At 42.9% G+C, this 71,206-nt stretch overlaps 4 protein-coding genes across 13 annotated transcripts in view; all 4 read right to left on the reverse strand.

Moving 5' to 3' along the window:
• pla1a (phospholipase A1 member A) overlaps positions 1 to 14,725 on the reverse strand; it is a 15,602-nt gene extending 877 nt beyond the window's left edge. The window contains exons 1-11 of one of the 3 annotated variants that reach the window (XM_061226797.1): positions 14,224 to 14,725; positions 12,127 to 12,331; positions 10,197 to 10,374; positions 9,623 to 9,731; positions 8,233 to 8,334; positions 6,059 to 6,151; positions 5,261 to 5,428; positions 3,973 to 4,062; positions 2,297 to 2,405; positions 1,013 to 1,168; positions 1 to 666 (exon numbers count right to left, since the gene is read on the reverse strand). The exon at positions 1 to 666 is cut by the window's left edge and continues 877 nt beyond it. In XM_061226797.1, the coding sequence (XP_061082781.1) occupies positions 576 to 666; positions 1,013 to 1,168; positions 2,297 to 2,405; positions 3,973 to 4,062; positions 5,261 to 5,428; positions 6,059 to 6,151; positions 8,233 to 8,334; positions 9,623 to 9,731; positions 10,197 to 10,374; positions 12,127 to 12,331; positions 14,224 to 14,299 (1,377 nt within the window). In that variant the 5' untranslated portion in view covers positions 14,300 to 14,725 and the 3' untranslated portion in view covers positions 1 to 575. Of the gene's footprint in view, positions 667 to 1,012; positions 1,169 to 2,296; positions 2,406 to 3,972; positions 4,063 to 5,260; positions 5,447 to 6,058; positions 6,152 to 8,232; positions 8,335 to 9,622; positions 9,732 to 10,196; positions 10,375 to 10,579; positions 10,716 to 12,126; positions 12,332 to 14,223 lie in introns of those variants that run through there. The other 2 variants (XM_061226796.1, XM_061226798.1) reach the window with 2 other exon arrangements.
• Positions 14,726 to 16,206: 1,481 nt separating this feature from the next.
• Positions 16,207 to 19,231, reverse strand: hsd3b1 (hydroxy-delta-5-steroid dehydrogenase, 3 beta- and steroid delta-isomerase 1). Of its 5 annotated transcripts, none has more exons than XM_061225701.1 (4): positions 19,074 to 19,231; positions 18,627 to 18,827; positions 18,038 to 18,202; positions 16,207 to 17,087 (listed from the first exon to the last, which is right to left on the reverse strand). In XM_061225701.1, the coding sequence occupies exons 2-4, from the start codon at positions 18,778 to 18,780 to the stop codon at positions 16,279 to 16,281; spliced, it is 1,128 nt and encodes a 375-aa protein (XP_061081685.1). In that variant the 5' UTR covers positions 18,781 to 18,827; positions 19,074 to 19,231; the 3' UTR covers positions 16,207 to 16,278. The 5 variants fall into 5 exon arrangements, with proteins under 5 accessions (XP_061081685.1, XP_061081686.1, XP_061081688.1 ...); XM_061225702.1 differs by having other exon boundaries at positions 18,627 to 18,824; positions 19,074 to 19,228; XM_061225704.1 differs by having other exon boundaries at positions 19,098 to 19,215.
• Positions 19,232 to 20,595: 1,364 nt separating this feature from the next.
• si:rp71-68n21.9 (kelch-like protein 9) lies at positions 20,596 to 32,256 on the reverse strand. 2 transcript variants are annotated; one of them, XM_061225700.1, is made up of 8 exons: positions 32,152 to 32,256; positions 31,628 to 31,680; positions 31,016 to 31,229; positions 30,424 to 30,556; positions 28,882 to 29,078; positions 27,536 to 28,337; positions 26,047 to 26,160; positions 20,596 to 22,895 (listed from the first exon to the last, which is right to left on the reverse strand). In XM_061225700.1, exons 2-8 carry the CDS (start codon positions 31,630 to 31,632, stop codon positions 22,402 to 22,404), a joined length of 1,959 nt encoding a protein of 652 aa, XP_061081684.1. In that variant the 5' UTR covers positions 31,633 to 31,680; positions 32,152 to 32,256; the 3' UTR covers positions 20,596 to 22,401. The 2 variants fall into 2 exon arrangements, with proteins under 2 accessions (XP_061081684.1, XP_061081683.1); XM_061225699.1 differs by having other exon boundaries at positions 32,047 to 32,220.
• Positions 32,257 to 33,289: 1,033 nt separating this feature from the next.
• hao2 (hydroxyacid oxidase 2 (long chain)) lies at positions 33,290 to 43,107 on the reverse strand. 3 transcript variants are annotated; one of them, XM_061225708.1, is made up of 9 exons: positions 42,972 to 43,107; positions 41,279 to 41,449; positions 40,636 to 40,787; positions 38,275 to 38,564; positions 37,448 to 37,666; positions 36,747 to 36,905; positions 36,011 to 36,080; positions 34,671 to 34,751; positions 33,290 to 33,534 (listed from the first exon to the last, which is right to left on the reverse strand). In XM_061225708.1, exons 2-8 carry the CDS (start codon positions 41,425 to 41,427, stop codon positions 34,696 to 34,698), a joined length of 1,095 nt encoding a protein of 364 aa, XP_061081692.1. In that variant the 5' UTR covers positions 41,428 to 41,449; positions 42,972 to 43,107; the 3' UTR covers positions 33,290 to 33,534; positions 34,671 to 34,695. The 3 variants fall into 3 exon arrangements, with proteins under 3 accessions (XP_061081692.1, XP_061081693.1, XP_061081691.1); XM_061225709.1 differs by having other exon boundaries at positions 33,290 to 34,751; positions 41,297 to 41,449; XM_061225707.1 differs by having other exon boundaries at positions 33,290 to 34,751.
• Positions 43,108 to 71,206: the final 28,099 nt, after the last annotated feature.

A 71,206-nucleotide genomic window follows, 5' to 3' on the forward strand; every position in this document is an offset into this window, starting at 1 on the left:
TTATTTTGTAGAACAATATCTTGGCTTTTGTAATCTGCATGTCTTTTTGGCAATTTCTGAGTAAAAATATAGTTTTTTAGCTTTTAAATGCAAGATGCATTGTTTGGATGTTAGTCTGTCACAAACAACCACATCAGCTGCGTTTGGTTTCAGGGTCTGCATGTCTTAATGTCAAGAGTTAATGTTTAGAGTAAAAATCTAGTTTAAAAAGTTATAGTCCTGGAGTTTTTTTGCCCAGTGCCAGTAGTCTCCCAGCCTCACGTAGATCTCAAGACAAACCTTTCTCAAATTTTTCTCAAAAAACTGGTTTGGTGGCACACAAAATGAAACAATTCCCCCTTCTTTTTCCATTAGTTTCTAAAACTCAAAATACCTTTTGTGTCAATACGGCTGATCTTGATAGAGCAGGTCACATATGATACATGCAAGGGCTGGTATGCATGGCTGCAGATTTCGGTTATGCCTGTACAGTTATGTATGAATGATCTATGGTGTGGTGTGGGTAGATACATGCGCATTGTGGATATATGTATGTGACCATTTCCTCCAAGTGCTGTCATGGAAACAAGTGGCTCTCAGAAGGCCCCACACACCTGCACAAAGTCATGGGACCACAGAGAACTCCTGTGCAGCTGGAAATTCACCAAACACAGCGGTTCTTTCTGACTGCAGGAGACAAACGACAACAACAGCATTCACTCAAACAGTAACTGCATTCACAGTTTATGCACTCTGGTTCATATACGCAGGCCTGCGAAACACTGCACATGTTCATGCAGAGACACAGAGGGAAACACTGTACGTACACAAGTTGTATGGCCACTGTGTGTGGTGTGTGCCTGTTTGAACAAACGTTCTTTTGTTGGTAGGCAGAGGATAAACAGCACAGTGTTTAAACCCCTTGTAGGCCTGTCTGTGTGCATGTGTGCCTGTGAGTGAGACAGGAAGAGATGGAGAGAGATAGAGACAGAAAGAGAGAGAGAGTAAGAGGGAGTGAGAGAGAGAGACTTACCTGGTGATGGGGAACTCCGAGACGCAGATAGACTGAATGTTGACGTCTCCCGGTCTGTAGAAGAAGGAGCCAGTGCCCTTCAGTAGGATGGAATCTATCTTACACAGAGGCACTGGGGCTGACATCACTCTGCTGTATTTGCTCTCTTTGGTTTTCCTGAAACAGATACAGATAAAGCTCAACTGAACAGGTACACAAATCTCTCTCTCCGTCTCATTACTTCAATGCAAATACGGTGTTTTAGTTTGGCAAGACTACTCTACGGTGTTTTAGTTTGGCAAGACTATACTTGCATTGCTAAAGCATACACTGGAATAACAAACGGATAACTGATAGCAAATTAAATTGACATACATCATAAACATACAAAAGAATTCTACATCTTTAAGATGACACATAAAATTGGCAAAATTTTTCGCCGTGTATAATCAATCAATCAATTTTTAATTGTATAGCGCTGTTAACAAAGAGCCTTTGTCACAAAGCAACTTTACAGAGAAACCGGTTCCCAAGAGTATGCCGAGGGCAACAGTGGCAAGGAAAAGCAGCAGAACCAGACTTAGTAGGGGAACCCATCTGCCGCTGCTTGACACCGGTTTGTTGAAAAAATGGTTTTAAAAACAGATTAATAAAAGTACATTAATGTCCAATTAAAAAGTCGAAGCAGAGATGAAGTAGAGAGATGGCAGGAACACCAATAGGTGGCACTGTTAGGCAAGGGGACAGGTTAGTGCTCCAGCTAATATCCCTCATCAGCATGTTAGAATTGATAGAGTTCTCTGTCCTTAAAGATTCACTGTGGGCTCATTCCAATTGCTTATTTTTCTCCACTTTCCTTGCTCCTTGAAATCGATCAAGGTCCACCATCTTTAAGGACATTCCAACCATTAAATATTCCCTCTAGAAGCTAGAAGTAGAAGTTATGAACTCCCAGTCTTTCCTTTGAGCAAGAAAACATCAGCGCGTCCTTTGCGGAAGTATTTTTTCGGAAAGCCCAACGTATAAATGAACGTATAAATGATCAACCTGTGGATCCACCTTTCCCCATCGGCCACATCCGTAACCGACGTGGCTTCAAACTGAAGTTTGAAGGAGCAAGGACATTCCATTCGCCTGACTCACGTTTTTCTCAAATTCTCTGTTTTTACTTATTTTTCTTTCATCTTTTCCTCACCTCTCTCAATGGGTGGAGCTAGAGGTAGGGAAAGGAGAAAAGAAAGAAAAGTAGGAAGAGGAGAAAAATATTGGATTGGAATGAGCCCCGGGATTGGTTGGTGTACCCACAGCCACAGCTTCTGCTGGCTGTCTGGATGTCCCATGCTCCTCAGGGTGATCTCCACCCCAGTGTTCCTCGCCATGGAGGAAACTGTCAGCTCCAACAGGAAGTGATGCGCTGGGGAAGAGGGAGGGGGGCGGAGACGACATCCAGGATTATTTTATTTAATTCTGAAATTTCACTTCAAATTGGAATTGATAATCAGTTTATGACCTTTATTGTGTTTCAGTTCTGAATGATGAATATATAATACTCCCCAGTCATTACTATATGATGACTATAAACTGAACCTTCAACAGCATTTAAAGCCTTTCAGTTCCGAGTGCGCCATATGGCACTCAAGTGTAACTACCGTAAAATCCCAAGTTTACAATCTATACCTTTTCAACCAATCAAAATGACTGCTATACTATTGTTTTTGAGCCCCTATTAAAACCCTACTCCTTTTCGTAATTTTCTTAACCAGCCAAGAGCCCTGATGAATTGGATGGAGTCATTTCATATTGGGCTTGGGACTGAGAGGGTTATAGTGAAATCAAGTAATTTGGGACACTTTTTGGAAGAATTACCAGGAGACCACCAAAAAGGTGGTTACTCACTCCAATGAAGTTATCATGGATCTCTGCAATATTGCTGCTTCAGAAATTACGTTGTAAAGTATACTTGTTTCGAAACTACTGACCTTCAAATGCACCAAGGCCCCTTCTCTCACACTGATGGCATGTTCAGGTAAAATGGGACAGCTTGTAAGTTAAATTGGGACATTCATTTTCAATTAAAAATATTTTTTTTTTTCATCATAATCTGTTTTTGGTTTAACCCCTTATTATGCAAAAGTGAAATTCGTTGTATTTGCAGTCACAATATTTCAGTATTTCTCCACTAGGTGGCGACTTGAGCCAATTTGCATAGCAATGCTTCATAGCATTAAACTTTGACTAATTATTGCACATATTTATACATTGATGATTACCTTTGTATTAAAACATGAAGTAATTTATCTGAAGTAATTTATGTAGTAATTGTAAGGATTTAGATGTGTTTTATTGTTTTCCCGTCATGCATGTGAAATGTCACTTCCTGTCAAGTGTTTGGGGGTGTAATATCCTCTCTTAAGTTACCAAGAACTGCAACCTGTAATATCTTTATACTCGCAAGCAACCGCAAGCTGTACAATCCTCTCTTAGTCCACAAGCAGGCAAAAGTGGTATGTTATATGTTTTCCGTTTGTTTATTATTTTATGAGCGTCTAAAGTTGTCATTGTGTTTATTCATTTATCTTGACTGTTTGTTATATGTTTATTTATCTAGTTCTACGGTGTTTCTGTGTTTGGCGCAATAAAACATCAGTGATTAAGAACCTGGGCTTTGGAGTGTGACTAAGGGCGGCATAGTAGAACTGTCACAGTGCTCACCGAGTGATTGGCCTGACCTGACATCCTTCAACGTTTTGCCACACACTTTCTGGCTACCACAGACCAATCAAAACAATTGCTTTATGTCAAGTAGTGTTGTAGCAACAATTATAAGACGTTTTCAGTGATTGGCTGATAATATTTAAGCTTATATGTCCCAATTTACCTGACGTCACCTTAGATAAAGTGCATCTGTATGGCTATAGTGAGATAAATGAATGGTGTGAGGGACCCAGCCTGAGGGGGTCGGGGTCCCCTGCAGCACACACCACAGTAGGGGGCCGAGGAGCTGGTCTGGAGGAAAAGCTTCACTTCGTGGGGCAAGGGAGAGACTGTGATCCCACTGTTCTCCAAAAGCCCTGAAACATGCACATGTTCACCCACACAGGCACACACACGCAGGCACACACACGCACACGCACATGCACACGTACACGCACATACACACGCACAAGCACACGCGTGCATTAGAATATAGAATATACTATGTGAATGAATATAAAGAATATAGTATGTCAATGCACAGGAACAATTCATGGATGTGTGTGTGTGTACGTGAGTGTATGTGCATGTGTGTGTTCGTGTGTGTACATGAGTGTATGTGCATGTGTGTGTTCATGTGTATGTGTGTACGTGAGTACATGTGCATGTATGTGTGCATGCGTGTGTGTGTGTGTGTGTGTGTGTGTGTGCGTGTACGTGAGTGCATGTGCGCGTGTGTGTGTGTGCGTGTGTGTGTGTGTGTGTGTATGTGCGCGTGTGTGTGTGTGCGTGTGTGTGTGTGTTTGTGCGATAAGAAACAGAGCTGTGGTTCTGTGGTTGTCTGTTATCTGTGAGTATACGGCATTATTTAAGTTTTTAAGGAGGACACAGACTAAAAGCAGCTATCAGTTACCTCTCCTATCTCGCTGTCTGCTTCAGAACCTGCACTGCAACTGTGCCACCCTGACAGCAGTCTACAGTCTCAGTCTGAGCGATAAGCAGTCAACAGCTAGCTGTAGGAGACCTACACCATACTGTGCCAGTCAGACTCACTCCAGTTTTAATTCATACTATTACTATGTTCTAAACGCGATTATGACCTTTATAGCCACACTTTCTTATACATTGTGTAAAGAAAATGTGAAGAAAATACATTTAAAAAAAATAGTGTAGCCTTATAAGACAGCAGCTGTAAGTAAATACTGAATACTACATAGTACATGCTATTAATGTAGTCCATGCAGTACCTGTTTGACTCTTATGTACTCTGTTAGTATGCAACAGAACAGAACACTGAACATTGTACTGTGTAGTATTCACTATTTACTTACAGCTGCTGCCTTTTCAGGCTACATTTGAAACAAAATGTTTGCTATTATATGTTTTTCTTTACATATTTTTACACAAGGTATTAGAAAGTATAGCTATAAAAGTTATATTTAACTGTTATATACTCTGGCATTTTACTGTGCATGTACTTCAACTGCTGTCGCTAAATAATGATGAATAATGAACTAATAAATTCTACGACAGGACACAGACTAATAAACAGGTTAATTGAAAGAGAGATGAAACCTATTTGCGGACAGGTGCCCTTGAAGGTTCTTTCGCAGTCCGTGCATTCTCCTGCGAGGAAGCGCTCGTAACTCGGACACGGGAAGCCAATCAGAGGACACGAGCTGTTCAGCGAACTGATGTAGACGTGTACTGCCCTCATGTGGTCGCAGATGACATAACCGTACACTGGAAAATAGAGAAGAACTGACAACAAAGGCAACTCTCAGGTAGTTAGCAGCTAGCAAGGCGTCACACTATCAAAATCGTGTCTATAATAATTATGATAGATAAGATGCACTTTATTGAACCCTGCTGGGGGTAGGTTGTCCTTCTCCATTTAACCCATCCTAGTTACTTAGGAGCAGTGGGCAGCCACCATGCAGCAACCAGGGACCAACTCCAATTTGGGGGTCAATGGCTTGGTCAAGGGTAGCGGTCCTCACTCCTGGTCCTGGAAAGCTTCAGGGTGTGCTGGCTTTTGTTATTACTCTGCACTTAATTGATTGATTAAAGCAGTTAATTGCACAATTAACACTCCTCGCCTGGTTTCTTGGGTCTGAATTGGTTGCTGACATTGAGGCAAAAAACAAAAACCAGCACACCCTGCAGTTCTCCAGGACCAGGAGTGAGGACTGGTCGAGGGCAATGGCAGGAATATACGCAACCGTGCCACCCCTGTTTTAGTTGTTATAACTACACCTTTATTTGAGTAATAAACATGAAAAGGGCTATGGTGCCACACTTTGTGAGAAATAATACAATGTTTGAAGAATTAATCAAATGCCCTGTATACAATGATATGTATCGCTTACTTACTAGATGCAAACCTGGAGCGTTTACAACCAGTCTGGTCCATCCCACCGTTGAGAAAGAAATCAACATGTCCCACAGGAATGGAGATCCCAAAATCTGCAAAGTCGCCTCATTCGTCAGATTTTTCTGTCAGGGAAATGATCTGCTCTGATAAAACATGGCTGGTACAGAAAGTGGCACAGCCATGCATCGCTGCCCAGTCTGAACTCACTGGCCCTGTCTGCATCAACTTACATGGGTTATTCAATTCCAGCCTGGCTGTGTTTTTTTAACGCAATTTAGCACCAATTCATGAATGTGACAGTCTGTAACATCTCTTTTACTAACCAGAGGGTTATCCCGGAATCCGGGGAGATTAAATGTTTTAAACATCACAAGAGGAGCTTACTATCAGATGCATACCTGGGGCCTCATTTATAAACGTTGCGTAGGCACAAAAGAATGCGTACGCCACTTTCTAAGCAAACTTTGCCATTTATAAAAAACGAACTTGACGGGAAAATGTGCGGTTCTCCACGGAAACTCTGACCCATGCGTACGCACATTAACTGGAGAAATGAGAAACTGTGCCTTTAATGCTCGTGACGTAAGACCAGGAAACGGGAAGTGAAACAGGATGTAAAAAGGTATAAAGATTTGCCGGGAGTTGTGGCTGGGTATGGCTGCTGTAAGGACGTGCGTCGTCCCTGATATACTTATTAAAGTGTTGTATTGTTGAATCTCGCTATACGGGTTCTCTCCCTTCCTAAGTGCAACACAACATTTGGCGACGAGAGAAGTCGAAAATGATATACCACAGATACCACTGTGTAAAATAAATCGAAATTGATTGTTGTTGTTTGTACTCTTAAAGGGTTCTGATTTTCTGCATGTTTACACTAGGACTCGGAACTATACTGTCCTCTCAGGTCCTCTTTGCACTTGTTCTTGTGTTTAATTTGCACTTTGTTGTACGTCGCTCTGGATAAGAGCGTCTGCTAAATGCCATGCAATGTAATGTAATGTAATGAAATATTACCTCTCACGTATCATATACGAAGAGTTAATTTGCAAAAACGGATAAAAGCCTCTCTTACAACGACTAAACAAACAGCTCTTTGATTGATGCTCCCTGGAGTGCCCAAAAAATATGATTTAGGATGATGAATATAAACGGAGATTTTCTTGTAAAATAATCCCTCAAATATGTAGACGAATTGTTAAACAATACTTCATGTTATTAAATGTATACTCATAAATAATATGGTGAACAGTCGGACAAATTGCGCTGCACTGATGCCGTTTACAATGCGTCAGTCGGGCAGATACGAGCATAGTTTCATATATTGTTATCATATTCATATATTATGTTTTATAATGTGTTTATTGTTATTAATTTTTGTTCGTTTTATCTCTTAATTTTGTAACTGTGTTTTCAATGGTGCTAGACAAATAACGTGTATTATTATTATTATTATTATTATTATTATTATTATTATTATTATTATTATTATCATCGTCATCATCACATTCGTTGTGCAGAACTGTTCGTCATTTACAATCAATCAGGATAATTCCCACACCTGTAGCTTTTCACAGGCAATCAAATGGCTGAAATCCCTTTTCTTGGCCTTGTTTTCAGCGTTAGCCATTGTCGTCTTCGTGAAATGCATATTCATTAAGGGTGTTTCACTGCCTATTTATAGGCAACTGTGGGCGGGACATGAAGCTGGCAAAGTTGCGCCACACTTAGAGTTGATTGTGATTTATAAAGGAAAACTGGCGTGGGACGTGTGTATGCACTGTTTTATAAATCAGAATATTTTTTTGCGTACGCACGTCCAACCTTTTGACGTGAATCGTAAGCACAGTTTTATAAATGAGGCCCCTGGCCTTTAGGCAAGATGAGGGTGGCATATCTGAAGGAGGATTACCAACATAGATGTATAAGTGCCCAGAGTAAAACCCGGAACAGCTGGTTTTACATCAGTCCATGTTCCAGTTTTGTCTGGGTTCTTTGTTTTACTCTGTGTATTTATCTAGCTAACTCTGTAATCCTGCTTTGTGATATACCCTCTAGGCCGACTGAAAATGGCAATATCATGTAAATGAATGATAACAAATTAAAGGTAAAATGGCATTAACACAAACTGTAGGATCCTGGCCCGGAGGACAGTAGTGTGCAGATCATATCTCACAGTCAGAGTCGGTGTGGATGGCCTCTACGAAGAGAGCATCAGTGGGATCGAGCCGGTCGAATATATCAGCTCCTTTAAACATGGGTCCTGCTGGGTCCAGCCCTGTGGAGAGAGATGGAGACTCTGAATGATCAAGCCACTGTCAACAACAGTTAACAACACTACAGTAACCCAGCCCCAACCCTAACCCATTTATGTAAACAAAAATAGTATTTCTATATTTTCTACACCAGGGCTACCTAACCCTGTTCCTGAAAATCTACCATCCTGTAGGTTTTAATTTCAAACCTAATTTTGCACACATGATTCTACTACTTAACTGTACAACGAGATCTCTAGCTGTTGTATGAGGTCGGGTTGGAGTGAATACCTATAGGATGGTAGATGTCCAGGTAGTTCAGGGCAGCCCTGCTCTACAAATTATTGTTTTGAGTAAAAGTGGCAATGTCTGTGCTATCAATGTCACACTCAGTTCCTTGTATTTGTTCAGAATCTTCATCCAAAATACCCAGAATGCCTGAAATACCTAAAAGTTATAAAAGCTGTCCTTCAGCGTCTTGTCTGTGAGGTTGAAATGTCCAGTCAGTCTAGGAGAATTGGTTGTGTAATGGTTTTTCAGTGTGTCGGGGTGAGAGGACAAGATGTTGTGTAAGAGGCTGGGAACTATTAAACAGAGGGAGAGAACGTCACTGCTCCAGGGGAGAGGTCAGTTTAGAGCTTTTCACCTTCCCAGAATCCTAGGGAACTGATGAGCATGCTGATCATGTGATCACAGCAAGCCAATCGCAACGAGTGTAATCAACAGGTAGCTGTGTCCTTATTTTAGCAGCTGTTCAGTTATTTGTATAGGCCTAGCTGAATTCAAGTTAAAGATGGCTCTGTGTTTGTGTATCGCGTGGACTATGGGTTGGGGGTGGCGCCTGTGTCCCTCTGTGTGTGACACTGTGTGCCGCTGTCAAAGAGCCCTTGTTGATTTCAACTGAAAGCATCATTCATAAGAACTCGCAGGGAGTGATGTGAAAAATGTTATTTGTGCCAACCGCCTCACCACTGGAGTACCCTTGTTTTACAGACAAACAGAGATAATCATGCCCGTGTGACCTATGGCGCCTGTCCTTATTCTGCTTGTTGCCTACACAGGACTGAAGAATGTATACTCTTCACATTCTTTGACCTATCTGTATACTCTATAAATACCAAAGACTTTCATCTCATCTCATCTCATCTCATCTCATCTCATCTCATCTCATCGAAGACTATCCCAAAGAGCTTTAACTGAGGTATTAAACTAGCAGGTAGAAAGTCCACATGAAGAGATATGCAGCGTGCAGTTCAGAGGGGCAGGGGGATGCATCTTTAATGCATAAACATACTGTATACCTGGACACACCTGTAATTCTTCCCAACTTTCCTTCAAACAAAGTTCCCACGAAACCTGACACATGGGCTCCAAGGCTTATCCCGATGAAATGAAAGGACTCCAAACTGCTGCCGTGACTCTAGGAAAGAGGCATTATCAATTGTACACAGTGTTTATAATGGCTGTATTATTAGCAAATGTACTGGCTTATACATTACCAGTATATAGTACATACCTACGTACCATACATGCACAATATTAATGCAGGCAGTATATAGACTGCCTGAATGTGCCCTACATGCAACATACATTTTAATACCCATTTTGCTTAAAAAAATTCAAGATATGAAAAAGGTATGTTTTCAAAATTATATACTAAATAAAATAACCATCTACTGCATTATTCCGTAGCGCTTAATCATGCTGCCAAAATTTAGACATACAGTCTCATTGTATTTGGCACCAAATGTTAGAAAACCCTGATGGTATTCTGCACGACCACTCAGCTTCAAGAATTTAAGCAAATAACCACGAACAAGTAAACATTTGAAGATGTGAATGTCCTTTATGCAGTTTGCTCATTGGCGACAGACAGGAAACTTACAACAAGTTTGTTGATGAGGATGGAGATTTGCAAGGCCACCTCTTTGTAGCTCTGCACCACCGAGTTGTAGGCGAAGGAGGCTGTGTAAACCCAGTCCACAACTAGCACGTTGACATCGGCCGCCTGGAGCAGACCCTCTGCCAAAACTTTCACCCAGGGGGGCTTACTGCCCGTAGCCCTGAAGGGAGAGACACACTCAACTCAGCCTTGGGAGGCGACTGAAGCCTGCAGATCCGGCCTTATCGGCTTTATGCAGTATCGGGAGATAGTGCCCTGAAATGGCCTAGTTTGGCCATACAGGGCGTGATAACTTGACTGTTCATTTGCTCATGCTTGGGACCTCAGCCTCATCTCTTTAAAAAAGTCTCTCAATGGTTCAGTACCTGGGGCAGATCAGCAAGAAAGTCATCAATTTTCTGATGCTGGCTAGTAGCTCCTTTTCCTATTTTGGGATTTGTTCTTTGATTTAAATTCTTTGCAGCAGAGCATACTTCCACTGGATTGATTTGAAGGTGATTTGATTCACCTGCAGCTCAGGGTGTGGGAACAGGCTTTTAATTGGTAACTGAGAGCAGCCTGTTGCATTCCCCTCTTGGCCAATCAAGGTGTGACAACGCCAAAACAGATACAGAAACAGAAACCAGAAACCAGAAACGCTGATCCTTTAGGGCAGGGATGTCAAACTCCAGTCCTGGAGGGCCGCAGTGGTTTCCTTTCAATCAGAGAACAAGGTGTGTGGACTCTTTAGCCAATGAAAGACTTGAAATGTATCTCTCATGCTGAAACACACCAAAAACCACCAGACACTGCGACCCTCCATGATTGGAGTTTGACACCCCTGCTTTTGCGGTCAAATTTTAGGCTATTTTCCTAGTTTGGCTGCTTTTTCCAGTACCTTCTTTTACACCACTTGTGCTAATATTAAAGCATTCTCTCAATTTTGTCATCTTTTGCTGAAGTACAGTAAGGCAATCATGAAACTGAGCATGATAGATCAAGCCCAGTTCAAAGCATTTTGAATAGCTAGTCAAAATCACAGTTTTTGTCCACAAATGAAAAACACATTATTGGTTTGAGCCTTGAGGACCTATCTTTGCAAAACCTCTTGGCAAGCCCTAATGATGGCCTTGCCCTGCAGGTTTTAGTTGTTTTGTTTGAGTTAATTTAAGTCCTTCCTGCTTTACTGTATTTTATCTGTTTGGGAACTGGTTCTCAGGGTTCTTCCTGACCAGCAGAAGTTGGCAATCCCTTCCGCCGCAATATGGCGCAAGTGCATTGTATTTACACCTGTGTTATCACTGTCATTTCCCCTGTATTTGCCTGTATGGCTCCACTTACCTTTGCTCAACCTGCAACGTCCCAAGTGATTTTACCTGCATGCTTACTAACCTGTGTGATGGAACCCCAGTGCCCTCTGTACTCCCATGGCAGTATGTAATATGACCTCACTTTCACCAGTGCTCACCTTGGCCATACAGGATATGACCTCACTTACACCTGTACTCACCTTGGCCATACAGGATATGACCTCACTTACACCTGTACTCACCTTGGCCATACAGGATATGACCTCACTTACACCTGTACTCACCTTGGCCATACAGGATATGACCTCACTTACACCTGTACTCACCTTGACCATACAGGATATGACTTCACTTCATGGAAACAGATTATTTTCAAATAAGATCTCAACCACATTTTTAAGGTGGTTTGAAGTGCACAACAAATAATATTTTGAGAGACACGTGTCTCAGTCTGACCGTTTTGGCAGCTCAAATTGGCTTTCAAACCTCCCTTAAGCCACTCAACATGATGTACAACGAGTGTGTACAAATACAACGAGTATGTACAAATACAAAGAGTGTGTACAAATACAACAAGTGTGTACAATGGTGGTGTGGGAAATGCCGCAGCAGCTTGCGGTCACCTGTATCCGTGGATGATGACCTTGGTGGGGAGAGAGGAGTTGAAGTGGGTGGGCTGCAGGGGGTCAGAGAGGGACTCATTGGTGAAGACGGAGGCGCAGTCCACGTTTCGGCGCGTGAGGAGGAGGTACTGCACCTGCAGCCGGATGCCCTGCCAGTACTCCCCCCAGGAGGTGGTGTTGAAGTCTGCACAGTCAGTGCCATTGCCTGTTAGGGAGAAAGTCAGGTCAAGTCTATTTTATTTGTACAGCGCTTTCAACAGAAAACTGTCACAATGACAGTGAACTCAGTAACGGAAGGGCTGAAGAGCCACAGTTGTTCTAAAGAAGGCTTGGTTTGGCCAAAATGTCAACTATGGATTAGCTTTTATTTTGGATGCATTACAGCAAGTGTGTGAGTGTCACACAAAAAAACAAAAAAAAAAACTCCTGCCATGTCCCATTAGCTGCAATACAGGCCTGGCAGAGCATCACCAGAGAAGACACCCAGCAACTGGTGATGACTACTTCCATTTACATATCATTGGTGTGTCCCAAACATTATGATGCCCTAAAATGGGTGGGACTATGAATAAACACTGCAGTAATTTCTACATAGTGAAACCAGAGACAAATAAATAAGTGATGGGTCTTTGTCCCAAACATTATGGAGGTCACTGAATAGTGCTCACAGTAAATTTAGAAACTCCTAAGCATTCTTAACCTCAGGTCCCATAGGCTACTCTGTCATTACGCCCCTTCAGTATAATAGTTTCCTTATACCCTCACCGAGCACTTTATTCAAAACATTTTTACTTTATTACACCTACTTATTCATGTGATTATCTAATCAGCCAATGCAATGCATCCAATCATGTAGATACAGGAGCTTCAGTTAATGTTCACATCAACCATCAGAAACTGCTGATTTCCTGGGATTTTCATGCACACTAAGTCTCTAGAGTTTGCAAAGAATGCAAACTCTCTCTCTCTCTCTCTCTCTCTCTCTCTCTCTCTCTCTCTCTCTCTCTCTCTCCTCTCTCTCTCTCTCTCTCTCTCTCTCTCTCTCTCTCTCTCTCTCTCTCTCTCTCTCTCTCTCTCTCTCTCTCTCTCTCTCTCTCTCTCTCTCTCACACACCCACACACTCACAGAGCTCAGTTTTAAAAGTAAAAAGCTTGTGCTGTTTACTGTTTTGCATTTTTCATTTTCACTGTTTCACATTCATGTAATTAAACTACTATACATCAGCTGTGAATACACATTCAGGGAGCTCGGCCTTGCATAACATTTCATTCATACTTCTCTATAGCTGCCCATATTGTTGTGGCCTGCAGGCGAACATCGTGTCATTGCAAACATTCAGCCGTGCTGTGTAAATCAACATGAATGTTTGCACTGTGTTAACCTCTTCAATGTATTTTTTTCTGGGAACTCATTGTTACATTTTCTAAAAACCTTTTGCAATAAATTAGGGATTGTATCACGGTTTACAAAGCACAGTCCTATACACTTTAATTATAAGTAAACTTTCTTTAAAAAATAATTGTCCCTGAATTGTCTCGAAATAACATCAGTTATGATACATTTTTTGTGTAATTTTGTACTGCTGGCTGGAATAAAAAATAGCTACATGTTATGTCAACTATGTATGAACTGTAACTGAAATAAATCTCGTTTAGTCTTCAGAAAGCTTCATTTTCTCACTGGAACACGGATGCACTGATCAGCGGACACTGCTGTCCCTGTGGGCCTGGGAACTGCTCCAGTACACAACTGCATTGTTATGTTATAGCATTGACACTGCTGTGCTGACAAAAGCTGACAAGAGATTAAAAGCAAGGATCTCTTTGAAATGTAAATGAATGAATTAAGCTTGGTCAATTAAAAATACCATCTACTGTATATTGTTTTCCCACAAATAAACAGGATATTTATCTCGTTGTAGAAACTACTCAGTGGTAATGCAAATTATATAATTAACTTGAAAAGATAACATACTGTATGAATGTCATCTCATTCACCTTTTCCCAGATCACATTTAATTACACCCCACAGATGAGTATACACTATACACTTCGGGTTGGTTATACCCCTTATACATTACAATGCAATTAACTTTACCTGCTGGATCGTTTGATGATGAAACAGAGACCATCAGAATGGCAGCATAAAAGAAGACAGTCAGTACGTAGGCCATGCTTTGTCAGGAGATTATCCACAGAAACTCCCGGTGTGTCTTCTCTTGAGTGTAAATGACTGCGGATTGACAGGTGTGAGGAAACTCGGAATGTATGTTTTCCTGAGGTCTGTCCCCTCCATACAGAATGTATCCGAAACTTCAGCTCCCAGCGTTTCTCAAGCGGGGAAATCCACTTAGTGAATTAGGTGCCCCGAGCAGAAAGGGCAAGCTTGGCAGGGAAAACCGTTACGACATCTGATGGCGATTAAATCTCGGAAAGGTCCCCCCCTCCTTCCTTTTGGCGCCACTGAGATGTTTCTCTAGTTAACACTGTTTGTCAGCCTATCACACAGGAGCCATTGGTAAAGTCTACTCCATTCCTAAAGTCTGAGGCATGGAAGTACATCAAGCTGTGGATCTCAGAGCAAAGACACTAACAGAACAGCCGCCTCACTCACTGAATGGTCGGGTTGTTTGTGTGCTGGACTCTGGCCTTTGAAACCCCCCCTACTGCCACCCCCACCCCTCCCTCACCCCCCTCTGATTGATATGCATGGGTACACTGGGCTCTCCCATTCTATACCAAAGTCTATACCGCATAATTAGACAGTCCTTTAGTCAGCCTAGTGCTGCATTTTTGTGCATAGGACCCTGAGACACAGACATTGCATTCACATCCATCAACTCAGACAGGTGCCCAGCTGAAAAATAGACAGAGTAAAGAGGAATGGTTTTAAGATCTAAGTAAAGAGTCGCACACCACCAAGAGCCACAAACCCTATTCACTTCCACTCATTGCACAGGCTCATATCCCAAATGTCCTGGGAATTAGCTAAATTCCACAGACATTAGGAAGCTTTTTTTTCCACACACTCTTGCCAGGTCATGTAGTGGAGGCATTGTTAGGCTGAATGGCCTGTTCTCATCATTTTGCTTGCTTAATGTTGATCAACCCATGTTGATGTGTGATCTGGTCCTGAACTGGATGGTGTCGGAAGACATGGGAGCCAAGTCCAGTACCGTTAACCCCCTGAAGTGTCTCACCATTTAGTGGGCTAATCTACAATCTAGCCCCTAATCTCGTCAAATATACTTCTTTGATCTGATCTGTCATATCCTCTCCCCTCTCCCTTAATCCAATTCCCCACACCTTGTTTCTCCCCCCACCAGATCTAATCACCCCCTACCAACCTTGTCTGATGTGTTTTCAGTCATGGCAATGGCCATTTGGTCCATTGTTTCCATCGAGAGACAAGGTGTGAGTGTTGACATTTCCATTCATTTGTACTTGGGGAACAGACCCACTAGTTCTACTATATTAAACATCCTATTAGAAACAAAGCCATATTTTTTCTTAAACTCGAAATCGTACAGAAGGAATAAAGTGTGCTGTTATTAAAATTGAAAGGCATTGAGCCCAACCACTTGGACGTTCTCTCAAAGGAAATAAACTATGATCGCAATGCACATTACATACTGGGGTCTACCACCTTTTTTCATTAATCGCTAATAGTAACACAGTAATATTTTAGGCTCTTTAACATTGGTTGTCAGGTCTCAGGTGCACTGAATGCAGCTTCAAATAATGTTAACAAATTGGGTTACAGTGACAAGTTCTCACAGGCATCATCGGTGTTGGCAGCACCTGAACACCCCTCCCATATTAAAACGGTCCTATTCCTGAATATCTGGAAGTTGACATTGGCTTTGTGCAGTTGGCTGTCTTTGCTGTTGGCAGTGTGAAAAATCAGGCACATTGTGGTGAACTTTTACTGAATGTATCATGTATCTGAAGAATCTAGTGTCAGAATATGCAGGAAGAGGCTGTTCTGGGACTGTTGAGGGTGGCAGAATTTCACAGCACTGCTGATAAACACAGAAGTGGATTGAGGAAGTGGATCTTTCAAGTCTAAAAATACACACACTCAAGAATGATTATATGTTTATTATGCAATGGTAATTTCCCGAAATATTTTTAATAGCGGGATCAGGAGGAGTCAGTGAGTCTTGAGTCGGTCTCTCTCCCGAGGCAGGACGGAGGCCAGCCAATCCGAGGTGCGTTTGCGCGCCTCCTCCCAGCTATACCGCGGGGTGTAGCCGATGTCTCTCTGGGCCTTTCGGTAGGAGAACGTGAAGGCCGTGTTGACCATCACCAGGAGCTGGCGGTTCAGGGGCGGGCTGTACCGCATGAAGGGGCGGAGCAGCCACTGGAGCATCTCCATGACGAAGGCGAGGAAGACGAGGAGAGGGTAGGGCATCATGAACTTCTCCTGGATGCCGAAGCAGAGTGGCGACATCACCGCGTGGTTGAAGTCAGAGTAGCTGGCGGGCGGCGTGTCGTCTGAGACGAAGTAGAAGTTCCCGCCCACCACGGCCCTCCTCTCCGCATCCTTCAGCGCCCTGGCGGCGCGCACATGGGCGAAGGCCACGTTCCCGACGTACACGGGGTTGACCCGGGCGTCCGGGTGCGACGTGCGCAGCAGAACGTCGCCGTTGCGTATGCCGTTGCCCATGTGGAAGAGGAGGAAGCGGCAGCCCTCGCCGTAGATGTACATGGGCCTCAGGGCGCAGGTGGCCAGCCGGCCCCCGTTCCGCAGGCTCTCCCCGTGGGCTTGGAGGCTCAGTTGCTCGCCCTCCTGCTTGGTCCGGCTGTAGGGGAACTTCAGGCAGGGCGTGTAGGGCGTGTCCTCATCGCCGTCGACCACAGGGTCCCCCCGGGGGTTGGGGCCCGCCACCTCTATGCTGCTGGTGTACACGAACGATGGGACGCTCTCCTGGATGCAGGCTTCCAGCAGGAGTTGGGTCCCTGCAGAAGAGAAGATATGTTATTTAACCCCCGTGGGGTAATTGGTCCTCTGCATTTGACCCATCCTACTTACGAGCAGTAAGTCACAGTGCAGCGCCCACGGAGCAATGTGGGGTTTAAGGCCTTGGCCAAGGGCCCAACAGCTGCGGATCTTATCGTGGATACACCAGGGTTTGAACCACCAACCTTCTGGGTTGGACACAGGTCTATACTTTCCCAGTTACTTGCTAAAATGGCCAATTGATATGTTCCTGTCATTTGCTGTGCTCAAGGAAGTGCGAGGCCTATGCAGTCAGTGCTGATTTTTGCAGGATAACACATCCGGGTACAGTAATAGGAAACCCCCACAACTCCCAGCACCTGCTTGGCAAACTGCAACCTATGTTGTTAAGGTGCATGACTGGGACCCGCAAGGTCAGCGGTTCAATCCCCGGTGTAGCCACACTAAGATCCGCACAGCCCTTGAGCAAGGCCCTTAACCCTGCATTGCTCAAGGGGAGGATTGTCTCCTGATTAGTCTAATCAACTGTACATCGCTCTGCCATTAATGTAATGCGGGGCCAACAGTTCAAGAATTTAAATATCAGAGATACAGAGAAAACCTGATGATAAACTTTCCTCTTACAATTGCTTCAGTTCAGTCAGACAACTCATGATGAATTAAGCAATATTTACTGAGGTTTAATTTAAATGCAATTCTCAAGTTGTCTGGCCAAACTAGGTCCGTAGGTTTCACATTGGTATGTCTAGTAGGAATGGTACCATGTAAAAATGCAAAGGTTCTGCAAGTTGATCTGAATAAGAGGGTCAGTAATGTAATAAACTATTCATAGACAAGCCATTCTTGTGTACCCTACAGATGTCCATCAACTACATCAGTGAAAATGAATAAAGCATTGATATTGGTTTTAATCTCAGAGAAAATGCTCATGATCAGGTGGTCTCCTCACCCTTCACGTTAACCCCGTGGAGTTCGCTGTAGTCCACGGCTCCGACGATATCAATGAGAGAGGCGGTGTGGATCACCACAGATACTCCTTGACAAGCTCTCCTCAACAGCTCAGCATCTCGAATGTCCCCCTCCAGCATGCTCACTTTGGTCCGGCTTGCGGATGCTGCCAGCCGTACAATAAATCAATGAACAATGCAATAGTTGTGATGTGATTTTGCAAGGAGAACATTTTAGAAAAATGAAGAAAAAAAAAAGGGAAGGAGAAAACCCCACTTAATTGCAATATTAATAATCAGCATGTGAATTTTAAGCAAACATCATTGAACATGTGCTGAAAATATTGCTAAATGGTAAGCGAGCTGTTTAAAAGAAAATGTAAAATCTAAAAACAAAACATTTACATCATTCAATCCCAAAAGCCCCATTTAAAACACACACACACACTTTTACACAACCGCAACTGCATCACTAAGTATATTCATAGATACACCAGTCACCAATTACATTTTTATCAGCTTGGTGCAATTCAGTTCAAGCGTGAGAAGTTCTCTGGACACGATAATGAGAGGAAAAATAAGTATTTTCACCTTGGAGGGACTGGATGAGCTCTGGCCGGGAATTCTTGTCGAACAGTCGGATCTCCGCGATCCCCTGCTCCTCCTCCAAGAGCAGCTGGCAGATTCTCTGTCCCAGGAAGCCGCAGGCTCCCGTAACGAGGTACACATCGCTGGCTTTAGACATGGCCGACTCGCACCCTTGGCAGGTCACGGTGCCACAGTCCAGGTCTACTGAAAGAAGGCAGGCAGCTGCACGGCTTTATATACCAATGGCGGCACTATCATTAGGCCCACTTCGCTCATATGCCCGCCCAGTTTCTGTAGATTTTATCTTTGCTGAAAAAAAGAAAATATAATGTAGTGAGGCGCGTAGTTCCGATGGACGGGAGACTTTAGCTGTTAACTTCACTTCTATAAATGAAATCAGCGTGGCGTCAGAACAGCAAAGAACTTCACTACCAACATACAATAGCCTACCTCAACGATAGTAACTTAAATCACCATAAACAAGTCACGTAGTTAGAACAAGGCGTCTTTAACAAACACAGTCGTCTACGATATGATAGTCCTTTCAGCATACTTCCAGGTGTCCCGACTTAAATATCCCTTATTTTTGTCCCGCCCCTGGTGATTTGCATGTTTATTCGGAATGTGTAGGCTAATAGCTGTGTTATGGTAATTTAAAGCACAACAGGGTGAATCCCGTGTTTTAGAATAGCCTACATATACCGTACAACTTGCTACAACTACCTAACGTATCAATAATAATTTTGTCCAGCTCTATGCCGTCGCTCTAAGCAACAACAATTTTTAGCTGAGCGCGAGGGAAACGTTGGCGGTTGCAGCAGTGTATTGAAAGGTCAAGTGGACGTGTTTGTTTAATGAAGATATTCAGAAAGTGTCCAAGTTTCCCCAAAACACTTATCAATAGCGGATTAAGGTAAGGTCCCCCCCCCTCCCGCCAAATGTATGGACCTCATTTTTCGATTGCTCACGGAGGACGTATGGACACCACTTAGCATCTTCGTATGAAAAAGGACATAGACGCAGGTCTACTCGTCCTTGCTTACCATTCATTGCTGCATGGACACTGTTTCAGGTCTGAATGTACTAATGAACTGACCAAGAAACTATATGAACCTAGGTTTTTATCTGCCCGAACGAAATCCGAGGCGAACATTTGCAACGTAGCCTATAGCTCCATTATCAGAGCAAGAACTGCATGGCACGGGGACATCGAATCACAACGATACAAAGCTATTCCCTGTGCTCGTGTGCCATTTCATTCCCAGTTGTGGGATAAACATAAAAATCATTGCATTCTCTTCTTTGCCGGGCCAAACGTATGATTTGCTGTGTGAATTTCTTGAATAGTTAATCGAGAAGCATTCTCTTTAATGCCAGTTTTTGGATTAATAAAGAAGAGTTACATTAATCTGGTGTTAATATTGTGCAAATGACAGCGGCCGCTATGTATTTTAAATGGATTGCAGTTGGATACGTTAGTTTCTATACTAGGCTATGTCCCTGGGAATGTGGCCACCCTTCTAAACAAAAACCCTTATTACCCCGAATGCGTTATTTACAAAAGCCAATGTGTAATGCGTGTATGCATATGATTAGTCATTTATTTATTTTTATTTCAATTTTTTATAAACAGGCTCGCCCGTGACATTTCTAGGCCCGACCTATCATGAATCCTGGCGCCGCTGTCGTTATATTATTCTGGCACCAAATAAAGACAGACCGCTGGCCACCGATAACTGTTCTCAATACCAAGGCCTGCTGAGGACAACTCCTCAATCTGTTTTTTTAATCTGGAAAAGTTGCTAAGCGAATGTACTTTTTTTGTGGCACATATTTCAGATGCCATTTCTATAGGCTGTTTCTCAGCAGTTTATCCCAAAGTCTGCCCAAGCCTATGTTCTGAACGTATATCCCATTATACTCTATATCTCGAATGCTTATTATAGAACAAGAGCAACACTAACTCAATTAATAACATAACATACAGTATATACTTTATTCAAATAATGAAATGCACAGATGTGTCACAGTCGTGTCACAGTCGTCATCAGAATGGACCTAAACATAATACTCAGTAAAATGTCCTGTGTTCATTCAGTCTACTTTGAGTTGATTTAACACTGAACAGTTTCCTGTGTATGAATATAAATGTATTGTATAAACATAATATTTAAGGCTTCTCCAGTAGTACTGGAAGTGCCCTCCCTGCTGTGTCCTTGGCAACCAACAACGGCTAAAGTCAGTGGTGTGTAGGAAAAGCTTCTGTATAATATTTAACTTCTGCTGTTGCTGAACTGCTATTGCTGAACCGCTGTTGCATCAATAGAGTGGTGTTCAGTTTAGTCCATTGCGATATTATTGATGGTGTGGGTTTGTGACATTTTCTTTGGTACTCCCAAATGAGCTATAGCAATCTTCACAAGAAGAGTGCAATGTTGTAATTGCGTGACCATTATGTTTCTCATCATACCAGTGAATAGAGTTGGTTAATGTCAGTCTGTCCACTGCTAACTAAAATCATTTATCTGTTTAATGGCTCTCTAGACCTTGGCATTGCATTTTAACATTTGGCCTCCCTATGGTCTTATCTTTGTGATGATGTCACTGGACCAAGGTTGCTTTCACATATTTCACATCATCTTCAAGAGATCACACATTTGTCACATTTGTCCCCTAACGAGCCAATTATTGCTGCTCCACATGAGCCGGCCAAACTTGGCTTTTGGCAGGACCGCGAATCGAACCCCAGTCCCCAGTGTGCAACTGCAGCAAACTGCAACCGCAAGTCTGCTGCGTCTTAGCCTGTTGCACCGCCGCAGCTCGTATGACAGGCTTTCTAATCAACCACTGTAAAATATGAATGCCTAACAAAATTTTGCCTTGTGACTGCCAGATGTTACACAATCCCCCAGGCATTCCACATATGACATTGGGCTCTATTATAATGTGGGGAATTTCCCCAAATTGAAGTGGGAAATTGGGACTTTTTGTGATATAGCCACCATGTGTCTACTTCTTTGATTTCAGTTACGGTAAACATTGGCCTGTTTAATCATACCGTATTATATCCACATCTTATCATTTCATGACTTTATTTTATGTTTATAGTAATCTGCAACAAAGAAGATAATTATTCTGTTATGTGTGATTTGGTATTTTCCAGTTGACTCACTGTAGTCTTTACAACAGCTGAATTGTTACTTGACCTTTAGTCCAATTCACTTCTAATTACTAGAAGCTACAACATATTGAATGTACAAAGAAAGTTTGTTTCTTCTTTGGGCTGATTGGGAAGGGGGTCCAGGAGACACACCAAATTTAAAAAGCATACTATATCCTATTATATTTGTGGCATCTTTGGTCCAGTTAGGTCAGCAGTCCAGGTTGCAAGCTCTGGTTGCTTAGCCAGAGGTAACCTTTCTCTCTCCCAACTCCTCTCCTCTCTTCCCTGGGTACGGCTCCATAGTGGTTGTTCCTGGGGTCCAGTGGTGTCAAAGATATCTCTTTAGTCCAGTATGTTGAGCCTGTGGTCAATTTATCTAATAACAATATGTTGTGTAAGGAATTCTTTTGTAAAATAACTTTTGGTCAATAATAATTTATTAACAGAACAAAAATATCTTCTTTACAACATGAAATGGGTAAAGGCAGGGTAGGTCAATTGTAATAAAGTTTTGTTCAGGCACCCACTTTATACCCCTTTCCCAGAACAAAATTGCAGGCAACCAAATGTTACTTTGTTACCTCTGTATCAGAGTTCTACTGACCCTCCTCCCGTTCATCGTTTTGGGGTAGAGAGGGGGCACTCCTGGGTCTGGGCCTCCACTGACCCGTCGGGGGGGTGGACCGTCATGGCACAGGCCCGGATCCCACCCAGCGGCTCCAGGACATTGAACACCTGCTCCCACTCGTCCTTTTTGGGGTCGTACCGCTGCACGATGTTGACCATGCAGCGGCTGTTCCACGAGTAGCCCCCCACCACGTAGATCTGGCCCCGGAAGACGGCCACGCCCACGTCGCTCTGGCCCCTGGGCATGGGCGCCACAGCGGTCCACTGGTCGGCGGCGGGGCTGTAGAACTCGCAGCTCAGCACGTCGTCGTAGTCGTTGGCGCCCCGGAAGTGGTTCCCGCCCATCACGTAGAGGTGGTCCCCGACGGTGCACATGCAGTGCAGGCCCCGCAGCGTGGTCATGTCCGCCCGCCGGCTCCAGCTGTCCGTCTCAGGATCGTAGCAGGACAGCTCCTTCTGGAACGTGTCTCGCGTGATTCCACCTGTGCAGGTAACGGCAGTACTCTTTGACACAATGCTCCTAATCCCGTGCATTTCATAAATCCATTATTCTCACTGATATTTTTGATGAAAATTAGTGTCATAAATATGTTGTTTATAGGGCAATTTTGATTTTGATATTGTTCTTTTGATAGAGCACTATCATCTAGATCTGTCATCTTGATCCATGGCAAACTGCCCTGAATTTCAAAATGTTTTGAAGCTCAATCTGAAAACTACGCAGATGGAACGATATAATTCCAAGGTCACGAAACATAACTGCAATGACAATATATTTGTTTTATTCAATATTCAATTTTTGGATTCGCCAGGCCAAATTTGGGCCCATTTACATTGTTAAGCTCAGAAACCTAAACTGTGTTGTAATGAGACAGTTCCATGGACTCCAAAGGTCACATTTAGTTTTACTGACATTGCAGTTCCACAATGACCTCAAGCCAGCTACCCACGTCATTTTCCTCCCCACTAGTGTATAAATAATTCTCCGAAAAAATGTCATACAGGAAGAGGATGTCGCCATCACATCCCAGCCTTGCTTCCCCGACACAGTAAACCACAAATCCGTGTTCTGCTAAACAGCTATAATACAATAGTAACAATTGTCCATAGTAACAACCAACTACATAACTATTTGAACTGGTGGTTTACTGTCCACCCAGCTGATCATTGGAATGGAAAAAAACTAACAAGATGGGCCTCTGTTCCTCTGTAGCTGGTTTTAACCCATGTGAACTGCACTGGCAGGTGTGCATAACTGGTCTTAGTCAGTTTCTGAGACTTTTATAGCAGCTTAAAGGCAGGCACGATGTAGCCTTTTAATTTGAAACCATGTTCATTTAAGACATTTAAAACATTTAAATCATTAAAACAAGTCATAATAAAGAAATTCTTCTTCACAAAGAGAAAGAATAACGAATAACTTTACTTTGGAAATTTACCAAACTCCACAAACTGGTTATAAAGATTTTTATTCTGATCCCCAGTTCTTCCAGTCAATTTAAAACTGGTTCAAAATACGAAAAGGTTGACCTGACTAGATTTTTTTTTTTTACATGATCCATCTAATCCAATTTGTTGCTTTAGATGAAGTTTAATCATTTTCACGTTTCCCTTCAGACAAAAAGAGGACATTTGAAGTTTATTGGTGAATGCTGTGTGTGTGCTCTCCAAAATAGAAGAAACAAAAATGTAGACTGCTGACGTTTTGTTCCTTCTCTCTCTCTCAAAACAGTGTCTACAGCTTCTGCCCCCCCCCCCCCCCCCCCATGTAGTGAGCTAAACGCCACGTAACCACTATTAATAAAAAGAACAATATAGCTACCGTTGGTTGAGAATGGTTAGTTAATTTTCTTCTCACATAGTCTGCGTACTGCCTAGTGTATGATCATATCCTATTGTAGCTAACATAGTTACAGCAATGCAGTTCAGTGTTTGGGTGCTCCACTCCACTGGAAAAAAATAAAAATAAGATGCTGATACTGCCTTTCTACCTTTACAGGGGTCAAGTATGGAATTTCGTGTTACATAAATTAAGTTACATTCATTTATTTTGTTGGTGTTGAAGTTGGCTAGCCTACGTCAAGCATGCTAGTGTAAGCTGGTTAACTAGGTAGATTTAGCTAAACTGCCCAGAGAAAGAATATTGCTAATATGTTTGCTATTTTGAAGAAAATAAAAGCGTTGGAGTGATACATGTCCCATGAAAATGTAATCTGTCGAGTAAACAATTTTCTAGATCGAGTGAATGTAATGAGATGATATTCTTTTGCCAAAACATGCGGCGAATGTACTGTGTCTACATGATGTAATACGGCAGGCTATATTTAGTAAAAAACAATATATATACTATAACATAGCTAAGTGTGATAAGTCATGTTTTCAGCTGATTTCTAATGTTATGCAGGTTTTAAAAAAATGAAATGCCAAGTGTGAAGATGCTGAGTAGACCTACAGCTTCCAGCACGCAAGTTTAGCCTACCAGCTGTTTGTGCATGAACAGCCTCATCAGAACAGCTTTAGCATTTTATCAAAGTATCTCTGGATTTGTCTGTTGAGACAATACTGAGACAATTGAACAGTTGAACATTTAAACTGCTCAACTGCTCAGTTATAGCTTGTGAAAAAAAGGATCCCTTTCAGTTTTTATATTTTTGATAAAAATGTTATTGAATTCAATTTTCTCAAATTATCAAATGTACTTATCTACTAACTTTACATGTGAATACCTAATATTATTAGATAGCCTTGTGTATGCTTGGTATGGTAGTATAAATATATTTTTACTGAATATCTTAATTGGTTAGTTACCTTACAATACACTCCTGCCTACACATGCTAGAAACTGAAATAGCCATTTCAGGTCATGCTGCTAAAAATATTGCAGTTTGACCCAGACCTATCGGAATGTCTGAGTTATACCGGGCTGAGTGGATAGAAGCAGTTACATAAACAACAAGACCTTTGTCTTAATAAAGGATCTGAAGTAGTACACATTTTCCAGTCGACTAGCCTGGGGGATAGGATAATGGGACAGGAAAGGCGTATTTGTCCTTAAAAGAATCATTGCTATTAAAAAGTAGTCTTCATTTGCACAATGTTAGTTTCTGATGATGTTCTTATGAGCATGGAGATTAGTGATTCGTGCATGGCAGCACAACCCTGGCACTGTTCTCTGTATTCTGGCCTTCCCATTCCAGCCCAGCTCTTAATCACCTGATTCAGCTTATCACTATATTGACTGAAACAATTCAGGTTGCCTTCCCAGTTCTGGTTTTGTTGGTTATTTATGAGAACAAGATCAAGGCTCTCTGGGTCAGAATATGAGTTGCTCAAATTTACATTCCTGTGTGGACAGTGGATGGTTGTGGGTTGTGTGTGGATCTGAACAGTCTGAATCGCTTTTGAATCACAAATTTGTGATGTTACACTTTTAAAGGGTTCAGATCCTAAGAGGTTCAGATATGCACTTACAATTCCTCCTCTCACAAAGGTGCACATTCTTTGCAAAATAATAATGGTAATATCCAGTGACCAATGCCATGATAAGTGCTTAATCAGTTAATGAATCAGTATTATGTTGAAGTATTTAAGATGTACGAAATCCAAGTGCTGTAAATTAGTGGATGAACTTACCAGACACATACATCAGCTCCCCGTGCACTGTTCCTGCATGCCCATAGTGGGGCTCTGTCATCGGTGACACGAATGTCCACTCGTTCTTACCGAGGTTGTAGCACTCAACAGTGCCTGTGTGAACATAGAATGCACAAATGTCCAGTAATTATTTAATTCTAACGTCACAATTATGTATTTAATTTAATTATACATTTCTAAAATATACACTCACAGAGTACTTTATTAGGTATTTATTAGACTTTTTTATTTTTTATTTTTTACTTCTACTGCTACAGGCTGTCCACTTACAGTTATGATGTGTTATGTGTTCAGAGAAAACCACGCAAATAACCACAGTTCTTTGCAAAGTCTAGAGACTAGTGTGAGTGAAAATCCCAGGAGATCAGCAGTTTCTGAGATACTCAAACCACCCTGTCTATCACCAACAATCATTCCATGGTCAAAGTCACTTAGATCACATTTTTTTCCCATTTTGATGGTTGATGTGAGCATTAACTGAAGCCCCTGACCTGTATCTACATGATTTTATGCATGGCACTGCTGCCACACAATTGGCTGATTAGATGGCCGCATGAATAAGTGGGTGTAATAAAGTATAAAGGTATATTTATATATTCTTCTCTGTTCTCAGGCTTTTAATTTCTTACTTAAAATAGCAATAATGAAACCAGATATGACATCAGACATGTTTCAGTTCCCCATTTCAGAGTGTCCCTAATAGTAATGTTGTCTTATCGCTGCAGCATTCTTCATCAGGTTGGGTGGACACTGAAGTAGCAGAATAGCACAGGGCTCCATTGAGCTGGGGCTTGGTACTGCTTGCACAGCTAACGGGTGCTATCGGCCAGAGGAGTCACTGGTACATTGAGATTATCTGATGGATAATACTGCAGTGAATGTATTGGGCTGATGGCTCCAGAATGGTTTGACTTCTGGATATTGGGTGTATCGCTTTCCCATGCCCTTGCACATTAGACCAGCCTTTCTCAAGCAGTGTGAGGTGTGCTGTGTGAAAAATCCTTGACTGAACTTAAAGGTTCAGGTTAAATGAACAAATCCTATTCGCAAAAGCCAAAGTAAATGTCCTTGAAATATTAGAAATTTTGAAAAAACAACATATAGACCGACTGTTGAAGCGTTACATTAACATTAGCATTTTGCTCACTTTTCAGAGTGAGTGCCATGAGATTCTGTAAATTTGGAAATTGTGCCGCAGAAGGAAAAAGGCTGGGAAAAGGTGCTTTGGATGCATACACAACTTGGCATAGTAAACACAGCACACCTTTGCGAAACAGCAGAACAATGTTAATATATCTACCATGTGATTGTAATGTAGTGAAGTGCAGTATATGCTTTTGTTGAGCCAAGGCGGTTTCAGAGTATGGGGAGGTGTGGTTTTTATATTATGATTCACTTAGATGATTAAAAATAAAATGTCCAGCAAAGGCTCAAAGCTTTGTCCCACGTTAGGGCATATGTGCCTCACCGATCTCTCCCGAAGAGTTCCTGCCTCCCACCGCGTACAGCTTCTCCTTCAAGGCGCTGAGGTGGAAGAAGGTCCTCTTCTCGTTGAGCGAGGCCACCTGCAGCCACCGGTCGAATCGCGGGTCGTAGCGGTACACGCTGTCCACCGCCGTCTTGCCCTTGGTGTCGTAGTTGCTCTGGCCGCCCACGATGTAGAGGAAGTTGCTGATCATGGCCACGCCGTGTTGGTAGCGGGGCATGTCCATGGGCTGCAGGGCCCTCCAGGCCTGGCCCTCCTCATCATAGAGCCTCAGCTCCCTGCTCACCACCAGCTGCTGCCGCATCACCCCGCCCAGCGCCAGGAGGTGGTTGGCGTCGGACCGGATGTGCGTGCGCTCCGACTGCAGCGCCGGCTGCAGGAAGGGCATCATCTGGTAGTTGCTGGCCTCCAGCAGGAGGTTGACGCAGGCCGTGTCCGTCCGGAGGGTGCCGTCGTCCTCCTGGGAGATCTGGAGCAGCTCGGTGGGGCTCATGAGGGGGAAGCGGATGCACTTCATCAGGGTGTGGGTGTGCGGGCGACGAGCGACGGGGTCGTGGGCCAGCCACGCCCGCGCCGCCCGGAACAGCTCCATCTCGGTGAAGCCCTTGAGGGAGTTGCTGGAGAGGGCGTAGGCCACGCTGGACTCCGACAGCAGCAGGTGCGTCTCCGTTTTCACCAACTGGGCGAAGTTCTGGCAGACAAACTCGTTGATGTAGGTCTGCACCTCCTCCAGGAGAAGGTCGCTGGCGATGTTGCCCACTTCCACACAGTTTTCTATGGTGACCTGCCAGAGCGCACATTCATCAGCACACATATAGCAACCAGGAGAGGTTTGCCAAAAGACACAGTTGACACCATTCCCCTGCCTATATTCAGAGACATGGCTACATCGCTGCTTTTTGTATATTTGCTCGACTCTTACTTAAACCCAAGGCGGTATTATCTGTAATACGGACTCTACCCATTAAGCAGTTCAAAAGAAAATTCCTGGCTTGCAGTATCTACCCCAGTCATTAATATTGGACATACTCAGGCTTACATACACTGCAAAACCTGAAAAATATGTCAATCTTAGCAAGCATTTGAGTCTTATGTTTTGACTTAATCTTATTTCTAATTTTGTCCGGGATTAAGCTCAATCCATGCCTTTGGTACTGGCCCTTTAAGGCTCATTTCAAGACTCAAGACTAAATACTAACACTTAGTGTAGTGTACCTCCACCCCTCATCTTACCTCCCTCCTCAGTACCTACATAGCCCAGTAAGACTTCTCAATACAGTAGACACATTCACCCTCACATCCTCCTCTGCCTCCACCCTCTCCCTCACCTCGCTCCGGAGCAGCTCCTTGCAGAAGCCCAGAACGGGCAGCACCTGCAGGAAACTGGCGGCCTCCAGCGTGTCCTGCAGGCAGCGGAGGCTCAGGGAGACGCGGGACGTGTAGATGAAGTCGATGATGTTCCTCAGGCCCACCTCGCTCACTCCGTGCAGCTTAATCACCTTCTGCTCCTGCTCTCTCATCCCGCCTGTCATTCACCCCCAAAAGATGTGTTAGATGGTAAATTCCGGCAACACTTGCAGCGCTGCTCCATGCCCTGCGGGCTGCAGTGTCTGCAGGTATTTTCTTCTACCGTGTGCTACACCACCGGAATTCACCACTTATTTTACCTGCGTGGTTCAGATCATAAGTGAATTGGTGAAATCAGGTGGCGTAGCGCACAGTTGCCTGCAGACACTGCGGCCCATAGGGTAGAGTAGAGAGGAAATCACTTCATAATTAATGCCACTCATTCACCTATTCACACACTCACCAATGGTGAAAGGCTGTCTGAATATCAAAATACCGTAACACAAATATTTACGGAAAGTTGCTACTATTTGTCACTGCATGGAGTAAACCTGCTAGTTACAGTAATAGAATAAAATATAATTTGAGTCTGCCTGTATAAACTCTTAACTTTTCAACAACAACTAGGGTTAAACCCAATATTAACTGATGCTCTTAATCTGAATTGCACTGGCAGTTGCTTGTCTGGGTAATGCAGGTCACGATCTGAGCTAATGACTTCAAACAGGAGAGCCATCAGGACAAGATTGATCAATATAATATGATTGCTGAAACAGGTGAACAAGAGATTACAGGACCTGTCTTCTAAAATGCTATGTTTTGCATCCTTAAGATTCATTTGTAATTTTTGAGCCAAGATGAGACGATGGGTACCAGTATAGACATTTGGAGTGTAATCCCAACAGATGGGATACTGGAAATGTATCTGTTACACCAAAGGTTCTTTATCTTTGGAAGTACAGATATGTGATAATTGCTTTTGATGAGACTGAGAGAGGAGTGTTGGAGTGCTGAACTGCTGCCCAGTGAACATTTTTGTGTCAGTGAAACGTCATCTAGGCCATCTTCAGGGGAATACCCGGCTGCATTTGGTTGAAAAGTGAAAGTTTTCCATCCAAATAGGACAGAGCCACACACTCAGAAAGTGTCAGTGGAGGTACAGGACATTTTTGTTCTTCCAAGGATCAAATTTCACTAATGTACCTTGAAAGTACAGTATTGTACATTTTCCAAGCAAAAAAGGTACAAATGACATATTGCTGGCTAGGGGTACAGTCTTACGTACCTGTTGGGTACTGCCCCAATGACAAGAATTAGTAACTTTTTAGACACTCTTTCTTAACTTTATTTCTGAGAGTGCAGGCTGTATCTAAACCTGAGCTATATTGGGGCTAACTTTGTCTGTTTCGAAATGACTCTCAACCTGTATTTCCAACCTCCCAGAGTTCTAGATTCTTTCCTCACTGGTCTGCATTAGGTGCACACTCCCTCCCTCTGTGATCACTGCAGGCGGAAGGGCTCACCTGTGAACATGGCTTTAAAGTAGTCGCTGGCTGAAGCCATGATGATCCTGTGCACTGGGAAAGTGGAACTGCTGTCACCCGGAATCAGAGTGACGTCACAGAGGGATTCATCGGAGCGGAAGTGTTCAAACCCCTACACAGCAAAACAACATGTGTACGGGGGATTTTGAATCGATTATGTAACATGCTTCATTGTTTCAGCTCACTGGTTTGCCACTTACTGTACAGTGCAGTATTTGGACGTTGACACAAATGTTGCTTTTTGGTTCTGTACTCCATGACATTGGATTTGAAAACAATGAATACGAGGTCAAGACTGCTGGCTTTAATTTGCAGGTATTTACACCCATGTTATGTGAACCATGAACCACTGCAGGCCTTTTTACGCAGTGTCACTGCCCAAATACTCATGGACCACACTAGCTTTTTTGTTTAGACAAATACCATTGGACTCCCCTCAGAGATGTAACACCAATACATCCAATTACATACATTTTATTTAGCAGACGATTCCATCCAAAGTGGCGTACAAAACGGTGCATATCAAGGTCATAGGACAATCAGAACAGGTCAGATAAGGTGCAATACGTACCTGCAGAATGGCGGATCCGTGCTCACTGCTGCTAAACTCCCTGGTGCTGGGTTTGGTAGCAAGGGCAGGGTGCTTTGGGCTCAGTTCGGCGGGCGTTGTGACTCCGACATGGGGTTTGGCGGCCTGGGATGGAGGTTTTGGGGGCTCCCTCAGTGATCCCCTGCTCCCGATGCGGAACAGTTTGGAGTGCGTCTTGCACTCATTCCCATTGCTCCTGTAACAGGGAAAGGGTGAGTGGATTGCCTGCCCCAAACAAAACTTTAAAAGTGTCCCCAATAGATGCCTGTTCTACACAGAATGTTTTATTCACTGTATTATTAGCCTCTGCTACTGAAGGCTGTGTATCTGATCAATATCTCGTCTGCATATGTCTTACTTGAACACATTTTATTGGAGAAGGGTAATGCAAAACTAGCTCCTATTTAATGCTCTTCAACCATGGAAAAATACAATTTATGTTAGGGCTCTTAATAGGAACCTAGAGAAGCAACCTATATTGATTATCTGAGTCTAATTCACTTGGGTTACCAGTCCCTAATTGCTGGTTAGAATTGACTGCCACACACACACACACACACACACACACACACACAAAGGAAATGAGGAACTTACCCCATTATCTGTTTTTTGAGGATATGTTCTGAAACTGTTTTTTAGTGGCTTTCCTAAGAAGATAAAATCATTAAAACAGCATTAGTCTTGTTTATGGTTCAAACTGCAAGATGAAAGTTGGTTATAGATTATATTATTAATGCACTTTTTGCTTAATTTGCATTTGCTCAAGTGTTCATACAGTATTTAGGCCTACTTGCATTAGTATTGCATTACAGTACAGTAATCATTGCAGTGCCATGAAAACTGATGAGTATCTGCTGTATGTGAACACTATACTTTGATGAGTATCTGCTGTATGTGAACGTCATGGTTAATTGTGCACTTCTTGTGAAGGTCAGGTTAAACGGAAGCACCCAAAGTGTAAACTGTGTATACCAGCAAGAGCACAATCAACAGTATAATTATACAAAGCTCACCTGCACGGTTAGAGTGTCATTCGCTCAGGCCGCACTGTGTGTGCACCTTCTGGACAATTCTTCTAGGGTGCGGATGGAGAACGGGACTGAAGGGGAGCCACTTACCTGTAGTTTTCCTTCTTCAAGCAGTCAGAGCGCATAAATGTGGACAGTCTCGTCTTCGCAGTTGCTTTTGCGCTCACCGAGGTTCCGGAAAGCAGTGACACATTTAGGCAAGCGAAACTAACCACCCGCTTCTCAGTAACTTCCTGTGTTTTTTCAGACACAGATGCAGAAGTTGAGAGGTCTGTGGCGGATTGCTTTAGTTCTTGAGCAACGATTCACATTTAGATTTTAATCTACCTTACGTTAATTAGCTAAAGTACTGAGCGTTGGCAGGCAATGTGTTTATTTTTGCTAAAAAAAATAAAAAAAATAATAATCTTGGCACTGTAATAAAAAAACTGGGACTTGGGAATTAATGAAATGTTGACACTGAAGAAAAATTGCTGCCAGCTATTGTGTCTACCCTCTGACACACTGAGCGGACTGAGGACAGCCTGCAGCTGGTTTAAGCTCTTGATACTGACAGACCATCACTTTACCCCGGCCACCTAAACAACTCCCCCCAAAACACTTCCAGGCTCACTCCTCATCCTCTTTCCCCAAAACCCTTCAGCTCATCGTCAGTTCTAGCCCCTAGTGCTGGAGTGAGTTTATCACCACCTTCCATTAATTCTGAGCTGTTCTCTTACTGTAACTGACGTGATTGACTTGGATTGTCAGCTTAACAGTATGATTTTTGGTAGTACCTTTTTAATAATGGCAATATGTAACAGTATTTTCTGAGCATAGTGATATGTATGCTAAATTCTCCCTTTGTACACTGTCCTTAATGCTTGTGTGTCTTAATTTAGTTAATTCTGCAGTTATATTGCTATATTTGCTGACCTTAAATATCAACTAAATTATTAATTGTGCCACATTTCTCTGGATATAGGATCTACTGTTTGATTGGAAACGGTTGAAGTTAGCCGAATGTTATTCCGCAGTGAGTAAATACTCAGTGCAGTGTGGCAGTCCAGTTGCAGTTTATTGATATTTTGAGGTGCATTGTGTCTATTTTCTGTCTGAAGTTGAGCATGTGAATGTGCTTTTATGAATGTTCAGCTCTTGTGTTTAGTTTCATTTCAGCAGCAGTTTCATTTCCTTCACTCTTCAATCCCCTGAGGTATGCTGTCTATAGGGACAACAGGAAGCGGTGTTTGTTCAGAAAACAAGCTCTTTTATTTGTGCAGATTCAGTTTCTTTCATTGTCTGTCTCGTTGGCTGCCGGTGAGATCGTGTCGGATTCTGAGGATAAGCAACTGCCATTTCTATCACCACCGTTACAAGATTATATCGCCACAAAATTACATCTTTACATCATTGCAGTCCAGTATTTTGTATAGATTTTTGTCCCAAGCTGCAGTGGATCCATCTTCATATCTTTTGCACTTTTGTCTTTTTCTGTGGAAGACAGTTTCCATAGAAATAGTCTCCACAGTTCCAGAGTCACAACAAAGACAAATTCTTCTTCTACCCTCTGACTTGCTTGAAATAAAGACTGGCTCTACCTCACTGCTACACCTTCAAAGCACCTACATGAACTCCTCCCTCCGTCAGTACATCCCTGCTGTGATTGACAGGCCTGAGAATTAGTCTTACCCACAGATATAGAATTACTAGACTGGCCACCAGTGAGACCGCTGAATGGATGTGAAACCAGGTTTAACTACACGAATGGCGGGCGTACATTATACAAGTTGCCGTTTGGGACCAAATTGTAAGAAAAACATTGGGTTTTGACGTCTGACCAATCTGGCTGGTTTACAGGGTCCTGATAGTTTTTTGACATGTCATAATTGAGGCCCCCATTACACAGAGTCCTTTAACCTCCTGAGACCCTGTGTCCTCAAACGGGCACATTCTATTTTGGTTTCCCTTCTATACAGTATTTTCGGGACATTCAAATGAAATTTATTTAAATATATGTATATATATTCAACATGTTTTTGCCATCCAAGACATTTTTTTTTCACCTGGGTCTCAGGAGGTTAAAGCAATTGAAAATAATTGGATTCGTCAGGTGTGAGAGGTCTTGCGAGTGGATTCTGTGTTTTGTCGATTCCCATTGACCAATTAGGAGGGGGGTCCATGTACAATATTCAGTTTTTCTGATCTGTTCGTGAGCCCTTCGTCTAGGCTATAATCCCATCTGTTGTCACAGTCTGACATTGCCAAGTGTGAGAGGGCATCCAAGCTCCCAACATCGTAACCCTTGAGAAAATCATGATATACGCCCACCCTAAGTAAGCCTGACATTTCAAACTCCATGTCTACATCTCTTTAGGAAACATAATGGATAGGTGAACCGAATGCACATCAGATGGAGCGAAGCAACCAGTCTAGTACTCCGGTATCTTTGATCTCACCATAAGAAAAGCATCTGTCTCCTGCTTGTGAATATATATACAGTATATTTGACTTGTACTGTTCTTGAACCAAGATTTTTTTTCTCGTCCAAGGCTCCCTGCAGTAGCAGTGGTAGAATGGTTAGCCGTAGTATGTTGGCCGAATAACTGGTGATTAAAAATGTAACGTACTGCAGGCCAGGGATCTACCGTCGGGTCAGAGTTTGGAGAACTGAATGAGATTCCTGTTGATCTCTGCAACATTCCTGCAGCCTGGAAGGCAAGGAAATAGAGCATCATTAGCAGATGCAAAATAATTTATTTGATCATTTATAGCACATATGTGGCACACATAAATAATAAATACTTATTACATATTTAACCCTTGCAGTCCCAAGAGTGCCATATGTCACTCTCGAACTTAAACCTTTTCAGCCAATCAAAAAAACTGCTATGCTATTGTTTTGAGCCCCTATTAAAACCCTAAAAAATTTGCTCAAGCAAAGCCAAAACCCCTTGGGATCTGGGTGGAGCCACTTCATATTGGGCTTGGGGCTGAAAGGGTTAAATACTCATTTTTGTTTCATGTTCATTTACATTCCCTACAAAACACTCAAGTTGAGATGTTCATTAATTAAGTCTCAGTTTTCAGCTTAAATATGCAGTTAGACTGCATTGCCAGCAGCAGTTCTACTCAGCAGATTGGCTCGCACCTTAAACACCTTTCTCATGGACTCGGTTCCATTAGATTCAAGTTGAAACACAATTATGGTGTAAAGCCTTTCTACCTTTACTAAAATAAGTGCGTGTATCACTATTGTTCAGTTGCATAATGTATGGTACCCTTTGTTGATATGACCTTATTACTTTCCCATGTTACATAATATTATTTTCTGCAGGTCTGTCCTGCAGAAAAGCACTGTTGAACTATATTAAACTTATTGGGCTCAAATGACTGGTTATGCCAATGTGAAGCGTTATCTGTTACATAAATAGTTCATTTGAAGTCGTAGGTGTGCTGGATAGTTAACTTTGGCTCTGTTGTTTGTTTGTTTCTTTGTTCAAAAAAAAAAAAAAATTGGCCCTTGTCCTTATCTTTGTTGTACAGGTAGCAGTTGAATTTGTACTTCCCTCTTGGGTCTTTCAGCGAACTTATCCCTGGTTATGGGTATGCACTTTGTTGTACGTCGCTCTGGATAAGAGCGTCTGCCAAATGCCAATAATGTAATGTAATGTAATAAATAACTCCAGGGCAGGGGAAAGTGACTCTACTGTTGCAAGGATCTGTTGAGTAATGAGCACTTTTTGCAGCTGTCCGTTCCCTATCTTGTCTAAACACCAGCTTTCAGCAGGAGTCCTTCACAAGTGAGGTCCCCATGACACAGTTCTTTAAAACAATTTCACAAAACCTTGAATATTTCTGTTACGTAAACAGATCTGACTGTGCCTGATGATTTAATATTTGTTCCCGATAACATCCTGCAACATCATAGCTAAGGCATCACCATGGCAACAGGCCACGCCTTACTCACCAGCGAGTGCCATGGACAGACGGAATTCATCATTGAGAATCTGCAGCACCTCTCTGACCCCCTCTTCCCCCTAAAAAACACAATGTCAGTCAGTTATTCAATCAGTCAGGCAGTGAGTCAGTCAGTCAGTGATTCTGCCAGAGATCAGCCAGTGACTCAGTCAGTCCATCAGTCAGTCAATGAATTGGTCAGTCAATGACTTAGTCAGCCACCAAATCAATAAACTCATCAGAAACTAAATCAGTCGGTCAGCTTTTCCCGTCTTCCCTGATATACATTCCCTCCTATTGTATCACATATTTACCTCCCTTGTGTCAACCATGAAATTAATACTGCGCGCAACCTTCTTCTTTTCAGAGCTGTACCATCGGGGAGATTTTCTTTTATAGAACAGCACAAATGTCAATGATATTTCAGTTTGAGAACAATCACAAAACCTCTAATAAGAGTAATTCTTCATGCTCAGAACGCTGGTTATATAGACAATAAACATTCACCTAAATGTTCTGTAGTTTAGTTACCTCACAATGTTGCATACAACTGCTATTTTACTTATGATGCAGTTATTACATAATTTTCAGCTAGCATCATTTGAAGTCGTAGATGTGCTGAAATACTTGGCTGGTGAGGTAGAGATCCATGCGATTGCAGGGGGACAATCGGAGGGTAGGGAGCAGGACAGAGCTTTCAGTATACCACACACATGCACACAAGTAAGCTCAGTGCTGCATGTTACCTTGTAAGCCAGGCCCCACACTGCCGGTCTGCCTATGAAAACGCACTTGGCTCCAAGGGCCACGGCCTTCAGCACATCACTGCCCGTACGGATCCCCCCGTCCAAGTAGACCTCGATCCTGCCTTGAACCGTGTCCACAATCTCTGACAGCGCATCTATCTGTGGGGGGGGGGGGGGGGGGGGGGGGGCACTGTTTAACTGTTTCAGTTCCAAGCCCAATATGAAGCGGTTCCACCCAAATCCCAAGGGATTTTAAAAGGCTTTGGTTGAGAAAAATGAGAAAGTTGAGAATTTAGGATAGTATAGTATAGCAGTCATTTTGATTTGTTGAAAGGGTAGAAGGTCAAGAGTGCCATCTCTCTTGGGATGTTATGGCAGTTATGTATAGCACTCTTGGGACTCAAAGGGTTAAGTGTCACAACAACAAGAACTTTGCCTTTGGAAACTTTCCCTTTTTTTTCTTCCAAAATGGATTTGCATTCCTTTTTTTTTTGCTCCTACCACAACTAAACACACAAACCACTCACATTTCGTTATTTCCCCTGGAGCAATATGGGGTTCAGGGCCTTGCTTAAGGGCCCAATAGCTGTGTGGATCTTATCATGGCTACACCAGGGCTAGAGCCTTCCAGGTCCCTGCCATGTACCTTAGCCACTAGACTGCAGGCTGCCCCTATAGCCAAGGCTTCAGTGGTCTCTCACCGTGGCGGGACCTCCGTCCAGCTGCCGGCCCCCGTGATTGGACACGATGATGCCCTGCACTCCATGCTCCACCGCCAGCTCTGCGTCCTCCTTGGTCAGGATTCCTTTGATGATGATTGGCAGACGGGTGAGGGACTGCAGCCAATAGACATCCTTCCAGCTGATGGAGGGGTCCAGAGTGTTGGCGGGGATCCCGTACTCCTCAGGCCCCGCGTTTTCCTGTAGGAGAGGTCACAAACGGACAAATTCAGGAGGTGCATCCCTCGGATGGCTGTTGGAAGAACAGGTATCCCAAGATATAGGTAGTTGTCTCACTGATGAACAAGGACAAATTGGAGGCTTGGAGAATAAGACAAGACCAACCTGGTATAATCCAGCTATGACCAGCGGATTGAAAATGTATAGTTTTAGCTGGTCAATGTTGAGTATAGAGCTGGTCTGAACTGGTCGACCATCTACCAGCTGTTTCAAAATATAGCTTGACCTGTAGTAGATTGACTACTGTCGTTAGGAGTTTGGCTGCTACCACAGGCACCATGTCAAGAACTTTTGACTCTGGTCCTTGAATGATTGTCTTGTTTTGGTTTCCATTCCACCTGTGTTGGTGATGTATTGAGCCCCTTATCAAGAGACAGATTGTTGCAAGACGGTACCTGTGCTACTAGTCTGGCCAGTATGTCTAATACCAGGATACAATCAGCATCAAGTCCACTGACACTAAGCACCTCCTGCTTTTGGTAGGGTTGTATGAAGTGCCCTTGTTTGGATTCTGCTTGGTGCACTGTTGTTGTTACTCTCATGCCATGGATAAGATAAGGTGTTCTCACCTTTACCTCAAAGACTCCATCGAAGTTCTTGACCTTGAGGTGCGGCGGGAGTTTGAACTGGTTGCGGATGTCGTTGCGGCGCTTCCCGGTGTACGGCACGTCCACGGTGAGCACCAGTGCCTTGTAGCCGAGCGCCTCCACGCGGTGCACAATCTGCTCGGACACCTTGCGGTTGCGGTACACGTACAGCTGGAACCAGCGGTACCCGTTGGGTGCAGCCGCGACAATCTCCTCCACTGAGCAAGTGGAGTAGGTACTGGTAATATAACAAGTGTTCACTGCCTCTGTGGCTGGGACACAGAAAGAGGCTTTCTTTCACCAAACCTCTACTGGATAGATCTGGATAGACTGGAAATGCATAGCTCTTCAGTTAAAAAAGAATTTGAAAACAATGTTTGTAAGGTTTCTCCAGTAAGACCCTATACAGTGTCTCCACCTTGCAGTAAGACACTCAGTATTAGTCACATTCAAGTTGACCAATGTTACCAAAACTGGAACTGACGTCAGACTAGGGAGTCATCGGCATGCAAATTCTTTACAAAATACCAGTAAATTTCTCCCATCAGTTACTGACTCATAGCTTGCTAACTAAAGCATAGATGAATAGCAAACTGGACATGGCTTTTCATTATGCCTTCTTTACACTACATAAACTCATTGGACAGGGTTTGCATGCAATATTATTAAGTCGGCTGTGACAAACTGATTAAGTTGAAGACGTCACATATGCGTAATTGCTTGCAAGCACTGTCCATAATTTAAGCCAGTGTAAGTAAATCCTACATTTTTTCATTTTATTTTGCACAGTAAAAAATCCAACTCTTACAGAATACATATGGTCCTGCTCTGGTCCAGATTAGGACCATACACTGTATGTATGCCTACTTTGTTAGAGTTGAATTAACACTGGACATTTTACTGTGTATTAAGTAGTCTATTTAATAATATTGCATGCAACCACTGTCCAACATTGTTTTGTGTAGTAGTCTTTTATATATCTAGTTTTGGGCAGAGAACTGCATTTTCCACTATTGTGTGTGTAGTTTAACTGTTTCCCAAATCAAGTAGAACTGTACCTGTATTGGTATAAAACAAATTGTTAGACCAGCCATTTGGACAAAGAAAAACATGAAATATAGATTTGAAACCCCATTATCCATCAGATATTGAAAGCAAAATGCAATATCCTAAAATGGACCAGATTTATTGCGTCACCACCATGATTGCCCTGCGCCATACTGTATAAATGCTTTGGCAAAGTTTGTTACTGTGACATTCAAATACAAGCAAAATCATTAAACCAGTATCATATCTGGACAAAATTGCGGCTTTATATTTACACCGTCAGCCTAGCCGTTTAAAATACAATTTAAATTCCTTGCATGAAATGTACCACATTTATTGTTTCATAACTATAACTGCTCTACCCCATATAAAATGCATGGGCAAACTTATTATCTTACTATCATGGAATATTGGATATTTAGGTGACCATATCACAAAAGTTTGACTACACAATCATGTCTATATCATAAATGGGCATGCGTTATAGAACAGTTCTTAGCAGCAGATTGGCCACATTTCACATGAATCTAGTGTACCTGTTAATCAAGTATACCAGGCTTCATTGGGAATTAGAATTTTAACTGAAAAAAAAAGACTCAATCTGCAGTACCAGCATGGCCTTTGAGATCAGCATAATCTGCAACTGGTCTCTACATTAATGTAGCCTTATAAAGGAGTGTTTTTCCAGTAGCTTGAAAAATTGTTACTGGTGTGTATGGGAGAGTTACCAGCAGCCACAGTGGTTAATCAGGCCCAAACAATGTTGCCAAACAAAAACAAAGCACAGATCCTGTGCAGACACATGGCATGCCCTCTAGAGGCCATCTGGAGAAGCGCAGGCTCTGAGCAAACTGTCCATAAGTGAGTGAGCGAGTTATACACCTGATGTATTTTAAACTTGATGAGTCCATCCATCCATTATCTAACCGCCATATTCCTGGACTTTGCTGAACAAGACAGGGAGCCTATCCCAGCCTGCAGTGGGCAATAGGCAGGAATACGCCTTGGACAGGTCGCCAATCCATTGCAAGGCACACACCTCTCATACACTCATAGCCGTGTTCAATGTGGAGAATGTACACCTGTATGTCTTTGGTTTGTGGGAGGAAAGCGCGGTACGTGGAGGAAACCCACACAGACACGGGTGAACATGCAAACTCCACACAGAAAGGCCCCAGGCCAGGATTCGAACCCCAGGACCCTCCTTGCTGTGAGGCGACAGCCCTACCCACTGCACCACCGTTGATGTCATGACTGCGTCACGTGAGTGACAGGGTGCTGTTGGCCCCCCTTTACCTCTGGCGGTGGCCATCTCGCCCTCATGCCAGGCCAGGCAGTGGAAGGCGGTTGGCGCGATGCCCACGGGGAAGCTGATCTCTGTGCCCTGCACCGTTGTCCTGGTGTCGCTGATGGACACGTCCCTCAGGATCCGTGGCCGCAGACGAATCCTGGCGACACGAGCAATGAGCTCAACGAGGAATCGGAACACATGCAAGTTTGGACTGTAAGACCATACCCCTGGTCTTTGTCGGTGATCTTGGTAGCTAGCAGCACTGCATTAGCATGACTGGTCAGTGACTGTTAGTACATTGCACTCCACACAACAGTAATTGTATGGGTGGTCAGTGACTGTTAGTACATCACACTCCACAGTAATTGTATGGGTGGTCAGTGACTGTTAGTATGTAACACTGCACAGTAATTGTATGAGTGGTCAGTGACTGTTAGTATGTAGCACTCCACAGTAATTGTATGGGTGGTCAGTGACTGTTAGTATGTAGCACTCCACAGTAATTGTATGGGTGGTCAGTGACTGTTAGTATGTAGCACTCCACAGTAATTGTAACGGTGGTCAGTGACTGTTAGTATGTAGCACTCCACAGTAATTGTATGGGTGGTCAGTGGCAGGTAGTATGTAGCACTGCACGGTGATCGTTACCCTGGTAGGGTGCAGTACCGTTTGTACGCCAGCAGGTTGTCATCTCTGGTGCAACATTCATCCGCCCCGGCTGCGTAGTAGTCCCAGGTAGCCTTGGAGAGATGCTCCTTGGCATACTCCTCAAAGTCGGTAAGGCAGACCATAGCCATCTCCGCACAGCGCACACCCTCGCTGAGCAAACGCAACGGGAACATCGTCATCATTGTTTTAAACATTGCAATCAACAAACAGCCTTCATCCCCATTCTTCACGTTATTAGCAATGCGTTGTCTTCACTGTCTCTATTGACATGGAGTAATAACTTGAGCAAATGGTGCATGCATGGATGAATAAACAAGAACAAACGCAAAAATATTTTGTGTAGTGGTGAAGGTACGTGACAGGGACCTGGAAGGCTCTAGCCCTTGTGTAGCCATGATAAGATCCACACAGCTATTGGGCCCTTGAGCAAGGCCCTTAACCCCACATTGTTCCAGGGGAAATAAGCTCAAATAAGTAAACTCCCCCTTAATTGTTTAAATGTATAAATTAAACAGGAAACGTGAGTGGTTTCAGAATAACAAGAATAACAGCAAGAAATTTCGGCATTTTCAAGTCTAGTTTCTCACTCCTGCCTGTACAGGATTTTTCTTCTTTTTTTTTGCGTAGTATAGCCATTACATAGAATAATTTCAGCAAAAAATATAGTATTTTTCCCACTTCATTTTGACACCTTTATATATAAATTTCTAATTTTATTTTTAAAGGCATACTATGCAGGATTTCTTTCTATGCTGAACTCGACATTATGCAAAACGACATTATCGCTTGGCAAGGTTCGATTCCATCCTGGGTGTATCCCTGAGCTAGACACCTAACCCCCAATTGCTCCCAACGAGCTGATTAGTGCCTGGCATGGCAGCCTACCACCGTTGGTGTGTGAGTGTGTGAATAATTGGCATTAATTGTAAAGTAAAACTGAATTTAGTTCGCTAATAATGTGGCAGCTATCTAATGTTACTGAAAGCTGGCAAGCCACTTGATTAAGGGTAAGCCACCAAGGCTAATCTCTTGCAAACCCTCCTCTTGCCCTCCTATTTCTATTCGATCATAAAGTGTATGAGTTCATTTGGACACATGCTTTTCAGATACTACCCAGAAATAAAAAGGCCCACGTGCAGAAAAGGCCTGACCAGTTTTTAGAATAACAAATACAAGTAGACCAGCAAGTTATCGGGCAGCAGTGAACACAGACACAGGTTGCCAGTGTATTGTAGCAGTGACTGCGCATGTTTGTTTCATAATATTTTCAAGGACAGAATCCTGCATAGCATGCCTTTCATCAACCTTAAACACTTCACCAGACCTCCCAAGCGTACATACACTTTTATATTGCATAGACCTAAACCAATAGATGTAATGAAACAGTGTTTCTCCCATCTTTCCATTCTATATATTTCCATATAAATTCCCTTAAAAACATGAACATAAATACATTTTCTTAAAAAAAAAAAAAAGTTGTCAGCATTTCAAAAGAACAGCAATCGCATCACGGTATGTCAGACTCAATCTAGGCAACAATCAACAATCTTTTCCACTTGACAGAGTACTGCTGTCCATTCTGCATGTTTACAGGGCACACAGACCATTTCAAACCATACAAGACTTATCTACGATCATGCGCACACATGCAAAAACACACGTCTGTCTTTACCTTCAAAGAGGATTGTGGAGCACTTCCGCCGTGGAAGCAGCAGCTTGTTTTAATGTAAAGCGTCGCTGTGTGCAGACCAGCGCAGGACGCAGTTCACAACGGGACGTAGCGGAGCGCAGCACAATGCTCTTTGTACTTCGTTACAGATTAACATCTCAGTAAGGCTGGATTCAAAAGTCCTCAGCAGGCCGACGAGAATAACTAGTTTGTGCAGGTTGTCGCAATCATCACCTTGCTTAACCCTAAGGTGTGAGGTCGCAAATGTGTGATTAGAGTGTTCTTAAGTAAACACACTAATGCTGTTGTACAGTAACTCTCACTGCTGTGTTCTATAACACTGACCTACATTTGTTTTGAAGAAGAAGAAAAAAAAAAAACCCCAAAAAAACCTATGGTTAAACTCTCCCACATATGGTAACTCAAATAAATGCAATTGTGTTTTTTTGTGTTGTATTTTTGTTTAAATTACATTTTATGTTTATTTTGAAGATGTGTAGCTTGTGTTGTGCCCATAGATATAGGTTCCAGAGGAAGGGACCCTGCCCCCCAATATCGTATTGAGTGGTACTGTTAGTGCCCCCCCCCCCGCAAAGTCCTAAAGAAAATGTCCTGTTTGTTGCCTCTCCCCCCCACCCCAAAACTGAAAATCAAGTGATAGTGACACAATTTTAAAGGGCTACACCTAAATTCCTACACGATTCACTCCATATTTGTGCGAATACCCTACCGCGTAGGAATCCACTGTTCAAACGCCTCACTGTAGATTCTCATTTCAACTTTGGGGAGGAGCAACAAAGATCTTATTTTCTTTAGGATTTTAGAGAGAACGGTCCCGCTCAATACAATATGGGGGGGGTGGGGGGGGAGGAGGTGGAGGGTGGGGTCATCTACATCCATGGGCACAACACAAGCTAAACATCTTCAACATAAACATGAAATGTAACCGCAAAACAAAAAAACAAAATGGCAGTCCATCTGTGGTCTGCACAGCCAACTCACCGGTCCATAGTCCACCGTGTGCCCATGCCAGTGTCCTGCTGCGCTCACAGTATGGAGGCCCTGCGTGTCGCGCTAGCTCTGCCCCACCGCGCTCGCTCCCTTTCTGACGGACTGTACGCTTTTGTGCGGGATCAGTGATAATGGCTGGGGGAGATTAGCTGCCCACAGTGCCTGGAACCTCTACCTGACCCCTCCCACCCTTTGTTGGCTGTGAATGTGCTGATGGCCCGAGGTGTTCCCCCTCTGGCTCTGGAGCTCTGGAGCTGCCACACATGGGACCGGGCCCACCCGCAGCGGGGGCCAGAGAGGGCTGGTGAAGGGGCCTGGGCTGCCATTGGGCCGCCCCGAGTCCAATCAGATCCAATCGATTTTATTTGTGTGCCGCATTTATGTGGTGCAACTGAGTTCTTTAAAAAAATAAATAAAAACCCCGTGGGGCAACCTGTCCTCTGCATTTCACCCATCCCAGCCACATATGAGCAGTGGGCAGCCACAGTGCAGCTCTCAGGGACAGTGCCTTGGTCAAGGACAATGGCAGGAGCACACCCAACCTGACATGTATGTCTCGGGGTCGCTATTAAGTGTGGATACTGACTTGCTGTTAATTATGGCTGGTAATTACTGTGGTATACCATCACTAACATCGGTGGTGTGGCACTATGAGAGGATGTACTACGTACGGCACTCACTGCTTACTTTGTCTAGGCTGGAATAAGATTCTCTATCCTTCAGTACTGGACTTTCGGTACAATTAGTCTTGCTTTAACACATGCAACTTTTTACCTTTTTGTTCTGAACTTGAATTAAAACAACTTGAGTTCCCCTTGATGACTGTAAAGAATAAATACAAGACATTATATTTATTGTGGGTGGGGAAAACAAAGTGTGGATATTGGGGGAGGGATAAAATCTTTCTTCAAGTAGTTTTTAAAAATGTATAAGTCAAGTCATAAACCTTGAAGTTAGAGATTAATCTTTCACTTTTAATATGAGTTTTCTTTTGGAATTTATTTTTGTGAATGTTTGTTTTCTGTAGCCTTTATCTGAGAAAATAACATTTAAGATGACTTTGGTCATAGGCCTAAATCATCTCTGGTTCTTAACCTTTATTGTCAAAAGGCTTTTTTGTGGGCGGTTTTAATGCCCCAGAATACAGCAATTTTTTAAGGTGTTAAAGCTCCATGACCCCCTATGTAACCTATATATAATCATCGCCCAACACAATGCCCCGCCCCCCCCCACTTGTGCCTGCATGTCCACTTTGAAGACATGAAGACCACTCTTTTTGGGGAGAACCCTGCACTGCATATGCTACCTAGACCAGCTCACTATAACCCACAACCCACCCTCCAGCTGCTTGTATGATTGCGTTTGACTCAAGAATTTCCAAATGTCAACTAAGACTTAGATTTTATGGGTTTTCCTCTGTGTCAACTTAATTTACTTTAGCATGCTCATAAACATTGCAGTTTTTTTTTGTCTTGGTATGTGGTAACTCAAGTAAATAATGGACTCATCAATACCAAATGTAAGCCACTGCTACATTTTTACAATATAGCAATGAAATTACAAATCTGTGTTTAAAAATGTAATGTCATTAAACTTGGTAACTGTACCCAGTGAGAAAAGCTGGAATCTAGACGTCTCTCTATTGCGGTGAAAATCTTGGTTCAGAGATGACGTAAACAGGCTTCCATAAACAGCCAGTGTAGCTCAGGTTTACCCGTATATAGCCCAGCTACTGTATGTCCTAGGAAACTCATAGCTGGGTTTTCATCTGAATTCCTAGACAGAATTTTGCTGACCTTTTTTTTATTAAAAAATGTTCACTGCACAGAGCCATTTAAAAGAAATGGAAGCCATTATATAGCATTGCACCATTTACATCATCCCTGTACTGGCACTGGCACACTGAGTCCACCTTGAAAGGTCTTTTGAGATATATGGGTCAAATCATGGTTTTTAACATTTCTCTGTGATGACACAACGGCAGAAATGCTAAGGTTACTCAATGACTAATCCCTGCTCTCTCAGTTCAGAGGATTTTTCCTTGCTAGATGGAAACAGGTGCAACTTTACATAGCCTACAGTAACCACTCAGTTGTTTGAAGTAATCATTCTAGAAAACTTTAACAGCACAGAACATTGGCCGGCTGAGATTAGCTTTTGGCTGTAATTTTCTGTAGCACGGTATTTGTTCATTTTATGGAAATTAAAACAGGTCAGTTTGCTTAAATATGTTCCAAACAAACACTCTTCCGGAGACTTCTGGAGGCTGTGAAAAGTGAACCCTATGTTTTCACTGTTGTGTATACCGTGTATATAGCCACTTGTATATAACCATTAGTTTTGTATAGCACTTTTGTACCCATTAACCCTATTCCTGTGTCTCCCGTGTAACCAAGGTCATCCTTACAATAACATTACACTCCACTCCCCACCCCCCCCTTCCCAAGAAAAAAGACATTTGGGAGCACCGTCCGGCCCCCAGACCCAGGGGCTGATGGGTAATGACTCACTTGTTGCAGCCTGTGATGCTCATTCTCTCTTTGTACTCTTAGATTCTCTTAGAAACGTCATAACCTGGAAATAAGCAAAACAAAGAGCTATTTTAATATCATCTCATTTTTGAAGCTGATATGATTGACAAGAGTAACTTTGTGTCCTTTATATGTTACCTCTTTGTACAATATAATCATATACTAATTCAGTTCTTAAAAAGTCACAATAGAGATTTAAAATGGTAACACAACGGAACACTTCACACTGTGGTCAATAATTGATGCCGGTCATATTATTAGTCTCATGTAATAACACGACATGTAATAACATACTTTATGCTTCATATTATTCAATTGACTATGGTACAAGCTTCTGTATATTTTATCTATTTTCAGCTTCTCTTGACACTAGAGGATGATGTAAGAAGAGCAGATGACTACATCAGACGAGTAAGACTACAACAGAAGAAAAAGACTACAACCGTTCAATAAGACTACAACAGAAGAATAAGACTACAACCGTTCAATAAGACTACATCAGAAGAATAAGACTACAACCGTTCAATAAGACTACAACAGAAGAATAAGACTACAACCGTTCAATAAGACTACAACAGAAGAATAAGCCTATATCAATCAAAAGAGTAAAACCAAAAAAGAAGAGTAAGACTACAACAGAAGAATAAGACTACCAACAGAAGAATAAGACTACCAACAGAAGAGTAAGACTACATCAGAATAGTCAGACTAAAACAGTACAATACGACTACAACAGAAGAGTAACACTACAACAGATGAGTGGCACATCAAGCTACAAAATAAGCATCAAAATACATCCAAACCTGAAGCCTGCTGAGCATGTCATTAAAGAATATGATCGTAAACCAGCTAGTAGGTTAGTGAAGCCTTCATCCCATGTACACAACATATAAAATATAAACTGCTTTATAAACAGCTTTACTTATGATATTGTTTCAAATGAAAGATATCCAAGGTGACAATTACCATTTATACATGTAAACTAACTGCCATTTTAAACTTTACAAATAATAATACATATATTTCAGAATAAATTACTTGGTCATTGTAAAAACCTGCTTCTTTCACAGTGCCAAATGCTGAAGGTCCACATGTGCAAATATTTATAGGTGGACATAATTTTACATAAACCCCAACGTATCCATAAAATAACTAATAGCATTGCCTCCAGTTTACTCTCGATTCCATATACTTTTGGGAAAGACATCTCAAGTTAATGTTCAGAATGCCAAAATTAAACATCGGCCATTAAACTGACAAAAGTATCCCAATTTTCTGTTGGCTGATCTCTGACCTGAAATGGTGGTGAGCGCTTCGCCATGTTTGAGAAGAGAGCGATTTGTTTAATGAGTGTGGCAGTTGGTGCTGTGGAGGCCATTGAATGAGGCTGGTCCCGTGGCCATTGAGGCGGATTCAAAAGGGTTTAAAACACATTGTAAAGGTACACTTCTGGAAGCACAGGTTACATCACTGACTCACACACAGCGCTCGCTCTCTAAATGTTGTTTTTGTGGCTTTCCAGCCGTACATTTCCGCCATATTTTAAATTGAAATAAATTCATAGAATCACTTTCAAGTTGCTCTTACTCTGCTAATCTATTCAAATACTTAAAAAGACAAGAAACACAAGAATTCTAATTAAGTGTCGTAAATTAAATTTTTGACCAAGTTGGAAAGTAGGCCATGCAAGTGGGCACTGTGTGTGTTTTCTCCGGGCGCATATACAGTGGAAGAACAGATTTGGCGCTGCTGGAAGAGCGAAGATCGGGCGCGTCTTACCTTGTGGTATATCCTCTCGTAGTTTGGCGGTGCGGTTCTCCATTCGTGTCACCCAGGAGGCGGCTCTTCAGAGTCCCATTCTCAACTCTTTTCTGTCTTTTGATCAGGCCCTGCTGTTTGTCACTTGCAGCCCTGAGGTCAGCAGTATGGAGCCACTGTTCCCTTTGTACAGCTGTGAAAAAAAGGGCAGATTGCAGCTTTTTGTTTCAATTGTGTGTGCCGGGAGAGAGCGGTGGGACGTCCCGCTAGCATGTGCATAGAGTCTTTTTTTGGGGGGGGTTCTAAATGACTTCCTACAGCTCGGCTTCGGTTCACGACAGTTCCGTTTCGGATGATGGCTGTTGAGTCACGGATTCAAATGCTTTAGTGGGGGGACATTTTTTAATGCAGTGATATTTGACCAGTGTGATTCCGGTTTACATAGACTCACACCGGTACGTGTACACTTTGAGCACTCAAACCAAAAAATTAGTGATAGTGTTGAAGATCCAGCTGTTATGCTTGATCGCTTTTCCTTTGACATTTATAACTAATCATTTTTTCACATTATACGTGTTTTTAGTGGGATATTCTCCTGTTAATTTGAAGTTTTCCACATTAAGGGTCTAATTAAGCTGCAAATTCAAACCTGCAACTAACAGAGCAATTAAATAAGTGGTCTGTCATCTTTTCATTTGCAACTGAAAAATATCCTGTATTAAGAATGCAGAGTATTATCTTGACGCTTTCATACTTTTTAACCCATGGAGTTACTCAAATGCAACGTAGAGTATGCTATGCAAATGACTTTTGCCTTTTTCAAAGTAATTTAAAAAAAAAATCTGTGACTCATCAGGATCCAGTTGAGTCACTCATTTGTTAAAAAAGTTACAGTGAATAGGAAGCTGGTTTAAGCAAAGGTATAAAAACATTTGCAGTAATTGTTTGTGGAATACATTCAGACGTTTTAATGTTCAATACCTTTAATAATTATTTAAATTATTTAAAAATAATATATTTTGCATAAATTCATTCTCACAAGAAAGAATTTAAAATAATATACATGTTGTCCAGAACTGGGCTCGGCCAACTTTCAGTTAAAAGCCAAATAATATTTAACATTCAAAATACAGTACTTTACTCCCCCTTGTATTAATTAATTAAACATTTAATTAAATTAAAATTATTTAAAACAAACACACACCAAAACCACAAGGGTTACAGGATCACATCACAACAAAAGAAGGAGAGACTTGCATTCTCATTCATTGCTCCAAAACAAGTTATGTGCAAACTAGCTTATTTGCAGATTTTTCTGTTGCAGTTGTTTCATTAGCAAAGAAAGCCATAGCTCTCCAAAGGATGTTGCATAAAGTGTAGCATGATAATTGCCTGTCTGTAGTTCACAGCTGCAACTGCATTTACGTACATTCTCAAAAATAAAAACATTTCAGACTCTAGTATTACTAGATTTATTCATGCAGTATTACTCTGAAATGTGATATGTATAAACATCAAAGTTTATATAACCTGCAAAGAAGGCACCCCAAGTTAATCTCATGGGGGTGCAAAATATGAAATTTCAAAGTCAGTTGATTTAAAATATATATATTTTAGTAAAATTAGGCCATCTTAGGTTCACTGTATTAATCGGCTTCATTGTGACTTGATCCCTGTAATTGCTATATGGATTAATTATCATATCTAACCTTTATGGCCAGATTGTTTTATAATTGTACATTGATAGATCATACTAGATCAGAAATAGGGGAAATATTTGGGGCGGTCTGTAGCGTAGTGGTTAAGGTAAATGACTGGGACACACAAGGTTGGCGGTTCTAATCCCGGTTTAGCCACAATAAGATCCGCACAGCCGTTGGGCCCTTGAGCAAGGCCCTTAACCCGGCATTGCTCCAGGGGAGGATTGTCTCTTGCTTAGTCTAATCAACTGTACATCGCTCTGGATTAGAGCGTCTGCCAAATGCCAATAATGTAAATGTAATGTAAAAACATTGGCTCAGGTGGTAAGAGCAGTATTCTATGAGCAAGACACCTAACCCCCAAATGCTCCTGACGAGCTGATTGGTGCCTTGCATGACAACACGCCAACAAGAAATCGAAAGTAATTCCGTACAAAACACTTTGGCTGTGCATGTAGTGCGTACAATCTATGAGCAGCTGAAAGTCCCAGGACAACCTATCCTGACCAGCACTATCCGGTCTGGTTAAAAACATGCACATCAACAGGCGAGGAAGACCATTTGAGCCCTTCAGTGGAACACCTGGGGCCGATGAGCTCACCTGTGGTGTTAGGACAGAGTGGAGAGGGTGCAGACGGTCCTACACAAAGTGCACTCTGCACTCTCCAGCCTGCTCTGGATCCTGCCCTCTTATCCACCCTGTTCATCCTGGCACCATCCCTCTTGTTTTAGGTTACCCCTCCAAAAGACAGCAGCATAAAAGACAATGCTTTCCACCGTATTTTCCGAAAAATCCTTATGGCAAGCATTAAAAGCCCTCGTTTACTTCAGAAAAAAACTGCCTGGAAGTTATATTTAATGTTATATATATTTTATGTTCCTGATTATTCATCTAGCCCATTTTACGGTTGCCATCGTGACTTTTGGTTGTAACTTTATGATTGCTTACACTTAAATCTTTGTTATTATATAGTTTACATTATTTACTGTCATTTAGTGGCACCCACTGTACATGCTGGCCTGTCACTGAACTTACATGCACATCAAGGGCAACTCATCGGCTGGTATAAAAACTGGCAGTGAAGCTGTAGATTACAGACGTACCACAAGGTGGCAGTGCGGTGCTTTTGCATCTACAATGTTTACCTACTGCAAAGATCTGCGAGAAGTTTTAGTTCTATTTAATATTTAGCTCTATTTACATTCTAATTCTATATGTTAAAAAAAAACCCTGATATGCCAGTCCTACTCCAGATGTGTTTGTAAAAGGACATGTAACACAAGAATGTGACAGATGGCTGAATCTAACAGTCCCAAACTTAAGCCCTCCCCATGGTCACTGGTTTAGCCACTTATATTTCTGTGCCAGTGGTCTTGGCAGTCTGTGATGGAGGAACACAAGAGTCTACAGGTATGAACCCTTTTCATTAATTTTATAAAAGACATCATCACACAGTGTCACACAGGATTATACCAGTGATGTAGAGAAACACAATATGAACAGACAACTTTTGGCTTGACAACTTGATTTTCATTAAAAACAACTTTCCTTAATTATTAACAGTGGACCATAATGGGAAAATCTATGGGAGAATCGAATGGAAAGTTTCACTTCTGGGACTGATATGGCAGTGATGTGCAAGCTCTCAGAGTCCATGTGGATGAGCTGAAACTCCCTCTCCAGCGACACTGTGCGTGATGGTCTTCATTCCTCTCAAGACAGGAAGTAGCTGCCCCCTACTGGTTCCTTTGACCTAGTGCTTTAACCACCACTAATAATCTTGATTCACTGTAATTCTAGTAGTGTTTCAGAAGCAAAGGTTTCAGGGGAAGCAGACAAGCGAGTGGCTTAAGAAGTGAATAAGTGTGGGAGTCAAGGCCTATGTACCGAACCCCTTCAAATATTGTCTTTACCCCTTGAAATACGCGTCTTTAAACAGCAGTGCGAGCAGGCACCAGTATTAAATCACATTCCCTCTTTATTTGATTAGAGCTCTCTGAGTTCGGTTTCTGAAAATTTGATTGTGGCTGTCACACCAGGGTTTTGCCTGTCGTGGTGTTTTCTTTGGAAGCTCAAAGACTGTGAAGGCGACCTGGCCGAGCCTCCCAGATCACACACACACACACACACACACAAACACACACACACCCACACAAACACACACATACGAACTCACCCACACACACACACACAAATACACACAAACACACACACCACACACACACACACACACACACAAACACACACACCACACACACACACTCACACCACACACACACCCACTCACACACACACAAATACACACCACACACACCGCACACAGACACACACACACAACCACACACACACAGACACACACACACACACACAGCACACACCCCACACACACAGCACACACAGCACACACACGTACACACAACACACACACCACACACACACACACCACACACTACACACACATATACACACACCCACACAAACACACACACGTACATCACACACACACACCCACACAAGCACACACCACACACACAAACACACACACGCACATCACACACACACACACACACACACATAACACACACACACCAGTTTCTGGAGGGGGGGGTGGTTGAGGTGTATGCGGTACAGTATCAGAGTGCAGCTGGCCTTGATACTGATCCCGGTGCCTGGATGTCACTCCAGGGAGGTAGAAAATCTCTTGCATACGCGGCTCTCCCTCCAGGCTGTGGAACATGTGTGTTAGATTGTGGCGCTCGCTCCCGCTCCGGAGAGCCGCGGCTCCCACGCCGGAGAGACGGGGGGCGCTGCCGCAGCCGTCGGGCTCCCCGGCCGTTTCGTTCCACGTCGAGCACCCAGCCAAAACAAGGCAGCCTCCGCGGCCACACGACACCGCCGCAGATGAGAAACACCTCTCCCCGCGCGTCTCACGGCATTAGGATCTGTTACACTCGCGCGCGGGGATCCCATATCCTGATGCGCGACGCGCAGCAGCCTGGTGATGAACCAGCTCAGCGCCAAGCTGGCTCCAAGAGCCGCTGACACCTACTGAATCAAGATAATCAAGCGCAGGCGGGCACCGGCTCGTCCACACGCACGATGCTTTTAGAGCACGTTTCAGAACAATGGACCTGATGCGAGGGTCTGCTCTTTACACTTCTTTGTTTAATGAAAGTTGTTTGTTGTTGGTGGGGCGGGGGGGGGGTTCAACAACTATTTTGGTCTTCTGAGGCCGATTCGGAAGGGAGTCGAGGCCAGTTCTGAATGTATGGCTGACGAATGTGTCCTGATGAACAGATTATAGAGGACTTATTACGGGTGGCCTGCAGTGTAGTGGTTAAGGTACATGACTGGGATCCGCAAGGTCGGCGGTTCAATTCCCGGAGTAGCCACAATAAGATCCGCACAGCTGTTGGGCCCTTGAGCAAAGCCCTTAACCCTGCATTGCTCCAGGGGAGGATTGTCTCCTGCTTAGTCTAATCAACTGTACGTCGCTCTGGATAAGAGCGTCTGCCAAATGCCAATAATGTAATGTAATGTAATGTTATTAGTTATGAAGTTGGCTCAAGTACCTTTCCTTGAAACCTCACCAAAGCTGTGAATAAGAAAACAACAGATACTGTATGTGCCTAATCTGTAATGCACAGAGATGAAAATGGTGATAAAATAGATCGCACATTTATCAAGGCCATTTTATAATCCAGAATTTCAGTCAGATAGGATTCAATAAAACTCTCAAAAGAAAAACTCTTTGAGAACGAAAATGAGAGAAGGCCTGGTCTAAGAGATGGATCACAGGCTGAAAGCATCCTTATTTTTACTGCGTCCTTTGGCCTTGCTGGAAGTGCTTCAGAGTGCATCAGGCCCTGTGGAAACATTAAGCTGTGGTGGATTGTCTATGCTCCTGCTTCTCTCAGCTACACGCATCAGTTTCACTGCACGGCAGAAATCAGGGAGGAATTACATTGTCCAGGTGGAATCATTCACACTGCAGACTGTCAGTTAATCTGATTCACCACTTAATGTACTGACAGTCGTGTCTGTGAACATACACACACACGCACACCCACGCTTACATACACACACACGCTTACACACGCACACATGAACATGCACACACGCTTACACACACACACATACACACACATGCTTACACACACATGCATGGCATGTTCACACAAATGATCCAGCAGACACTGTCTTAAACTGATTCAATGATTTATTTGGATAGTGGGTGCACACACGCACCCACGTACATGTGCCAGCAGGCGCAGGCACACACATACGCACACACACATACAATGTGAACTTGAGGTCATTACAGGCAGCAGGCTTATAACATGAAATGTTTTATTTATTTTTCTGACGCAAGTGTAAAGTGCAGGACCCAATTCCCCAGTCTAGAATATTCAGAATTTATATGTTTGAGAATGTTAACCCGTAATTCTCAACAGGCCAGACTGATCAAAATTATACACGCAATTTGTTGCAGCTGTTTTAAAGACAGAAAAATGTGGGTTTTAAGTTCATTTGCACTTGATGTACGTATATTTACCTCAAAGGGCAGAGGGATATAAATATTTGTGTTGGGTAGTATTTGAGAATACAAAACAGATGTTGGCCAAGAGCTTCAAGCAACTACAAGGACAATTAACTACAATCAACATCCCATCTCACTGGGGTTCTTATTGGATACCTATTACAGCACAAATGCTGCACTGCAAAATTAACAAGCTTTTTAGTCCTGTAATAATATTTTTATATTACCTTCTTTTCAGTTAATGTTTGCTTTAATATTGCTTTGACAAGTGTAATTGTCTTATTTGATTGGCAAATATTTTTTTCAAAGAAATGCAATTTTAACTCAATATGAGACTAAAATACTTTTTATTTTATTTTTTTTGCTGTGTGTAGAACCGCCTCATTTCAGTCTGCTGATGTCATGGTTACAGAAACGGTCAAAGCAATCGGCCAATCAGAAAGAAAGGCTGGGATGTGACAATGTAGCCTTGGGCTTGTAATCCAAAGACTGTATATTGTGTTCCCTGGTGGGGCACTGCCATTGTATCCTTGGGCAAGATACTTAACCTCAATTTCTTCTGCAAATGTCCAGTTGTATAAATAATAATGATGGTGTAGTTATTGGTTAAGTATTGTGTAGTTACGTGAGGCCTATTTGAATCGTTCAGGATATGTGTATATCTGAAATTAATGAAATTGGGGCTGTACTCGATTAAGAATGGTTTGGAAAAGCAATTAGTTGTGTGGTCTTGGTTCCCTGGGGATTCCCTGTTGCTGGTGAAGTAGGAGACCTGGTTTGTTCTTCCAGGTTATAGGTTATAAGTTACAAACTGACTGTGCTTATGTCTTATGTCTCAATATAGAAGCATTCAGAGTTAGACTACTGTATTTTGTTATGATAAAGCCTTGAGTTTAAATGTGGAAATCTTGTAGCAAATTAACACGGTTGTTATGCCGACTGCTTTACTAAACATTCAGGGAAATACCCAGCAAAAGAACAAAATGTAATAAAAAAAGTGTTGTGTTATGATGCCATACCTAAAAAAAAATTTGCACATCCAAAAAGTATGACTTCAGGCGCTATAGAAGATTATTGTAAAGGATGGTTATAATTATAACAAAAAGATCCTCACTCACTGAAAAACTTCCAAAAAGTGAATTATTAAGTATAAGAGCAAGCTAAGCATTCACTCTGTTAGTCAAAGTTTTACAAATGGAAACGTGTGGATGAATGATATAAACAAAATGTATTACGTTATCATTATGATACCAAACATCACCATCAAAGTTAATATGGAACTGGTCAGAAGGTAGATGGACATTACTGACAAGTCCGTAAACCTGTGGCCCAGTTATTGCTGAGGACTCAATTTCCTTCAGCCTCTCTTTCCCTGCAGAACTGATGGAATTTTTAAGCCGACAGAACATTTCTGAGGAGCGATAGCGGTCATTAGTTCCGGTGGAATTAGCTGGAAACACAGACAACCATGAAGCCGAGCTGTTGGAGCTCAAATGGAGGCTGCTCCGCAGCTGCGACGGTGTTCTAGAACTCCGACAGGAGACCTGTCTGTCAGAGATGATGACATCACGGCCATGTGTGTGGAGCTCGCCCTTATCTCCACATCTCCTCCCTCAGTGGCCCGCGAGAGCCGTCAATCATCCACAAAGCTCTAATGCTAAAAATATGAGCGCACACATGCTCGGCGAAGACATGGCTCGACGATGGAAACAAAACCATATTTGCTAAATAAAAGTGGCGCCATATTAGCTTCACTTTTTTTTCACCCCCACTGTTTTTCCTTAAATCAACAAAACATACTATCCGTAAATCCACAGTATCAGGTAACGGAGAGGACACAAGTAAACAATACAAGAGACCTTAAGTGAAGCAGGGCCTGTTCTGATGATGCTCTGATAAACTATGTTGATCAGACAAACTGAAGCAAATTCTTTGTCTTGTGTAGTATCAGAGGTGGGTCTCCCTGATTACTCTCTAAATATTAATCCTGGATTAAGGCCCGACCACACCAAGAACTATAACTATAACCATAACTATTAATATGTAGTTTTAAAAATGTCAGGTAGATGGTGGATTAGATATTTTTGGGATCACTTTCAGAGGGATTTCGTTCCAGCTGCATAAAAGATAAAACACTGACAGCCCATCAAAATCCATCCAAATTTAGAAAACGTCATTGTTCTTCAGTGGAGATGCTCACATTGTTATTGCTAAAGCTAGATTTATGGGTATAGGCACCTCATCAGTTGCCAGGCTATCAGGCTGTCCTGGCTGTGTTGGACCTGAACCAGTTTAGCTGCGCTCGCTGCAGCAGACTCGAACAGAAAAGCCATATTTACTGCTGATGATAGCGTACTTTATCAATCATCCATATGTAAGATGACACAACTTTTATATAACCTCGCTGGGTGAGAGGGGATCTCTGGTGTGCCTGCTGTCAGGTCAGATCACCCAGTGAAAAGTCAGCTGCATTTGGTAGAACAGCGAGTTTTATAGCCAACTATAGGATGTAGCCTCTAGCCAGGCTGTATCCGGGTGAGTCCTGAGCTGTATCGGGGTTAACCAGGCCTATTTACGTCAAAACGTCTCTCTGAACCGAGATTTCCACCCCTCCAGTGGTCTCGATTCCGGCTTTAGCTTGGCGGACCGACTGAGCCAGTGTGGGGAGGGTCCCAAGACACCTGAGAGTAAAGGGGGGCGGGCATGTTTCCAGTTAAGCGCAGAAGCACCCACAACAAAGCCCTCTGTGCAGGGAATGGGAAATATCGCTTTCCTCAGCCTTTCTGATCATCTGCCATTCTAACGTTTCAGTTTCGGCCCGGCGCTCTGGCTCAGCCTAGCGCCGTGTACCGCTAAAGCTGGGCCCAGCCCATGTAGAAAGTGCTCCGGACTGCGGTACAATGTCTGTTCTTTTGGCTTTGTACTCCAGCACATTGGATTTGAAATGGCTCAATGAATATGAAGTTAAAATGCACACTGTCACCTTTAATTTGAGGGTATTTACGTCCATTTCGGAGGTATGATGCGTGTGAAATGACATCCCATTTTATGCATTACCCCCCCACATATTTTAGGGGACCAAAAGTCAGGTGATTAGTTTATGATTAGTCAGATGTATTCAATCACTTCCTTAGTGTAGGTATGAGAGAGCTTTCAGTATCTAGTCTTGATTCTAGGCTTTTGACTGCCTTTGGTGTCTGTTTTTGGCGTTTGTCAGCATGAGGACAAGAGTCGTGCCAATGACAGTCAAGGAAGCCATTATGAGGCTGAGGAAAAAAAAAAAAAAACAGTCATAGACCAAACAATAGACTTGTTTGTGACATCATTAAGAAGATGTTGTCTGTGTGTGCGTGCATGTGAGTCTGTGCGTGTATGTATTTGTGTGTGTGTTTGTGATTTTTTTATTATTAATTTTTGGATCTTAAAACGCGTATGGGCTATAATTCTTTCGTAATGACATCCTTAGAAACCCGTGTCATGCCGCAGTCAGATGGACACACAGCACGCCGAGGGGCAGGATATATCACCACAGCTCCCACAGCCACGCATAATCACTGGACTGGCTGCAGCCGTCTGTTTGATGTGCATTGTGCGGTATCCAGCACTGCGCTCTGATGCACACATGGCAAATAACTGCTTTCCCCAGTGTCTTCAAACCGCCACAGATCCTGCAGCAGATAACGGCTCAATGACGTAAAGGGTCCTGTCTCAGACTCTCATTCGTCTTCAGCCATTGTTTCTCTTAACCAGAGGGAGCCACCTCAGTATTTCTGTGTGAGGGTAGCCTAGAGCTGTTTGTAGGGAATAGCCACACTGGAAAAAAAAGTCTAGTGTTACGGTGTTGTAATTTTTCTCCCAAGAAGAAAATATTAGTTAGTTTTAAGTTATTGTTGCTTGACGGGTGAAATGTTCTCTCCCCATTGGCAATTCTGGAAACGACCGTCTCACCTCATTGGCGATATTTTGGTCTTAGGTAAAAAATGTATTTACGTAAGTACATTTTAAGTGTAAACATAGGTCGTAAGTGTTGAGATGGACTTATCTTTTGGTCTTTGGCTCTTTTGGAAAGGAAGCGGTTAATGTGAGCATCCAGCCATGCCCAGTGAGCCTGTGGTGGGGCTTCATGTGCAGTCCAGATTTCCCTGAGTCAGCCTCAGCCTCTGCCGCATCAGGAGGAGATATTATTCACCCATTTGGAATTCATGAGGGGTGGAAAACGACTTTGATAGAGGGGCTCTCCACTCTGTCAGATCTAGCCTTAATCTTCTCCTCTCATCCCGGCCAGAAAATCCAGATGAAACTGGACTTAGCTGTGTTTTTGGCACTTTTAGCCGGTCAACCGGCTGGCCGCTAGTCCACCAGTGTGAGCACCAGATTACTGGAGCAGCTAAAACATCAGTGTTCACCAGCACAGTGGGGATTTCCTGATTAAATCATCATGTAAGTAATTAAATCATCAGTTGAGTCTGTGTTGAGTTGCTGGAGGAGCACTGCTGACCGCACATACTTTGAGGACACAGTCTTTGAGGCTGATATGTCTATGGCAGTTTTTTTTTGTATTTCTCAGCTTCATAATGGCTTCTTTGACTTTCATTGGTACAACTCTGGTCCTCGTGTTGACAAACACCAATCACATTTAAATACCTTCAAATGAAAGCTGACAGTCTACAGTTTAAGATCATATTCATTATTTCATTTAAAACCCAGTGCGCTGGAGTACAGAGCCAGAACAGCCAAAATTGTGTCACTGTCCAAATACTTACTGATGTTGATGACAGACTGGTATATTACAAGTATCAACCGAACAGGAGAAGTATTTTCCACACACAAAACATTGTCAAAAGAATATTTGAGAATTTGGACTTAGAATTGATGTAGACTTTAGTCATATAGTACAGAGGTAGGGCTAATAGAACAGTTAATAAGGTATTCTGTCATGTGTGATCAATGACTGGCTGATTGGAATCTAAGTGCTAACTGCTTCTGTCATCGGTATGAAATTTAAGCGCTCTCCAGGTCGTTGTTCACACTTATCTGCCCTTTGCACCATGAAACGTGCGCATGTCCCCTCTCCTGGGAGAGGGGGTGGCTGACTGACTGGGAGTAGCCTAGAATGACAAGTAAAATCAACCCAAAGGCCAGCAACGGGACCTGTAAAAGTCAGGTCGCGTTTTCTCTCCACCCTGTTAAGCTGCCACACCAAATTAACCTCCGAAATGCCAAAAGCAACCTGAGAGATGTTTGGGAGAGATTCAGGGCTTGAGTTTGGAACAAAAGGTTCTATTTTCAAAGATACATTTCCATCTTGTTTTTACGTTTTTGACTTTGCACTCTTGCTCCTACCTTTATCTGATCCAGGAGAAGTTCACAGCTTGTGCACAGAGACATGACAACATGGGTTTCACCATTGCTGCTCTGACCACTGCCTCACACTGCTGCTCTGGCCACTGCTCCACACTGCTGCTCTGTCCACTGCTCCACACTGCTGCTCTGACCACTGCTCCACACTGCTGCTCTGACCACTGCTTCACACTGCTGCTCTGACTACTGCTCCACACTGCTGCTCTGACCACTTATTTACACAGCTGCTCTGACCACTGCTCCACACTGCTGCTCTGACCACTGCTTCACACTGCTGCTCTGACCACTGCTTCACACTGCTGCTCTGGCCACTGCTCCACACTGCTGCTCTGACCACTGCTCCACACTGCTGCTCTGATCACTGCTCCACACTGCTGCTCTGACCACTGCTCCACACTGCTGCTCTGATCACTGCTCCACACTGCTGCTCTGACCACTGCTCCACACTGCTGCTCTGACCACTGCTTCACACTGCTGCTCTAACCACTGCTCCACACTGCTGCTCTGGCCACTGCTCCACACTGCTGCTCTGGCCACTGCTCCACACTGCTGCTCTGACCACTGCTCCACACTGCTGCTCTAACCACTGCTCCACACTGCTGCTCTAACCACTGCTCCACACTGCTGCTCTGGCCACTGCTCCACACTGCTGCTCTGACCACTGCTCCACACTGCTGCTCTAACCACTGCTCCAAACTGCTGCTCTGACCACTGCTCCACACTGCTGCTCTGACCACTGCTTCACACTGCTGCTCTGGCCACTGCTCCACACTGCTGCTCTGGCCACTGCTCCACACTGCTGCTCTGGCCACTGCTCCACACTGCTGCTCTGACCACTGCTCCACACTGCTGCTCTGACCACTGCTTCACACTGCTGCTCTGGCCACTGCTCCACACTGCTGCTCTGACCACTGCTCCACACTGCTACTCTGACCACTGCTCCACACTGCTGCTCTAACCACTGATCCACACTGCTGCTCTGACCACTGCTCCACACTGCTGCTCTGACCACTGCTCCACACTGCTACTCTGATCACTGCTCATAGGAAATTAACATTAGACGAGTGACCGTTATGCTTTATAATCATGTGGCATATGCTGCACAAGACCTATGCAGACCAATTTTTACACATAGTCTGCAGAAGTATTAAACAGCCCTCAGACTGCTGTGAAGAACTCATGTCAGCATTATCTCTCGCATCTTACTACTGTCTCATATTCTGTCTGAGGTACTTTATCCTCACTGAAACATCAGGTACAATACGGGTCCTTTAATCGAATGTGAAGAGTTGAATAGTAAGTAACTGTAGTTTCTTGGATGTGAACATGCTCGGTCCCGAGGCAGATTGTTAGGCCGCACATCTGCGTGGCAGACTGCATGCGCTCAGCTTTTGGGTGGGGGGGGTGGGTGTGTGAGGCTAGATGAGCTTGTGTCTCTGAGCATATCCATTGTAAATTCTCACACTGTTTCAGTTAAAATGTTACCATCAGTCTACCTCCAACAACCTGCTTTCAGAAAATAAATCACAGCCTCAATGTCCTAAACCTACCCATGGGCTTCACAGGAGGAGCCGTCCAAAATGGACACTTTCATTTTTCATCACATTACTGCCCCTCTTTTCTACAGAGAAATGACTTCTCCATTGACATAAAAAAATAATTCCAATAATAATTCAAAACAGTCTCGCTAAGTACAAACTGCCGCTTGCACAATGATACTTAAAGAATACACGATAATAAACCCCAATTATTTCTGCTTTTGACAAAAGCACCAGCTGAGATCAAACTCATCTTCTTACCACCCATGAAACACTTCGTCATGCACACAAACCCATACTCAGTGTTAACTCCCATTTCACATTTCTTCATCAAAGGTAACCTTGTCATCAGTTATTGTAAAAGTAATACAATAATAATAATGTAATGGGGTAATCTTTCCATGAGCTAAGAAAAGTCTTGAGTTGTAATGGTGGAAAGATTCATGAATGTGCACACACACCCACACACACACACACACACACACACAGTCATACATGCACACACATTGATGCTTTGTGTTTCTGAGTGTAATCACCCCTCCAAAAGCCTGATTAACAAGTCAGCACTGTAACCTTATAGTCCCAATGTATGCAGAGAGGCAAAGAGGGGCGAACCAACCCATCGCATGAGCCCTCATCCCAACAAACACCCCCATCTCCCCCACCCCCGGGGTAGCTCCGGTGCTGTGAGGGGGTGTCGGGGAGATTGGAGCTGGCGTCTCACACACGGAGGGCTCCGTGGGAAGAGGGGGCAGCCCCAGGCGGTCCCTGCCCAGGCCGGGTGAGGGATCGTGGGGGAAAGCGGAGCTGGCAGGCCGGGCCCTCCTGGGTCTGTGAGGGGAGGCTAATTAGCCAGTTTCCCTGGCAGCCTGCATCCCAACGTCAGGGAAACGCCGCCCTGCACAGGGCCCAGGGCCCGTAGGAGCCTGATCAAACACAGATGAGAGAGGGAGAGAGAGAGGGAGAGAGGAGGAGAGGAGCACAGAGAGAGGGAAGAGGAGAGAGAGGGTGGGGAGGAAAGAGGGAGAGATGAGCAGAGGAAGTCAGTGTTTCAACCAACTACAAGGACAGTTAACTCCAATTAACATCCCATCTCACTGGCATTCTCATTGGGCACCCAATACTGCTTCTGAGTGAGTGACTGAGTGATAGTGAGTGAGTGAAAATGAGTGAGTGAGTTAGTGACTGAGTGATAGTGAACGAGTGAGTGTGAGTGAGTGAGTGAGTTAGTGACTGACTGAGTGATAGTGAATGAGTGACTGACTGACTGATAGTGAGTGAGTGAGAATGAGAGGGTGAGTTAGTGAGTTAGTGAGTGAGTGAGTGATAGATAGAGAGAGACCACCATTCCTTGGGGGTGTACAGTGTGTAATGTGAGTGAGGACATTAATGGGGTTTGTCTGTCCCTGGCTCAGCTGACCCTGTGGCTGAGACCACTGTGAGTGTAAGCCGACTCTTTCCGGCGCTGGAGCTCAGCGCTCTCCGCTCTATCTCCTCTCCGCGATCTCAGCCTGCTTCCGCTGGGCGTAGAGGGAGCTCGCTGAACGTTTCCACTCGCAATTCTGCGCCTCTCTCTGCTTCCGCAAATTGGATTAGTTCAGAGTGTGGGGTTAGGGAGGGGGAGGGGGGCGTCGCGTAAGCTGAGATGACCGGCCCAGTCCGACAGTGAAAGGAACCATTTCCCAAAATTCCTGCAGCTGGACAAAACACCACCCGGAGAGTTCTCTCCCAGTGTCCATGTAGCAGACTGGACACCCAGTTTTTATACTACTGGATGACCGATGCTATTACACATTTACCGGATGATCAATGCCATTACGCTTTCTTCTAGCAGTAAGGCATACTATTTTCTCCTTCTGTCTTTATCTATTCATTTACATTTCTCTTTTCAATGTAGTTAATTTTCTTATATTATTACAATCATTAAGTCAAACATACTGTATACTGTATAATGCACTACCTGTATAATGCACTACAGTAAGATTATTCAAAATATATGGTTACTTAGAGGCTGCTTCATATGTTTAGGGAACCTATGCTCCCCATGAATTACCCCCTCCCTGCACAGCCCCCCCATTGCTGTCTCCACTGGCTGTCAGCCTCCGAGCGGGCTGTTCTGAAGGGAGCGCGACCTCCTTTTCCTCCGCGGTGATGAGGAACCAGGGCGGACAGATCTGGGAGCCGGTCAGCACCGCGCTGACGGGGGGAGGAGATCACCAACAGGGGTTTGGAAAAGGCTCAAATAATAATAATAAAAACATTATAAAAGAGCCAGCAGAAGAATACGGATGCTTGCGGACATTCATGGAGCTCTATATAGCAGGAACTGTTCAGAGACATCCTGTTTGAGTGCCTTTGAAACATTAACATTAACTTAAATTTTGAGATCACAAATATGTGGTCACAATGCTCTGAACTGAACCTTCGAATGGTGAGGTAACAATCACGACTGGTAATTGAAAGCAATGGAGTTTCACTGACTGAAAGGATTAATGGTAGTTTGTTTATTTGACTAAATTAAAACACATGTATCAAAAATGCATGTGAAGAAAAGATAACACAAAGAAGTTCTGCACGTTCCATTGTGTTTTTATTATTTTCAGTGTTTCCCCTGACCTGTGTCCAGTGGCGGTTGAAAATTGATCTCGATCCGTTTTCAGTCATTTTCCTTGCTTATCAATACAGTGATTAATTCACAAACGACTCAATGACATTGAATATATCCGCCTTTCCTGAATTTGGCATTTAGCAAGTAATACAATATTTTTATTTGCATTACAAAATTGTGCACATTTTTATGTGGATCTCTTAATTCACTCACACACTATACATGGCAAAGATCTGCATTGCGGAGATTTTGAATAATCTTGAACAGCAGGTTTTCTTATTCCTGGTTATGCTGAAAGCTAAAGTGATAATTAACATGGTGGTTTATCTTTCAGAGTGGTGAATTTAATCAATCATTTAATACGATTAAATTCACCCTAACACGATGTGAAGAGGTTGTGTGTTACTTGCCAATTGACTTGGCATGCTTGTTAATCGAGGAAAATTAGTGAAAACAGAATGAGACCAATGAGCAGTTTAAAGGAAAGTTTTCTGGCCCACATATTTTCAGCTCACCAATCAACACTGCCTGTGTCCTATGGGCAACTTACTGGCTGATGAAGATGTGACTGAATGTATCATTACTGGCAGAGCAAAGGCTCACTCACTCAGTCACTCACTCGCTCGCTCGCTCAGTCAGTCAGTCAGTCAGTCAGTCAGTCAGTCAGTCACTCACTATGATGCTATCACTCACTCACTCACTCAATATTTGGGGCGACAATGGCTCAGGTGGTAAGAGCAGTTGTCTAGCAGTCGGAGGGTTGCCGGTTTGAATCCCACCCTGGGTGTGTCGAAGTGTTCTTGAGCAAGACAGCTAACCCCCAAATGCTCCTGACAAGCTGGTTGGTACCTTGCATGGCAGCCAATCGCTGTTGGTGTGTGAGTGTGTGTATGAATGGGTGAATGAGAAGCATCAAATGGCAACCATTTGCTATGGCTCTCTCTCTCACTCACTATGACTCACTCACTCAGTTTAGTGGCTTTTAGTTGTGTTTGTGATGCGCAAGAATCCCTAAGAAGCCTGTCACATTCTTGGCACTGTCTGTGTTCATTCCCGGCAGTCATATGTATTAGACTTATTTGTTTGGCAAACAATCAACTTTATTGACACTATTTGCGCAATATAACAATAGTGACAAACATCACTGTCTGTTAATAGTGTGCAATGGATAGGCTGTTTTGAGGAGGGCCTGGAGCTGAGACACGGGCTGTGGGTTGGATGCCTTTTTGGACACGGCGGACATGAGCTCTGCAGACCCTCTTTGACAGTGTGCTGCAGAACGTGCTGGGTGTAAAAATCGCCTGGTCAGCATTATGTTTTGTGCTTGATAAATGATTCCGCTTTCCACTAAATACAGGGGATTTTCATGGAAATCTTTTGACATCCACTATTAAATATGGAAAAATAGATTTTTTATAATAAGATGAATATTTTAGCTGACAGAAGTTGATCATTTCACACTGAAGATAATCTAGATTTGAAGTCCCATGAGATATCTATGGTTTATACTGACGAGATAGATCCCTGTCTCATTTCCTGTCAGAGGGACTGGCTGGGACTTCAGTAAACTGGAGAGAACTTGACTTTGGTTGAGGTGTCTGCCAATGCTTGGGATAGGGACAGTGAAGATTTCGGCTGTAATCTTAGATGAGTTATTTGGCCCTCCCTACTGAGCGCTAAGCCAAGCAGCCAAAACCGGGCTACGTTTTTGAAGCTCATTTCCTGGTCTTGTTGAGAGAAGTCTCTCACTAATGCCATTTCATTTGACTCCAGTATAGTTCTTTCGGCCATCCCTTTCAATGAATGTTTATGGTAACGATACGTTAAAAATACATACGATATGTTAAGTCAATACATTTTTCCCGCAAGAAAATGGAGTTGCAATTGATGTTTCATCTAATGTGCCGTGTGTAATGTTATTTGAACAATATAGTAATACTTTGTGGACAAATCAGGGACAGTTCAGTGTCACTGCCGAGTCACTCTGTCTCACACCATTAATGGACAAGCAGCAATCTGCGGACTTCCCAACTGCGCAGTGCCTGGCTCCAATTTTTACAAAATGGCGGCACCCTGAAACCTTCACTTCTGTGGGTGACATCACAGGCACTTGGTCCATATTCTTTTGACAGTCTGTAGATAAAATACGAGATTCTGTTTCTCTGAGCGGTTACCCAGCACTGTGTGCAGCAGCCCTGTGGCAGAACACCTCCGTGGGGGGAGCAGTGACTCCTCTCTGGCCTCCCCTGGCTGTCCCTCCACACTACAGCCCCATTAGCCTCCTGAATAGCCATGTGAATATACTGTGTGCGCTGGGGAAGGGAGCGGAGGTGTCGACTAGCAGCCGTTGGCACGCTCCTCAAACTCTGCATGGCGCTTCACCAAAGGAGGAGGAGGAAGAGGAGGAGGAAGAAAAAAAAAAAAACCCTCGGCCTCATCTCCATCATATCGTCCTCTGCAGAGACACTGCAGGGTGCGTTTATGCAAAGGAATGTTAACAAACATGGAAATATGGAATCCATTAGAAGTGATGGAGCACCGCTGTGATAAGTGGGGTTTTTCTCATGCGTGGCAGGATGGGCTCCACAGTGCTGCAGAGCCTCAGAGAGCGGGCTGGGGCGCAGGTGCTGGGCTTCGAGTGGCAGCCTGTGTTGCGCTGATGGGTGAACCGTAGTCACACAACACACGCAATAACTGTTACATTTGTACACAAACACACACGAGTGCATGGGCACATTTGTCTGCAAGCATACACAAACATTTGCATACACACACATACTGTATATGAACATGTGCACACATTTTCACATGTAATAACTATTGTTACACGCACGCATGTAGATAAACACACGCAGACACACACTTGCATGCACACACACACATACATACTGTATATACACGCACACATGCACACCCATACACACACTGTATATGCACATACACACACATGCACACCCATACACACACTGTATATACACATACACACACATGCACACCCATACACACATACAAACTGTATATACACATACACACACATGCACACCCATACACGCACTGTATATACACATACACACACACACTTGCATGCACGTACCCACGTACGCACACACACACACACACACACAAAACACACAGCCAAGGCTTTTTGGCTTTTCCAGTGTAATGAAGAATGCTCCTCAGCATGCATCTATACATGGCTCTCTCCTCTTCTTTTTTCTTCTCTTCTCTCTCACTTTCTCTCCCTCTCTCACTGAGTCTGGTTTCAATCTTTGGAAAATGAAGAGGTTTGAGAGAGCTGAAAAGAAAAAAGTCTGCCTTGTAAATCCATTATTGTTCAGGATGTAGCAGAGCTCCAGCTTTAATAAGTCTGTTTGTTTAGGATATGCTCTCAAATCCCCCTGCTATATAATCCCATTCATGCACCAAAGCTTAGCTGCACAAATAAATACGGTAATGGATCCCGTAATATACAGATATATAAAATGAAGCAATGGCAACCAGGCCAATTTTTTCCAGATGGCACTGGTAGATCATATTATTTACATACTCTGCATTTCGTTTCCACGGAAACCAAGCTCAATTTCCAACTCCTGATCCAAATAAATTTTTAGTCCCATGATTATGAGAAAAGAAGATCATTTTCAGGGGGATGCACAGCTCATGTCATGAAGACAGACCATCTCGAAATGTTATGCATTTCTTTTGATATTTAATATCCTCGGCGAACATTATGGAACATTAATTGTGTAATTTTCATAAATGCAGAGCATTGCTTGTTCATCCACCCCTGAAGTACAGCTGACGCTCCGAAATTATCTCTCACTGTCGTCAAGGGTAATTAACTTTGCTCATTAGACATTATTTCTGACTTGTCTCAAACCATGTGAGAGAAATTCCGCATGGGTCCACAAGAGGGCGACATTTACAAAGGAACACCATTTTATTTATCGGTTACCCACTTAAGAAAAAAACTATTTGCCTTGGATTTTATTTGATTATGTACAAAAACGAAATACAATCAGCTAATTTGACACTAACTTGATGGTATACAGGTTTTGTTTATTTATGTATTATAGTCTAATTGATATTTATGATGAGCCAGAAAGATCGTGAATATGACATAGTTGTTAAAAACTGGCTTTGATAGACTGCATTAACTAACTGCAATCGCTGCAATCACAAGAACTGGCTTTTTCTGGGCTCTCTGGAATAAGTAGAGCTTTGAGGGTTTGAGTGACAGGGTTGCCATAGCGGTAACCTCCTCCTCTACCACCACGCTGCTCTGATTATTTTTGGCTTCGTTTCAAAAGACCCCCCCCCCCCACACACACACACACACACACTTGATTTTACGGACAGGAAACATGCAGATGTAACGTGAGATACTTGACAACAGTGTGAACATATCAGTGAATATTAATAAGTCGACATTATTCCGGAGAAGGGAGGTATTGAAAACCTCGCTTTTTAATTCTGGAATTTGGGGTTCACTTCCAGACCAATCAGGCCAGTCTCGGCCTAAAAAATGAGGGCCATTCTGGAGTCTCTTCTGTTACTTTTCAGTGTCAAACCAAGCAGCAATGGGTACCTTATTTCGTGTCCCGTGCCCATACAGACTTGAGCCCACAATATTTCAGTATCGGGGTGCACGCTTTAATCACTGGGCTCTTCAAGTCGTTTCAGAATGGCTTGCTGACAGCCGCAACAGTCACCAGCTCCATTGGTAGGCGACTAAATTAGCAGTTTAGTAGCAGAACAGGGCTTTGTCAGTTGGTCCTAGATTCTGTAGAACCCACAAAGGATCACTTTACACGTACCTGCCATTATTAGTCTATCAGTATAAACCTTAATAACCTCTTGTTTCAGTTTCCGTTCCTTGGCAGATGACATTGATCCCTATGGAAGTACAGTATCAACCAACACATGGCTATCTATGCTGAAAGAAAGCCTCGGTTAAATCATCCGGCAAGGCTAATGTACAGTGCAACGCCTCCATTATTCGTCCAAGAAGAACGGAGAAACCAGCGAGAGAGGTTTAGATAAATGTTCGTTCGAGGCTAAATGTGTAGTCAGGATATTGCATTGCCTGATTCACTTGTATGTATTGTTTTCATTTTTCTATTATTTTTTAGCTAATTATTTCCCTTGTACCAAATGTGCTACTAAATGTCCGTTTGGAGCAAGGGTTATTGCCCTGGAATCTGTACTGTACGCGCTCGTTGTGGGTCTCAGTTCTATATGGGGCGTTGAAGTTATATCTGCGAGCAGTTTACCGCACTTTATTTTTGCCCATAGAACATATTAGTATAAGAAATAGTATAAGAAAATAATCTCTGAAAGGCCATAGACAAATACATACCACAACGTACGAATGCATACATTTGATGAATTACGTTTTTTGGAGTAAAATGTACAGTGTTAATTCAACTCTCTAAAAGAGTACAAGTGATTCCAGTTGGGACCACATGTACGCGGTAAGACATTTTACTGTGTGTAATTTACTTATCATCTATTTACCTTTCTCTCTTAAAAAGCCAACATTTCCCGATACGTGCTATTATGTGGGGACGCACAATGATAACATTATAATAGAGGCACAAGTGCGTGTATAAGGCCCAGACGTATGGTGTCATTTTAATTCCATTTAATGCCAAGCTGTGAACAAATTTTGTTTTGCTTCTTTAAAAATAAAATTTACTTAAAAAAAACGTACTTGTAAAAACTTTGTAAAACTTACAAAAACTTAAATTTTTTATTTTTTTATTTTTTTTTACAAGTAGCCTACAGGTTTTTTTTTACAAGTACAATTTTTTACATGTTCACAACTTAATGTCATAAAAAATAGCTACATACAAGACTAGCCCGCGACGTGAATGGCACCGGTTTTCCAACAGGCTGCTTCAAAAATCTGAAAGAAACTGAAATTTCTGTGCGGCAATTAAGAACAGTCCCTTAGCGATAGCTTTTGAATTTCCCCCCTAATATTTGGCCGCCCGTTTAAAATATAGAGTTTGCGAACTGCCCAGCCGTATATAATAGATAATAATGAACAGGTATGGCTTCCATAAACTGTAAAACTAATTTACAACGGCAATCTTAATTTAGGCCTACCATATACTGGGATTTCACGACTTCTGCAGCCTAAATACCTATTTATTTATTTAGTTGTTTATCGATTTATTTGTTTATTTATCGAGTTATTTAGCCTATTTATGCATGTAAACCGCATATATTCTGCCGCAGTAGAATATTGGCTCATGTTTGGATTCCTGTGCCTCTGCCATACAGAATACCATAATTTGTTCCGTGTATTCAGCTGTTCTTTTCGTAATTCCGGGCGATTTGATTTTATGCGGTTCACGTTACTAATTTCGCAGCAGTGGCCTATAGTCTATTCAAAATTATTGTTTGCTTATTCAAGATGTGTGACAAAGGAATTTGGTCTGCTCAACTACACTTGGAATGTATTTATTTATGTAGCTATGTATGTATGTATGTATGTATGCATATTGGCTACATACATACGTACTGGACACACATACAGAGGCCTACACACATTTATTGAAATTTCGGCACGCGATTAGGACACATTTTGACCCAGCAGCATGTCATCTCTATTAATTCAGTTGTTCTTTTTGTCCATTTTATTTTATGCGTGACCGGATTCCATTTTCTCCTCTCATATTTCATTATACTACAGACACTTGTACAATAAATACGTTTTTCTAATTTTTCTAAATGTCTTGCTTATTCTGTCGACAAGATTCAGGTACGGAGGTGAAGATAAACCTAAAACATGTTTCTAACAGGGACCGCGAACGGCTACAATTGAATAGGGAAGTGGGGCCCAAGCCACCGTATTTACAAAGATTAATTTTATGATACGTAAATTTTCTGCTGCAAGAGAAAAACGTTTGTAAAGCAGGTGGCTAATTTGGTTTAGTGGTGCAGTCACAATTATTACCACACAAACCATGCAACAAATTAGACATTCATTTAGCAGGACCAAGTGATGAGGACACAATTGAAATGAAAATGTTTTTCTAGCAAAGATATGTAAAATAAGTTTATGCATACTGAAAGCATAGGCGTACTGGAAGCAGATCGCCGTCAAATGAATGCATACATATACACCACTGACCACTTTATTAGGAACACTATAGTAATACTGGGTCGGGCCTCCCTTTGCC

The sequence above is a fragment of the Conger conger genome, chromosome 17 (assembly GCF_963514075.1).
Source record: "Conger conger chromosome 17, fConCon1.1, whole genome shotgun sequence".
Classification (NCBI taxonomy): Eukaryota; Metazoa; Chordata; class Actinopteri; order Anguilliformes; family Congridae; genus Conger; species Conger conger.

Bases quoted from the DNA above. Each gene is read 5' to 3' on its own strand.
- hsd3b1 (XM_061225701.1), bottom strand. From the start codon at position 18,780: ATGTCTAAAGCCAGCGATGTGTACCTCGTTACGGGAGCCTGCGGCTTC. The intron at 18,203-18,626 runs GTGAAAATACTT...TACGGCTGGCAG, and splicing joins GCTCATCCAGTCCCTCCAAG to CATCCGCAAGCCGGACCAAA. The intron at 17,088-18,037 runs GTGAGGAGACCA...TCTCTTCTGCAG, and splicing joins CCACGGGGTTAACGTGAAGG to GGACCCAACTCCTGCTGGAA.
- si:rp71-68n21.9 (XM_061225700.1), bottom strand. The intron at 30,557-31,015 runs GTACGTATTGCA...TTTGCTGTGTAG, and splicing joins ACGGATCCGCCATTCTGCAG to GGGTTTGAACACTTCCGCTC. The intron at 28,338-28,881 runs GTGAGGGAGAGG...GCGCTCTGGCAG, and splicing joins AGGAGCTGCTCCGGAGCGAG to GTCACCATAGAAAACTGTGT.
- hao2 (XM_061225708.1), bottom strand. From the start codon at position 41,427: ATGGCTATGGTCTGCCTTACCGACTTTGAGGAGTATGCCAAGGAGCAT. The intron at 40,788-41,278 runs GTAACGATCACC...TCGTGTCGCCAG, and splicing joins CGGTACTGCACCCTACCAGG to GATTCGTCTGCGGCCACGGA. The intron at 36,081-36,746 runs GTAACATGCAGC...TGTGTTTTTTAG, and splicing joins TGTGGGGCCTGGCTTACAAG to GGGGAAGAGGGGGTCAGAGA.